Source organism: Aquarana catesbeiana, linkage group LG04, assembly GCF_042186555.1.
Source record: "Aquarana catesbeiana isolate 2022-GZ linkage group LG04, ASM4218655v1, whole genome shotgun sequence".
Taxonomy (NCBI): domain Eukaryota; kingdom Metazoa; phylum Chordata; class Amphibia; order Anura; family Ranidae; genus Aquarana; species Aquarana catesbeiana.
In genome coordinates, this window is record NC_133327.1 from 565,292,091 (window position 1) to 565,364,179 (window position 72,089).

General features: G+C 44.6%; 1 protein-coding gene across 1 annotated transcript; it reads right to left on the reverse strand.

Moving 5' to 3' along the window:
- Positions 1-21,090: 21,090 nt before the first annotated feature.
- On the reverse strand, positions 21,091-58,557 carry TTLL2 (tubulin tyrosine ligase like 2). Its single transcript, XM_073629166.1, has 4 exons — positions 58,432-58,557; positions 42,205-42,304; positions 40,121-40,218; positions 21,091-22,970 (listed from the first exon to the last, which is right to left on the reverse strand). Exon 4 carries the CDS (start codon positions 22,936-22,938, stop codon positions 21,229-21,231), a length of 1,710 nt encoding a protein of 569 aa, XP_073485267.1. The 5' UTR covers positions 22,939-22,970; positions 40,121-40,218; positions 42,205-42,304; positions 58,432-58,557; the 3' UTR covers positions 21,091-21,228.
- Positions 58,558-72,089: the final 13,532 nt, after the last annotated feature.

The window sequence follows — 72,089 nt, forward strand, 5'->3', positions numbered from 1 at the left end:
CATTTATGCTGGCGGGGATGCGGGGAAGTGGGAACGATGGCCCACATATGGTGGAAGTGTCCAAAAATTAAAAACTACTGGAGAGAGGTGTTGCAGGTAATCAAGGAGATCACCAATATAGAGATACCAGAGGAACCGTGGAGGTGTTTGTTTCATAGGGTGAGAATGCCAATTAACCACTTGCCTACCAGGCACTTACACCCCCTTCCCGACCAAGCCATTTTTCAGATTTCAGCGCTGTCGCACTTTGCATGACAATTGCGCGGTTATGTTACACTGTACGCAAACAAATTTGTTATCATTTTCTTCACACAAATAGAGCTCGCTTTTGGTGGTATTTGATTACTGCTGGGTTTTTTATTATTTACAAAAAAAAAGACCAAAAATGTTTTTTACTTTTTTTCTGTCAGTAAATTTTGTAACTAAGTAATTTTTCGCCTTCACTGATGTGCGCTGATGAGGCGGCACTGATGGGCACTGATAGGCTGAACTGGTGGGCATTGATGAGGTGGCACTTATGGGCACTCATGAGGTGGCACTTATGGGCACTGATAAGGTGGCACTGATGAGGAGGCACTAATATGCCGCACTTATGGGCACTGATAGGTGGCACTGATGAGCACTGATAGGTGGTACTGATGGGCACTGTTGGGTGGCACTGATGGGCACTAATAAGTGGTACTGGTGGGCACTGATGGGCGGCACTGGTGGGCACTGATAGGCGACACTGGTGGGCACGGATAGGCGGCACAGATAGGCGGTACAGATGGGCACTGATGGGCATTTATGGGTGCCACTGATGGGCGACACTGATGGGCATGGATCGACAGCAGTGATGGGCATTGATGGGCAGCACTGATAGGCGGCACTGATTGCCAGCACTGACTGGCATCGCTAATGGGCACTGATTGGTGGCATCGATGGGCAATGGTGGGCACTGTTTGTGACAGTGTATTTATTTATTGTAATCAGGGCACTGATGATCAGCGCCCTGATTACATCCCTAGATGTCCCCCTGTGAGGAGATGCCTTTGATCGGCTCTTCTCTCCTCACACTCTGTCAGTGTGAGACGAGGAGATCTGATTACTGGCATCTCCTTGTTTACATGTGACCGGCTGTGATTGGACACAGCCGATTACGGTTAAAGAACCGCGGACGTGGCTCTTTACACAGATCGGGGTCACACCGTGTCCTAGCAACACGGCGCGGTCGCTGCGCACCCCCGCGGGCACGCAAGAGCAGCCATTCTGGGACGCCTTCCCAGAACGAGAGCTGCACCGCCCCAAATCTTCCCCATCTCAGCATAAATCTCCCCTCTCAGCATAAATCCTCCCCTATTTCCCCCTACCAGCATAAATCCCCCCCCTAGAAACCCCCCATTTCACCTACCCAGCATAAATCCTCCCTCTCAGCACATATGCTCTCCCATCTCCCCTCCCAGCATAAAATCCCCCGCTTAGCACAAATCCTCCCAATCTCCCACTCCCAGCATAAATGCCCCCTCTTAGCACAAATCCTCCCCCATCTACCCCCCCCAGCAAAAATTCCCCCTCTTAGCAAAAATCCTCTCCCATCTCCCTCTCCCAGCATAAATTCCCCCTCTTAGCAAAAATCCTCCCCCATCTCCCCCTCCCAGCATAAATTTCCCCTCTTAGCAAAAATCCTCCCCATCTCCCCCTCCCTGCCTAAATCCCCCCTTTAGCAAAATACCTCTCCCATCTCCCCCTCCCAGCATAAATCCCCCCTCTCAGCGCAAATCTTCTCCCATCTCCCCCTTTGAGCAAAAATCCTCCCCATCTCAAACCTGTGCCTCCTTCTCCTGTTCTGTAAGAGCAGCCTGATATGCTGGGACTTGTAGTGCCCTAGACTACAGGGGACTAAAGAATGGCAGCCCACTATGCTGGGACTTGTAGTGCCCTCTGTGGGGGCTGTGGATTCCTCAGTCCCCCCACAGTCTAGGGTACTACAAGTCCCAGCATAGGAGGCTGCCATATCTCAGACCTCCACAAAGGGCACTATAAGTCCCAGCAGAGCGGGCTGCCACCAGTCCCCCAAACACAGCACGAGGAGACCCGCAGCCTTCCACTCCCATACATTCGCTCCCTGGCTGCCATACACCGCGTCGCTCCCCACTCTACCCTTACATTAGTGTCTCGTCGTGGCCTCCCCTCTCCGGAGTCTGCATGGTGGGGCAGTGGGCGGGATTTCCCAATGCCAGAAGACAAGTCCCGGCTCCCAGACCCCAGCGCAGCACACAAGGCTGCAGATCACTCCGCACTGGTCAGGCACCTCAGTGGCTGTGGGCAGCGGCAGTGGCTGAATCTATAGACCAGGCATCGGCAAATGCGGCCGCCAGCGCCGCCTGTGTGTACATTGAAATTGTGTTGCTCCATGTGTGCAGAGTGTGACAGGGCACAGCAGGCCTCCTTGGCTTTGGAGGCCCGTATGCACCGCACACCCTGCACACATGGATGATACACCACTGTGCCTCTGTCATCCAGCAGGGACAGGACAGAGCTGCAAAGAGAAATACAGATGAACTATTATCTGTTACACCAAAACACAAAAACAAGACATATACTTCTAGAGGTATGAGAATAGGTTTACCCGTCACTTTTGTAACAATATATTTAAAAGAATACCACCAAATAATTAAAATAATAGAAAAGAATCTTCCTATTCTTTACACTGATAAAAGTTTATATAACATAATTCAAGCAGATTGCCATTTCTCCAGTAGACGGGCACCAACATTAGGAAATTCTCTGTCACCCAGTCTCTTTTCCTCTACTAACAAATGCCAATCCACCTGGCTGTCATATCCTGGGTATTTTCCTTGCAATGTTAAAACCTGTAGGTACTGCCATTTGAGCATGTTAGGTAAGACTTTTGTCTCCACAGCAACAGGAGAGGAATGTACTATGAAACAATACATTAATTGTGGTACAAGTTTTGCAATCTACCTTATCACTTGCACCTTGTGCAGCCTACAGTATGTGGGTTGTACTACATGCACTCTAAGAACCTGTATACGGGGAACACTATTGTGACACCAATAATCTCAACAAAAAAAAATGCAGTGCTGTGTGATACTGAACCTTACAAATGCATAAATAGTGCCATAAACAATGAAAATCAATATTGCAAAAAAAGTAACTATGAATATAAAAAAATATTTTTTGTGTAACAAGCAAGCTCACAGTGAAAAAAATGTAGTATTATTCCTTAATATCAAGTGTCCAAAAAAAAAAAAAAAAAGATCTGATCCCCCTGAGGAAGACATGTGATTAGCCCTGTGTCGTCACATGTAGGGGAGGGGCCAGGACGGTGGAGGAGCTCGGATACATGCTTGTTTGTACAAGCTGCTGACACATACAAGTTTGGAAGTAGTTTGGAGAGGAATCCTATGCTTAATGCTTTTATAGTTTGGTGCGCTGGAAGCACCTAAAATATGTGAGTACCCTAGCGATAATGCACTATCCAGCCTCTTTCTTGTTTTAAATTGAGGACAACTTCTCTGGATTTTCCTGTGGGTTGTCACACTGTTGGCGGTGAGTGCATTCACACGGGGGGGGGGGGGGGGGGGGCACGTGTGTGCGTGCAGTCACCCTCTTCTGATCAAGATTATCATCACTAGAGTCACCTTTTGGACATTAATATGTATAATACCCCAATTTGCACTTTTGTCTCTGTGGATTGATGGAAATTAGGAGAAAAAAAGCTCTCTTTTTTTTTTTCTTTTGGACACTTGATTTTAAGGAATAAGACTACATTTTTTTCACTGTGAACTTGCTTGTTACACAAAAAATATTTTTTTATATTCATAGTTACTTTTTTTAGCAATATTGATTTTCATTGTTTATGGCACTATTTATGCATTTGTAAGGTTCAGTATCACACAGCGCTGCATTTTTTTTGTTTTTTTGTATATATGTTTTCACAGATTATGGGATTGTGATCAATGCTGAGCAGCTGTGAATTTTCACTTTGTTTCACAGGAATTGTTATACCACACCTGACGCTAGGTTGTAACCTCAGGTTACTTTATACCTGATGCTGATTGCAGTCTCAGGTTGCTCTAGAGTAGCTTGCAAGATTTATATATTTTAATATTGTTTACCAATAATCTCAACGTTAGGCACATTTCTAATGCAACACATAACTTAAAGCGGAGTTCCACCCAAATTTTGAACAATATCTGTATGTATTCTCTTCCTTGCCTAGATGCTGACATGCCGTTTAAAAAAATTTAAATCGCCGTAATTACCTTTTATTTTTCTATTCTTCTTTGCACTTCCTGGTTCTCCTCCCGTGGGAGTAGGCGTGTTTCTAGCCTCTCCCAGACTCCTGGGAGCTAGTCTCAGGCTTCCCAGGATGCCACTGAGCATGTGCGGGAACGAGCAGTGAATGCTGGGAGCACAGCATTCACCACATCCAGGAAATAAATGCTTGTGGGCTTCAAATGCACACAATGAAGATGGAAACCGCCTGCAGTGAATAATATAAGTTATTCTTTCCGACGAAATCTGACACAGGCAGACATATTACACACAATATGTGAGTATGTAATGCTGAGAAGAAAAGTTTGTGAATGAACTCAAAAAAAAAAAAAAAAGATAGCTAGGTGGACCCCCGCTTTAAGAGCAGCACGACTTTCAGCGCAACTGCCTCAGGCGACCTGCACACGACAGCAGCAGTGACTTGCAAAATGACTTCTACATAGAAGTCAATGCAAGTCGCCTCAAGTCACCCCCAAAGTAGTACAGGAACCTTTTTCTAAGTCGGAGCGACTTGAGTCGTTCCTATTAGAACGGTTCCATTGTACAGAACGGAACACGACTTGTCAGGCGGCTAAGTTGCCTGACAAGTCGCCCCAGTGTGAACCGGCTCTTAGAGATTGCCACCAAGGCGATCTTTCCTCATTCAGGTTTGGGGGAATAGAAAGGCTGTCTTGTTCACCCAGGGGAGGGGACAGGGAGAGCAAGCTTTTGGGGAGAGGGGCATGGTGGATTTTTAGATTGAATACAAGATTACCTCATGGGTTAAACCTGAGGTGGAATCTGTATTTACTCTTGCACTAATTGCCCTCTCCCCTTATCTTTCTCTTAGTGGATGTTATGATATTTTTATATACATGTCTGTTTTGCCCTCCTTGGCAGACACTAATTGATTGATTCATTTGTTTCTTTTTTATTGCACATGTTTATATATTATTGTATCAATTTGTCTGCAAAGCTTAGTAACATATACCTGAATCCACCCTGCAGCTGTTAAAGCTGTTTTTTTTTTCTTGTGGGCCATTTGCAATCAATTAAGGCAATTGATGGGTGGAATGTATGGCATTTAGTGATACTACTTATTTTCAAAAGTTCTGTGTTTTAATGTAGTTATGACTAAGGCCTTGTAGGCTTAAATGCGTCAACTGGTTTTATCTGCGTTTGTACACTGTGGTTTTTCAATAAATATGCCGATTTTTAAGAGCAACAACTGGCTGTGCGGGATCATCTTAATGGATTGATAATTGTACATTGGAAGGATTTTAACAAACTTTGTAGCAGGTTCCTACCTGTTTCTATTTTTATGAAATGGCTGTTTTTTTTTTACCATGTCCTTTGGATATAGATTCTGAAAGAGAGGGTTTGGTTCATTAAAATCAGTTTGTGCATACCTCGCAACTTTCTGAGATGGGAGCGAGGGGCACCTATAAGCAAAAGCATGTAAGCATAGGACACACCCCTGCCACGCCCCCCCTTAAAGGAGAATTGTAGAATAATATTATTAATTAAACCCACAAGTGCTTTTTTACCACTACTATTCCTTTACACTGGCTTTTGGACTTTACAAATGCAGCAATTTAGAAATTGGATGAAAGGTTTAGCACTGGGAAACACTTTTTGATAGATAAGTAGTGCATTGTATATGCAACTATATAGATCAGACCAAAATGAGCGACAAATGAGGAAGAAAGAGGGACAGAGGGACTTTTGTCCTAATCAGGGATAGTCCCTCTAAATCAGGGACAGTTGAATCTATGGTTTGTATACTCTCAGTGTTATAATAAGAAAAGCTGCAGGATCTACTTCCCCTTAGATTAGCTAACTCTTGAGGAGTATCTCACCGAAACTGAAATTGCTGGCCCCTTATTTGTCATCTCTTTTTAATACTCTTTCTCCCTGTGGCATACTACATGCTCATACCATAGTCATACCAAAGCCAGGTAAATACACTATGGCCTGTGCAAATTACAGACCTATTTGAACTGGTGTAGCACCCTCTAGTGTGTGCTACTAGAAGTGAGTGTAGGAAAAAGCATTTTCTGGCCCAGGGCTGACCTGAGTCATTGAATCTGGGTCAGGGTTATTAGAAGCCAGGGCTGGATGACTCATCCTGGTAGCTCTCTGGTGCCTCCCCCTGGTATCTGGAAAGTTGGAAAACATTCTAGAACTAGTGGGTGGAGGTGGAGCTGCCTTGAATATTTATGGGATCTCAGCCAATCCCCAGGAGTGGGCCAGGCATGGAACTGGGATAACCCATAAATAGACATGGGCCAGGCCAGCAAGGGAGTCAGGAGGAAGATGGAGAAGCAGTGCTGAGGAGAGGCTGTCGGTGGCCCTTGAGGGACCCCTGCCGGGGAGGGGTTTTACCTTGGGGTGGGAGCTCAGGAAAGCTGGCCTGGAAAGATCCCACCACAGGAGGCAGTTGGAAAGATTCATGCCAGAGAGGCAGCTGGAAGGAGCAAGCAGAGACAGTGAGTAGATCAGCACGGTGCAGGGACATGACAAGGGGAGAGACTGTCAGCTGTAACAGTGCTCACTTGAAGACTACAGTGTGGGAAATCTCTATGTGTGTGTGTCAGTCAGGCAAGACTGGTGCAGAGTGTCAGTCAGGAGGACTGGGAGGAAGTGGGACAGGCGCAGCTGGTGGCAACCAGGTGGGCTAGCATTCTGAAGGCAAGTGGAACTGGGATCAGTGGCCACAGGGAGGCAGAAGGAGAGACGTTATGTTATTCACTCTATGTGTGCTACTCAGGGGCATACCAAGGGGTTGGCGAGACTGATGCAGGCCGAGGGGGTGCGCCAATTGGCAGTGTTCTTCACTTCAGGCACAGCAGCGGTGGGCTGGCGGCGCCAAGCACCGCTGCTTGCTGCTGGGCTAGTGGGCTGGCCCAGTGGCATGCTAAGTTGGGGGTGGGCCACCCTGGGTGCCACACACTAGGGGGGTGTGAGGCCGCCCCCTCCGCGACTGAAGCGGAGACAGCAGGTGGGTTTGAGCAGCGGGCGTGGTGACCGGCAGCGGCAGCTAACACACACACGGAGAGCCTGGGTTTGCAGGGGGGGGGTTGCGAACCGCACCTGAGTGACACCCGTCGGCACACCTGGGACCCGGCCGCAACAATCCCCTGCTCTCGTGGCTGTGCCGCAGCTCTGATAAGTCTCAGCTGTTTCACACACATGAGTCTCGCCTCCCCCTCCTCCGTTATGTCTACACGTGCTGACTGTGCATGTCCCACACTGATCATCTGAGCCGAGGTACATTATAGGTCTGAAGGGGGGGTCTGCACTGTAGGGGGGTCTGTATTGTAGGGGGGTCTGCACTGTAGGGGGGGTCTGTATTGTAGGAGGGGGGTCTGTACTGTAGGGGGGTCTGCGCTGTAGGGGGGTCTGCGCTGTAGGGGGGTCTGCACTGTAGGGGGGGTCTGCACTGTAGGGGGGTCTGTACTGTAGGGGGGTCTGTACTGTAGGGGGGTCTGCGCTGTAGGGGGGTCTGCACTGTAGGGGGTCTGTACTGTAGGGGGGTCTGTATTGTAGGGGTGGGTTGAACTGTAGGGGGGTCTGTATTGTAGAGGGGTCTGCACTGTAGGGAAGTCTGTACTGTAGGGAGTCTGTACTGTAGGGGGGGTCTGAACTGTAGGGGGAGTCTGAACTGTAGGGGGGTCCGAACTGTAGGGAGTTCTGTATTGTAGGGGGGGTCTGTATTGTAAGGGGGGTCTGTATTGTAGGGGGGGTCTGTATTGTAGGGGGGAGTCTGAACTGTAGGAGGGTCTGTATTGTAGTGGGGGTCTGCACTGTTGGGGGGTCTGTACTGTATGGGGGTCTGTACTGTAGGGGGGTGTGTACTGAATGAGGGGGGTGCTGGGGGGTTGCCGATACAGATTCTTGCCAAGGGCGCTGGAGACCCTAGGTACGCCTCTGGTGCTACTTTTGTCAAGGGACTGTGAGTTCCTGCCTGTAATGGGCCTTTGCTGAACTACTGATATACTGCTAGTTCCACCAGGAGTAAGCAGCAGGTGCTGCATGAAGAAACCAAGTTTGTGCACTGGGAAGGAAGAAGAAGATCTGTGTAAATAGGGAGGAAGTTGTCCCTGTTCTGTGTTTGAACATTTTCAAGTTGGGCATCCCATAATTCCCCTATCCCATTCAAGTTATCATCCCCTAAAAAAACATCAAAACAAGCCAAGGACTGATTTTCTGTGTTGGAGTGAATGAAGGAAATGCTAAGTGACTGGCTGTACAGCAGTGGGGGCCTGGATATCATTGGGTATATGGGGGTAGTGCTACACTTATTTGTCTCGAGACACTCCTGCCTTGTATCATCCATCTAAATCAAATTGGATTTACACCATCACGTGAGGCTAGAGATAATACGAATAAAACCCTGAATCTGATTGTCCATGCAAAATTGAAGACCATTTCTTTGCTTCTACTTTCCATAAATGCAGAAAAGGCCTTTGACCCGGTGGATTGGCAGTTTCTCAATTTGACTTATAGGCCACATAAGCCTTCAACACCACATGCTAATGAATCTTAGCTCTTTACTCCTTACCCACAAAAGCCATTAGGTTCCTTCTGCCACACTCTCCATTGCCAATGGCATCCAGCAAGGCTGTTCTTTCTCCCCGATTATTTTTTATCTTAGCCCTAAAGCCATTCCTCAAACACATCGGATCACACCTAGACATGCAGGGATAGAAGACTGGAAACAACACCCATAAAACGGCAGCCTGCGCTGATGACCTATTGTTCTATATCACAAATCCCCTTATCTCACTCACTTGGAAACCTTCAACTCACTTTTCCATTACAAAATCAACTTGCAGAAGTCAGAGGCCCTAAGGCCCTTTTCACACGGAAGGACCGTCTATCCGTTTTTCTTCCATCTGTCAATGGACGACAATGCATTCCTATGGGCAAATGGATAACCATCCGTTAACCTCCGCTTCCGATTTTACAAGGCTACGTCCAGGTCCGTGAAAACGGATATTAACTGACGTTAACGGACAATGTCCGTCAACGTCCAATCAGTTAAGATCCGTTTTGAAGAAATTTTTTTTTTTATTTGTTTATCTGTGAACTCAACCTATGACCCAGGCAGTAGTTGGACAATAGGAAGTACAACCCCAGTACATCCCCAGTACATGCCCAAGGAGAAACATGGCAAGAGATGTACCCCATGAGGGGCTTATAAACCTGGTGCACGAAAGGCCAGGCTTGTGGGACTCAACCTGTCAGGACCACAGTGACAGGGTAAGCACACAGCAACTATGGGATGAAATCTCTAAACTTGTGACACCAAATTGGTCCACCATGACTCCCAAACAGCGTGATCAACCTGGTAAGTGTTGCCCAACTGCAGCTTGCTCTCTTGTCAGTGTTTTTATGTAATCATTCGATTATGGGTTGGTTGTAAATTTTTGAATGGCGTCAGGGTTATTTTTAGCATTTTAGCAAACTTTATTTCAGTATTCTATGCCTCTATTATAAAAATGTTGCAAACACTCCAACAAACATTTTTTTTAATGAAATGTTCAGCAGAGAGGGCATGGTTGATGCAAAGATTCACATATATTACTACAAACCTTAAATAACAATACATACAAAGCAGGGTGCCACATGGTTTGGCTCTGCTGCAGCGAGAGACTGAACAGTACATTACTCACATGTTTCCATAATCTAAAGTCAGGTCCATAAATATTGGACATCGACACAATTGTAATATTTTTGGCTCTATACACCACCACAATGGATTTGAAATTAAATGAACAAGATGTGCTTTAACTGCAGACTTTCAGCTTTAATTTGAGGGTATTTATATCCAAATCAGGTGAACGGTGTAGGAATTACAATAGTTTGTATATGTGCCTCCCACTTTTTAAGGGACCAAAAGTAATGGGACAATTGGCTGCTCAGCTGTTCCATGGCCAGGTGTGTGTTATCCCCTCATTATCCCATTTACAAGGAGCAGATAAAAGGTCCAGAGTTCATTTCAAGTGTGCTATTTGCATTTGGAATCTGTTGCTGTCAACTCTCAATATGAGATCCAAAGAGCTGTCACTATCAGTGAAGCAAGCCATCATTAGGCTGAAAAAACAAAACCAACCCATCAGAGAGATAGCAAAAACATTAGGTGTGGCCAAATCAACTGTTTGGAACATCCTTAAAAAGAAAGAACGCACCGGTGAGCTCAGCAACACCAAAAGACCCGGAAGACCACGGAAAACAACTGTGGTGTATGACCGAAGAATTCTTTCCCTGGTAACGAAAACACCCTTCACAACAGTTGGCCATATCAAGAACACTCTCCAGGAGGTAGGTGTATGTGTGTCAAAGTCAACAATCAAGAGAAGACTTCACCATAGTGAATACAGAGGGTTCACCACAAGATGTAAACCATTGGTGAGCCTCAAAAACAGGAAGGCCAGATTACCAGTTTGCCAAACAACATCTAAAAAAGCCTTCACAGTTCTGGAACAACATCCTATGGACAGATGAGACCAAGATCAACTTGTACCAGAGTGATGGGAAGAGAAGAGTATGGAGAAGGAAAGGAACTGCTCATGATTCAAAGCATACCACCTCATCAGTGAAGCATGGTGGTGGTAGTGTCATGGCGTGGGCATGTATGGCTGCCAATGGAACTGGTTCTCTTGTATTTATTGATGATGTGACTGCTGACAAAAGCAGCAGGATGAATTCTGAAGTGTTTCGGGCAATATTATCTGCTCATATTCAGCAAAATGCTTCAGAACTCATTGGACGGCGCTTCACAGTGCAGATGGACAATGACCTGAAGCATACTGCGAAAGCAACCAAAGAGTTTTTTAAGGGAAAGAAGTGGAATGTTATGCAATGACCAAGTCAGTCACCTGACCTAAATCCGATTGAGCATGCATTTAATTTGCATGAAGACAAAACTGAAGGAAAAATGCCCCAAGAACAAGGAGGAACTGAAGACAGTTGCAGTAGAGGCCTGGCAGAGCATCACCAGGGATGAAACCCAGCGTCTGGTGATGTCTATGCATTCCAGACTTCAGGCTGTAATTGACTGCAAAGGATTTGCAACCAAGTATTAAAAAGTGAAAGTTTGATGGATGATTGTTGATCTGTCCCATTACTTTTGGTCCCTTAAAAAGTGGGAGGCACATATACAAACTGTTGTAATTCCTACACCGTTCACCTGATTTGGATGTAAATACCCTCAAATTAAAGCTGAAAGTCTGCAGTTAAAGGAAGTGTCAATGTCCCAATATTTATGGACCTGACTGTAATTGTCAAAATCTTTACTCAGATTCTTTCTCAATGTGTGTTTACAGGATTCAAAATTAACAGAAGGTGGCGTTCTCTGAGAGACCGTTTTCGCAGAGATTTGCATGATGAGGCAGAGTGTGCAAGTGGTTCCGGAGCTACCACAAAGAAAAAATCTGTCTACTTTGAAATGTTGTCCTTCCTAAGGAAAGTCATGGATGTTAGACCATAAGTGAGGTTTGTATGTTCCATCTAGAAAGTGAAAAAAGTAGGTCTCCATATAGTAAGGTTTTGTGACCAAATGTTCCTCATTTTTATTGTAGTACATCATCAAATGTCTCAGAGTGTAAGGAGAACACTGACAATAATGAGACAGAAACAGTGCAGGAAGGTGAGCAAGCCACACAAGAGGGAGAAGGCCAGTCTCAGTCTGTGGATCAGACAGCACGTCCAAGCTCTTTGCAAAGATCCATACATGTAAGCATACTATTGATTGCTATACTTTATCTGATGTGCACCAAGGCATCATTGCATTTCTCAATCGGCATATTATTCTCTACAGGTTAGTCATGACAGGCCAACAAAATCCAGAGATGGACGAAGCCATGAAGTCCTTAATGGACGAGATGACCTCCTTTAAAAGACAGGAGACTAAAGATCCATTCTGTGATCCAAATAACTCAAATGCATCCTTCCTGAGGACAATTTGTCATACACCTCAAAAAGCACCAGCAGCGAGGCAGATGGAGATACATATGGGTATATTTAATTATGTGGGGGGATGTATTAGAGCTGCTGAGTCAGGAATGCCATTGCCCACTATTAGCCAGTATGAAGCCCCTCAGAGGTCATACTGTCAATATTCCTATGAGTCCCCATGTCTTCCTGCCCAGCCATATCTACTGCCCTATCCACAGACCCCTGTGCGTGCATACAGCTCAATGCACAATACCCAGAGGCCTTCTTATGCTTCCTCTCCTGCTCATTCCTCACAGGGAACATATCCTCAGAGTGTATACACTAGCTCAAATTCTGCTGATGCTTCTGAAGCTAATAAACAAACCAGCTCTGGTTCTTCTTCCCAAAATTCCACTTCCTATTCCCTACCCCCCACCTCTTTTTATCAGGATTTGTAACCTGGTTTTTTTGTTAAACTACGAATTTTGTAGAATTTTGCATATTTTATGCTTTGTTCATACTTACCCTAAATGGGTTATGCAGAATAAAACTAAAACCGTTTTGAACATATCATGTGCTTTTGTGTCTTTTTATGCTATCAAAATACAATGAAATAACCAAATTAATTAATTAATACATTTAAATTTGCACTGCATTATTTATATATATTGGTACTGCCATGGAACTTCTTCCGATGGAAATAGAAAGTAGTCAGCAAATTGTTCACGCATGGCAATGTAGGATCTCCCTGCATGTACTCTGCTGTACTGTACGGAGGGCAGGTGGAACTCTTCCTCTTCCTCAACATGGATGCCCTCCTTCTCCTGGACAATATTATGCAGAATGCAGCAGGCCTGAATTACTAACTCAGCATTCTCAAGACTGAGCTGCAAGGGTGTTAAGAAAACACGCCATTTACTGGACAATATGCCAAATGTACATTCAATGAGGCGTCTTGCGCGGCTCAACCGATAATTAAAGATCATCTTCTTGACATCCAGATTACTTCTGGCATATGACCTAAGAAGATATTGCAAAAGTGCAAAGGCATCATCTGCAACAAGCACGAAAGGCAGGTCTGGTCCTCACGGAACACTCTGGAATCAGAACTGCTGCCATATGCCCCAATGTCCACAGTGATAAATTTATAATTACTATCACAGATAGCCATGAGGACCACTGAAAAATATTTCTTGTAGTTATGAAATCTAGACCCAGAACGTGGAGGCTTTTGGATATGGATATGCTTTCCATCAAGAGCTCCGATACAATTTGGAAAGTTTGCTCGATTCCAAAATCCTTCTGCTATTCTTCGCCACGTTTCCATCTGGTAATGGCATCACTGCTGGACACAGCTCTTCCCATGTGGCTAAGCAAGTATCATGCACTATCTCTGAAATATTTGAAATGCCCAGTAAAAAATAATGGTTTAAAGAGGTACAGGACTGGCCAGTTGCAAGAAACCTAGAAAAAATGAAACATCTTTTTAGCTTTTTAAGTAAAACAACATTCTACTGGCACATAAATGGATAGGATATTTATTATCTATACATACTGTATATACACACACACAGTAGACCAGGGGTAGGCAACCTGACACTTGATAAATGAATGACTTCTTACCTCAAGGTCACTAGGTGACATTCATCTGCGGTTACACATCTTCTCATGTTGGTATGTCTCCACTGCAGCCGTGGGTGCAGCTGGTCCAGTAAGTAGTCGAATGTGGTTACGGTCATCCTGGTGAAGTTGAAAAACTTAGTGGGATACTGTTGGAGATGAGCGTAGTGCAAAGCCACAAAACCGTCAGAAGGCCGCTTTATTAGCATGGGGTGGGTCCAAAATCGACGTCTCCTAGCCACAATCTACTTTTTCTTGCTCTCCATTCTCCTCATATAGGCAAATATGACAAACAATGTCACGCTGTCCAAAAAAATTGTCGGAATCCATTGCACAATGCAGATAGCACACACAAGGACAAGGACAAAGGAAGGACACAGCAAGGACAAGTCACTCACTGAAAACTGCAGTGCAGCATGGGAGGAGCAATGCTTTCTGGGTAATTACCTTAAAGGCACAGAAACTGCTGTAAACGGATCAAAACGGATACAAAAACTGATGAAAAAAGGGATGTAAAAGTGTACATTAACGGATGAAAACAGAGATTAGCGGAACAGAAGACGGATGAATATGGATGAAGCAACGGATAAGAACTGATACGTTTTTAACAAGGCTAAACTGGTGGTGCACTTGTGAAAGGGGCCTAAATGTAGGACTAGTGGAACGCTTGAAACCTCATTTCCCATTTCAGTGGGCACAGTCTGTTATTACCTAACTAGGTATGCAAATCCTCCCTTTCCTCTGCACCCTTTGGAAAGACTTTAGTATCTGGGATAACATCAGCATTACCTGGTTCAGCAGCTGCACTGTGCTAAAGATGAATACCTTACCCAGACCACTTTAACTACTACAAACCTTACCAGTCCATACTCTCCAACACTTACTGATGACTATTCAGTCAGAATTTATTACATTTATATGGACAGGGGACTCAATCTCAATCAAATCTCAAAGGACATTTTGTTAGTACCCAAACTTAAAGGAGGGATAAGGTTTCCAGACCCGGTTCTCTACCATACCGTCACCCATCTAACACATATAATCAGTTGGTGTTGCCATAGAGAAACAAAGCTATGGGTCTCCTTAGAACACATATGTCAAACACAAGGCCAGCGGGCCTAATGCCGCCCTCCAGGCCTTGCCATTTGGCCCTCACACCAGGTTTGGAGCCGCATTGTGCTGGAACTCTATTCAGCCACCTCTGGCACTCACCCTCTGCTCCAGCTCTCCACTGTCAATTGTAAACACAGAAGCCTTCTGTGTTTACAAGGGACCTCTTTGCTCTCAGGAACTAACAGATCCCTGCAAGCACTCATGGCAGGGCATGGTAGGGACAAGGCTCCAGAATCTGAGAAAGAGAAGGATCTCCCTACAAGGCGAGGCAGAGTGGCCTACATAAGGAGGTACTACAGCCAGGTCAGGTAAGAGAGGAAGATTTGAGGAGGCACAGTGCACCCCCAAACCCTTCACTCTGTACACAGAACACCCCTGAACTCTGCACTCTGTATCTAATGCACTCCTGAACCCTGCACTCTGTACATAGCACACCCCTGAACCCTGCACCCTGAGCATAACGCATGCCTGAACTCTGCACTCTGTATGTAGAGCACCTCAGATACAACTGGCCCTTTGAGGGAAACCATACTGCTGATGCAGCTCGTAATAAAATTCAGTTTGACACCCGTGACTTAGAACATAGCTGCTCACCCCTCCTTGCAGGTGAACCCTGGATGGGAGACAACGTTCATCCACCACTCAGAAACCATCCCTTTAATTGGACCAACCCTGAGAACATTTGCTAGCATTTCACTAAAATAGAAGACCATGGTGTACCCTTCCCCCCCATGTTCTCTATAGCTGACCACCCTAAATTCACACCAAGTCAGAACAACAAAAGTTTTCAAATCCTGAATACAACAAGGTAAGTTCTAAACAACTAACGTTTTTTCTGGAACAGGCTGGACAATCACCGATACATCCATCTTAGACCCAGAGATTCTTGATCTTGGCTTCTGGATGCATATGTAACTCTCACATTTCATAAGCTCCCTGCTGAATCCTAAGGCCTTCGGCAGACCTTTGTCCAGCTTAAAGAAAATGTGCACCCAACAAAAGGGTGCATTATCAGATGGACTATCAGAGAACAGATGGAATAATGGTTCACCTCCTTAATGCGGCAAAAACTTGAATCCCCTGTAACTCAAAGCAACCTAGACCCACGTCTTTAGCTCAATGGTTTTCTGTGGTTAACATTATGTTAATAACTTGACTGCAACCCCCAAAGACAAGACAAAAACCTTTACCAAAACTTGTTTTTTTTTAGATACAATACAATTTCTCTGCAGATTACACAAATGCCATACATAATGTCAACTGAACTCTCCAAACACAGAATCGACACGATATCCCCTTCCCCCTGCCCCTAAACCTAACTTCCTTTGTTATCTGTCCACTAACCCACTCCACTTTTGTTCCCTATCTTCTTCTTTAAATAAAAAATTTGCTTAACCACTTCAATACAGGGCATTTATACACCCTTCCTGCCCAGACCAATTTTTAGCTTTCAGCGCTCTCATACTTTGAATGCTAATTACTCAGTCATGCCACACTGTACCCAAACAAAATTTTTATCATTTTTTTCATACAAATAGAGCTTTCTTTTGGTGGTATTTAATCACCACTGGGTTTTTTATTTTTTGCGGCATAAGTGAAAAAAAGTGAAAATTAAAAAAAAAAAAAACACTTTTTTTTTAGTTTCTATGATAACATTTTGCAATTAAGTCATTTTTGTTCATAAATGTGGGCCAAAATGTATACTGCTACATCTCTTTGGTAAACATAACCCAAATTAGTGGATATTATTTAGTCTATGTGAAAGTTATAGAGTCTACAAGCTATGGTGCAAATCATTGAAAATTGATCACACCTGATCACACCTGATGCACTGACTGCCTGTCTCATTTCTTGAGGCCCTGAAATGTCAGGAAAGTGCAAATACCCCCAAAAGACCCCTTTTTGAAAAGTAGACAGTCAAAGGTATTTAGTAAGAGGCATGGTGAGTTTTTTGAAGTTGTAATTTTTTCCCACAATTCTTGGGAAAATGAAGATTTTTTTTTTTTAAATTTCACAAAAAAACAAAAGATATTTCTCACACACAGCATATGCATGCTTCCAATTACACCCCAAAATACATTCTGCTACTCCTCCCGAGTATGGTGATACCACATGTGTGAGACTTTTACACAGCCTGGCCACACAGAGCGGTCCAACATGCAGGGAGCACCATCAGGGGTTCTAGGAGCATAAATTACACCTCTAATTTCCTAACGACCTATTACATTTGTGAAGGCCCTGGAGCACCAGGACAGTGGAATTACCTACAAAATGACCCCAGTTTGGAAAGTAAACACCCCAACGTCTATTCTATGAGGCATAAAGAGTCTTTTGAAAGGTTCATTTTTTTCCACAAGTCTTCGGAAAACGTGGAAAGAAAATTAAAACGTATTAAAACAAAGTGGTCAGTTTATAAGATATTTTTAACTCAAAGCATGTATATAGCAAAAATGACACCCCAAAACACATTCTGCTATTCCTCCTGAGTATGGCGATACCACATGTGTGAGACTTTTACACAGCCTGGGCATTTACAGAGGCCCAACATTGAAGTAGTAAATTCAGGAATTCTAGGAGCATAAATTACACATCTCATTTCATTCCTACCTATCACACTTTTGAAGGTCCTTCAGCACCAGGACAGCGGCATTACCCACAAAAAGACCCCATTTTGGAAAGCAAACACTCCAACGTATATTCTATGAGGCATGGGCTGCAGATAGGTACTCGGGTAGTCTGAAGGGATGGTGACAGGTACTTGGGTACTCTGATGAGCTTTAGATAGTTACTCGGGTACTCTGATGGCCTGGTGACACGTACTCGGGTACTCTGATTGCCTGGTGACAGGTACTCGGGTACTCTGATGAGCTACAGATAGGTACTCGGGTACTCTGATGGGCTTGTGACTGGTACTCGGGTACTCTGATGGGTGGTGACAGGTACTTAGATGGGCAGTGACAGGTACTCAGATGGGCTGTGACAGGTACTCAGGTAGGCTGTGAGAGGTACTCAGGTACTCGGTGGGCTGTGACAGGTACTCAGATGGACTGTGACAGGTACTCAGGTACTCAGATAAACTGTAACAGATACTCAGATGGGCTGTGACAGGTGCTCAGGTACTCCTGTACTCAGATGAACCGTGACAGGTACTCAGGTACTCAGATGGACTGTGACAGGTTCTCAGGTACTCAGATAGACTGTGACAGGTACTCGGGTACTCAGATGGACTGTGACAGGTACTCAGGTACTCAGATGGACTGTGACAGGTACTCGGGTACTCAGATGGACTGTGACAGGTACTCGGGTACTCAGATGGGCTGTGATAGGTACTCAGATGGACTGTGACAGGTACTCAGGTGCTCGGGTACTCAGATGAACTGTGACAGGTACTCAGGTACTCGGTACTCAGATGAACTGTGACAGGTACTCAGGTACTCAGATATACTGTGACAGGTACTCAGGTACTCGGGTACTCAGATGAAATGTGACAGGTACTTGGGTACTCAGATGAACTGTGACAGGTACTCAGGTACTCGGGTACTCAGATGAACTGTGTAGGTACTCAGGTACTCAGATGGGCTGTGACAGGTACTCGGGTACTCAGATGGACTGTGACAGGTACTCAGGTACTCGGGTACTCAGATGAACTGTGACAGGTACTCAGGTACTCAGATGGGCTGTGACAGGTACTCAGGTACTCAGATGGGCTGTGACAGGTACTCAGGTACTTGGGTACTCTTTATTGGGGGGGCAATTAGTGTGGTTGGTGTACACTGTAAGCGATAACCAGCTGTTACTGCAATCCCCTTCTCACACACGATCGGTGTGTGAGGAGGAGAACCCGGTAACATCTCATTACCGCGGTTTGTTGACATTCTGTGACCGGCTGTGATTGGACACAGCCGGTCACGTGGTAAAGAGCCAATTTCATTGGCTCTTTACTGCGATCGGGGTTGGGCTGTGTCAGGGTGATAAGCCTTGTCCCCTATCGCCGCTCTGCACCGTGAGAGCGCCGTGCACGTGGGCAGTACATGTGACCGGCTGTGATTTGACACAGTCGGTCACGTGGTAAAGAGCCATTTTTTATTGTATCTTTACATGGATCTGAGATGGGCTGTGTCCGAGGGACACACCTCATCCCCGATCGCTGCGCTGTGGGCTCCCGGGTGCCCGCAAGAGCGGCGAGAAGCCGAGGACGTCATATGATGCACGCCCAGGATGGGAGATCCCATCTGCGGACGTCATATGACTATAGCTCGGTATTGAAGTGGTTAAACACCAGGTTGAGAAGGGAATTAACTTGTAGCTACAGTAAAATGTATCACTGCATAACAAATCTGGGCTGTATAAAGCAGGCCATACATTTTACAATTTTCTTTCCTTCAACCACAGGTTGAAGGAAAGAAAATTACTTGATTCCCCCATCAACACAGTCAGTGCAAATGGGGGAATCCCTCCTGCTGCGCTATTATATTCTGACATCGGGAGGTTTCTCACCCATCAGAATACAGTGATAACTGCTGGCAGCTATAGTGATTGGTGGGCAGCACAGTGGTGTAGTGTGTAGCAATCTCACCTAGCAGTAAAAAGGGTCACTGGTTCAAATCCCAACCACTGACACCACCTGCCTGGAGTTTGCATGTTCTCCCTGTGCCTGCGTGGGTTTCCTCCGGGTACTCCGGTTTCCTCCCACACTCCAAAGACATGCTGTTAGGTTCATTGGCTTCTGTCTAAATTGGTCCTAGTATACGAATGTGAGTTAGGGACCTTAGATTGTAAGCTCCTTGAGGGTAGGGACCGACGTGAATGTATAATGTATATGTAAAGCGCTGCGTAAATTGACGGCGCTATTTAAGTACCTTAATAATAATAATAATTGGTGATTGAGGTGACATGTATTTGCAGGGGGTACTCTCCAGTCATTCTTTCACTAAGGGATTGATCTCAGCAACATTCCTGAAGTCAATGAGGCTAGCAATTTAACTGAGTGTGGCATTGATTAAATAAAAAAGGTTTTATTTTTTTACAGTTACTGAACCCAATAAAGAAAGCTTGTGGAAAAATCTAAATGATTTCAAAGCTGAAGATTAGTATTTTTTTGATGGGATGCAGCAGAGCACACAATACACATTAGTTATGTGTAATGGTGTGTATCTCATTACCCGTAGATGGCTGCTTCTGCTTCAGGTCATCCTTGAAGTTTCTCCCTTACGTCAGATTATATATAGGTAGTGCAGCTGCAGCGTTAAGTGAGTTCTCCCACAAAGCCACAGTGTGGGGGGGGGGGGGAATTCTTCTTTGGAATAGTATAGTAAATAAGATATTGATAACGTAGTATAGCGAGGCCTTTGTGCATCTTCCTGAATGCCTAATAACGCTTACTACGGCAAGAGAGGGAGAGACAGCTGTATTCAAATGTTGATGAGGTCAAAAACATCTGTCCAGAACTGTGCCACCCCAGGGCCACTCCAGAACATGTGAAAGTATGTGCCAATATTTATCTGACATTGTGAACAATTAGGGGACCTCTGCGGGTAGATTCTGTGCATTCTCTAGGGAGTATAGTACACCCTATGTAGAAACTTAGTTTGAATTAGCTTATCCCTGGAGAAAATAACCAATGTGGAGCTTTCCTCAAAACAGCCCTCCCAGTCCTCTTTCTCTAATGCCGGAATGCCAGTCCTCCCATAGTTTCATTGTTACACTGAGCAGTGTCACATAGAGGGAAGAGAGGGGCTTGATCAGTGATTCCTGAGGGAGGAGGCATTCCATGGGATCCATCCCAAGGCTGGGAGGGCACGGAAATTGGGACCAAGTGGCAGTTGGAGGTTGCAGAACTACATCTATCCAGGCAAACCAAATTTAGAGGAGAGATCCCAAAAGGATAACAAGGCACCAGCAGACATAATGTCCCGGAGAGCCTTTATCCTGAACTGAGCCCAGACCTTTGGAGTGGCCCAGGAGGAGCAATTATCTCTTAGCTGTAACAACAGGGGTTATAGATTCAAATTATAAAAAACTTGCTGGATCCCATTTAATCTGGATACCCAAATATTTAACTCATTGACCCACTTCAAGGAAGTAGGGACCGCCGCTTCCCACGTCCGTGGATCAAGAGGGAAAAGAACAGAATTTGACCAGTTGATTTGGATGCCGAAAACCAATTGTTTTTAATGACACAAAACATGAGTAAATGTGCATGTATTACAGAAATGTACTAAATATGTATTTTTTGTTTTATTTCGCTTGGGCATTCACTTTAATTTTTCAGGGTGTAAAACAAAGTTAGGCCACTTATATCTCTGTTAAATTTCTCTGTGTCAGTTTGCTTATTTCCTGAATTATACTCTTGACATTGGTTCCAGTTTTTGAAGCAAGAAAAGAAGTTTTGTTAAAGGGAAAAATAAGAAGGAAACCACCAACATGGGAAGGAGGCATTTCATCTATTTCTGATATGTAGTATGAAGGAAATAGAGGATATTTCATAGATTTCCATTGTGCAGTCCTTGGTGTATGATTTGTTTCAGAGTTTGTTCTTAAAGCGATGAGCGCTGATGGGACTTTTGATGCTGCTTGTCTTGGAGAGATATTCATTCTTTCTCGTAACCTTGAGGTCAAGGTCTTTCGAGGACATATGATTGCTTTTCCACTTGTTACCATTTCCTTGTTTGGATCATCCTTAGGCTCTGTAGAAGACTTTTCCTCCGAGTTACAGTTGCAGCAATCCCCAAAGTTGTCCCTAGTTAGTGATTTTGTTTTTTCATTATTGTCTAATACAGATTTACAAGATGAAGAGCTGTTGGGCTGATCACAGTTTACTTTAAAGTGACTATTTCTCACTGGGTTGTACTTTTTACACTCTTTAGAACTGTGTAAGCTTGTATTACTTTTATGCAATGTTTGTAGTCTAGGAGAATGTAAAACTGGAGATGATATTTTGACCCTTTTGCTGTCGTATCTTTGTATGTCAGATGACTTGTAGTTGAGAAGATCAATAATGTCATTAATTAGTGTTTTCTTTACTTTTATATCATTAGGGCAATCTAAAGACAGTGCGGGACTGTAGTTTACTTCTAAAAGCCATGGCTTTAGAGTATCATCTATAAGGATATCAAATCCAAAAAGTTCAAAGCAGTTAGGGTATTGTGGCACAGATGGAGCAAACGCTAGAAGGGTCATTGTCACAATATTATGTATTCTTTGCCAAAGTAATACATCATCCACTTCAACACTATGAAGATATGACTTAAACTGACCAAGTGTCCATTTACAACCACTCCCTACCCTTTCCTTATCTGACAAGTATGAGGTGCTGTACTTATTAATGCTGGTGTTTGTTAGGTGGGCAAATATGTTATCAAGTGAACTGAGACTGAACTTTTCTGTTGCAAATCTGACCAAACCTTCCTGGTATACATATATGGTCAATGGAGAGAAACAGGTCACACAAACATAAATCCTTAGGTCAAATTTGTAGCCAGAGATTAGCAGGGGATTTGTGATATATTTCTGTACAATTACAGTACAGTCATATGTTAAGTCCTTGATGTCTTGAAAAACAAATATCCCTCTACCCCTAGACATATCAGTAGGTTTGCAGATCCAATAGCTTGCCTTTTTAGTATGCCTTTCTTTTGAATATTCAGCTAAGAACTTTGTGTAGTCATTGGGTAAAATAAAGACAATAGGGCTGAACTCATAATAGGAAGACCCATAGATTCCTTTCATGCGTTTTAAATGTCTTGCCAGACAATCTTTCTTTATCATTTGTGCTGTCCCTGGATGATGGTTAAGCCGTTGCCATGGTTTTATGTTATTATGATCAGAAGTACGGAATGCTGAAGTTCTCCAGTGTAAGTTCCACTCTGCTTCACCTTGGTGCTCTTCATCAAATTCATCCCAGCCACGTTCTAGCAACACTTCACGCACAACTTTGGGAGCACTCTCATGGAGACGAAATATCAGAGTTTCCGATATGTTGTTATCTTCATCTTCACTTGCCATAGTACAAAAGAAGCATACATAACCTTTGTTAACTGCAAAAGAACACAGATGTATTTTTAAATGATGTCATGTACTAAGTTAAAAAAAATTATCAACAATAAATAATAGGTATAAAAAATTGTCTTTGTGATGCTGTGAACAGTGAAATTGTAAGAATAATGAATAGTCATATCTGCTTTCCCTACCACTAAGCATCCTGGCAAAGTAAGAACACTGTATATATACAAGGTCTGTCTATTAAGGGTGTCTATTAAATAACCAGACCGTGATCCCACCTAGTAAACAAAGCAGTCAGAACCGGTTAAAACTGCATGCGTGGTGACCTTGAACATGTTTGAACCTGCATGACAAGCAGCAACACTCTATGAAGTTCAGTTGATTGTGAGTCGCCATTTAGTTTGTTTGTATTTTCTGTAGTGTGCCGAAAAAATACAAAGTTTAAAAGTTGAACAACTATTCAATTTGAAATTTTTAGTAAAATTGTACAAAACACCAACAGAATTTTTGTTTTCAAATGCTTACTACAGCTTATGGGAATGACGGCCTGTCTCATGCGTGCGTGTTTAAGTGGCACAAAAGATTCAGCGAGGGACATTAGAATGAATTCCCAAAAGTTAAATCAGTGCTTAAAGGGACATGTTTTGAGTCAGTTGATGCTGTAATTAAGAAAATGGCGGATGTGTTGAAACAGCTGACAGAAATTTATTTTCTCCAAGCCTTCAACTAGTGGAAAACAAGACTGCAGCAATGTATTAGTGCAAATGGGGACTATGTTAAAGGGGACAAGCATTAACTGCTTAAGGACCGCCCGCCGCAGTTGTACTGCGGCAGGTTGGCTCCCCTGCGGGAAACGCCATCATTGTACGTCGGCTCGTGCAGGCGCATGCTGCCCGTGGGTTGGACGGGTTCGATGTCTGCCGGTGACCTGCGATCGCCATTCTGCCTAGTGACATGACAGAGATCTACTGTTCCCAGTGATCAGGAACAGTGATCTCTGTCATGTCCCTGGCAGCCCATCCCCCCTACAGTTAGAACAAGCTGAGGGAACACACTTAACCCCTTGATCGCCCCCTAGTGGTAACCCCTTCCCTGCCATTGTCATTTTTACATTGATCAGTGCATTTTTATAGCACTGATCAATGTAATAATGTCATTGGTGCCCAAAAAGTGTCATTTGGGGGCAGATTTGTCCGCCGCAATGTTGCAGTCCCTCTAAAATTCACAGATCACCGCCATAACCAGTAGAAACAATAAAAGAAAAGTCCCTAAATCTATCCCGTAGTTTGTAGACATGATAACTTTTCCACAAACCAATCAATATACGCCTATTGCGATTTTTTTTACCAAAAATATGTAGAAGAATATATATTGGCCTAAACTGATGAATAAATTTGTTTCCTGATAGGCTCCATGGCAGCATACGTGTGGGTAGGCCCCGCCTCCATAACTACCCAATAGGACCCCTCTCCCATAAATCTTTGCTCTAGGCTGCTATCCATGTTCCTTTTTTGTCCTCCTCCGTAGGACCAGGTGTTGGTTCTCCTACCTGAAGATAATCCTCCCTACGATCGAATCAGCCGAGTGCCAATTTTATTTCTCCGATAGGCCCTGACTGTTAAGCAGGGTATGGAGTGTATAGTAGAGTAGCGCTGAAGATTGGATCGGTTCATCTATGTGCGCACGGTCTGTTTGCCTATTGTTTCAGGCAACCATTATCTGCTGCCAAGTCTGGTGTGTGTGTGTGTGTGTGGGCGGTTCCTCGACCCAGGTGATCGTAGGTGGAGGGGTACGTTTTCAGATTTATATACATACATGGCAGCAGTGTTTATGTGTTGTTTGTACCTTTCCTGTATGTTTCTCCCTCATCACTGGTGTCCTAGCTGGCGCAGACGCTTCCTGCGTTCCAGCAGCCGCTCTCTCGTTCATTTCCAGGTACCGGCATGCGCTCTGCGCATGCGCGGACCCGATATGAAGTCGAGGCTTGGTCTCGCGTCTAACGTCGTTGATGACATCACGGGCGCCACTTGTAAAAGCTGTGGTAAGCTTACAGAGCCCCAGGAATGATCGTGGGGGATACAGCGACTTCCCAGGGCAACTATCTTGACGATTCAAGTTAAGACAAGCTCTATTGTCTGGGTATGAGGTCTTTGTCAAGCCAGCTGATGTGTGAATCTGTCTCTGCAGTTTCCTATTGTGTTGACACTATGGACTCCTCACTGCCCCCTAGTGGCCAGCCCGCTTGTAGCAGGTATGTTTGCATTTATGCTTTTTTACCTGTGCAAGGATTGAGAGTAGGATTTTAGGACACTAGCTGATTTCTGTCTCTATCTTTTTTTTTTTCTGTGCTTTTTCCCTTTCAGTCCTTCTAGGTCTGATCCACACCGTAGTTCCCATAAAGGAAGTGGATCATCAAAATCACACCACCGGCAATCTTCCTCCAAGTCTAGTCATCATAGATCTCCTTCCAGATCTGAACAGCGCAGTAAAAATCCTTCTCACCCCCCTTCATCTCACTCTAGCAAGAGATCAAAAAAATCATGCTGGGGGTGCAGGATGCCTGTTCCAGTAGACAAATCTCCCTGTGATCACTGCTTCTCTAAAGCTGCAGATGAGGGGGATGGTGTAGACCAGCGTTTAGAATCTATGGTGAGACGGATTGTGAAGGAATCTCTACAGAAAAGAGAGGCTCAACAACCCCGTGATTCCCCATCAGACCCATTATGCCCTCCAGTGGGAGAAGGTTCAGTACATGAGACATGGGAGTCTTCCCAGCCAAGTCGCCATTCTGCTCCTGTTTCAGACAGCGAATCAGATCTGGAAGATCCTGGCGTGGGGTTTGAATATGCTTTAGTCCCTTCTTTGGTGAAAGCAGTGAGAGAGGCCCTGAAGTGGGAAGATCCGGTTACTTCCCCCCCAAAACAGAGGAAATTTTTCAAGCAGCTCAACAAGGAGCGACAATATTTTCCTTTTCTCTCTGAGCTGGGCGATATCATATCTGAGGAATGGAGCAAGATGGACAAAAAGAGTTCCATGTAATCAAAAGTCTTGAAACTATATCCTTTTAAGGAAGAGGAAGTAAAACACCTTGAGTCAGCTCTTTTAGTGGATGCAGCACTGATGAGACTAGCAAGATATGTAACTCTTCCCTTAGAGGATACTGTATCTTTTAAAGATCCTCCGGAAAGACGAATCGATTCAGATCTAAAAAGGATCTATCTGACATCAGGAATGGCATGTAAGCCAGTACTTGCAATAGCTGCAGTTTCCAAAGCTTTGGAATCTTGGTCTAATAATGCGGATGAGTTCTTAAGAGGTATCTCTATTGAAACAGCTAAAGATTCTCCTATCCAGGAGATCAGGCTGGCAACAGCCTTTCTTGGGGAGGCCTCTATTGATGTCATCCGCCTGATGTGCCGGGTTATGTTGGCGGCTGTTTCAGCACGTCGTGCTTTATGGCTCCGTCCGTGGTTGATGGATCCGGCTTCCAAGCAAGCTTGGTGCCGAATTCCTTTTGAAGGAACTTCATTGTTCGGCAACAAGCCCGACGTCTACAAAATCAGAAACGCAATTTTCCCAGAAGACAAAATTCTGATCGCGCTAGGGAAGCACGCAGCTATAGGCCTGGTCGGGAGTTTATAAGGTCCTGGAAATTCTGGCAGTCCCCTTTTAAGAAACCCACAAAAGGTGGTTCCTCTGGCAACCAGGACTCCACTAAGTCCTTTTGAGATTGGGCCCACTCAGGCATTCCAGGTGGGGGCCCGTCTTCGCCACTTCGGGCATGTCTGGGCGGCCTCAATCCGGGATTACTGGACCATCAAAACGGTCTCCTCCGGTCACAAGTGGGTCTTCAACAACACCCCAAGACTCAGATTTGTCCCTACAACTCTTCCAGGTTCAGAAAAAAAAAAAGCAGGTTCTGTTAACCTACGTGAACTGTTTATTGGTTCAAGGCGCAGCCATCTCTGTTCCAGAAGACGAAAGAGGCAAAGGCATGTATTCGCCTCTGTTCACGATACAGAAGAAAAACGGTACATGGAGGCCAGTAATAAACTTAACCCATCTCAATTCCTTTATTCTGAAGGAAAAGTTCAAAATGGAATCTTTACTTACGATTCAACAGTCAGTACATCTGGGAGATTGGATGATTTCAATCGATTTAAAAGATGCTTACTTTCACGTGCCAGTGGCAATGGATTTCCAACAATTCCTCCGCCTTGCGGTAGGCAATCAGCATCTGCAGTTCACATGTCTACCTTTCGGCCTAACAACGTCACTTCGGGTCTTCTCCAAGGTCCTATTATCTGTTGTAGCTCTACTTCGCATCAAGGGGGTTCGTCTCCACCACTATCTAGACGACCTACTTCTCCTAGCTCAAAACAAAGATCAACTTTTAGAGCACATGAACTTAGTCATTTCCACCCTGCAGGAATTTGGGTGGCTTCTGAATTTAGAGAAGAGCCATCTAGAGCCAACACAATCCCTTGTGTTTCTAGGAGCTCACTTCAACACAATGGAAGGCACCATCTCCCTTCCAGAAGAGAAGATTGGAGTGATTCGAGACAGAATACACGCAGCCCTTGCGTCATCTCATCTCTCCGCTCTCCAATGCCTGAAAGTAATTGGCACAATGACAGCCACCATTCCTATGGTGAAGTGGGCCCAATGGCATACTCGACCCTTCCAAAAAGGGTTCCTTCAGCAATGGGATTCTTCCAGCCAAGTTGAGCGCATATACCTTACTCCAACCATGAGAACGTCTCTCCTTTGGTGGTTTCAAGGGAAAAATCTGCGCAATCACCATTCAATCATTCCCATCTCATGGGTCACAATAACATCGGATGCCAGCAATCGGGGATGGGGCGCTCCCTGCCTTTCAGAAGTGGCTCAGGGTAGATGGATTTCCCCTGCTCAAGGGATTGTCTCCAACACTCTGGAGCTGAGGGCCGCCTTTCAGGCACTCCTGTCATTTCGCCATCTAATAAAGGATTCATCAGTAATGCTAAGGTGACCCTGGGAGTACTTCCAGAGGTCGATCTGTTTGCTTACCCATGCAATCACAAAATGCCCAGATATTATTCGAGGTTCAGAGACCCTCAGGCATATGGAATAGATGCTCTCTCAGATCAGTGGAGGTTTCAGAAGGCTTATGCCTTCCCTCCGGTACCGGTGATTCTTCAATTTCTCCGGAGGCTCAGAACAGAGAAGGTGGAGATTATTGCAGTGATTCCTTTCTGGCCCAACAGGCCGTGGTTCCCTCTGTTATCACTCCTCAGTTATCAAGACCCAGTTCCCCTACCTCTCAGGCCGGATCTACTGTCTCAAGGCACGACGTTACACCCATGCCCATCCTGCCTAAACCTCAGGCCTCTTTCACACTGGAGCGGTTTTCAGGCGGTATTGCGCTAAAAATACCGCCTGAAAACCGCCCCTAAACAGCCTCCGCTGTTTGTTCAGTGTGAAAGCCCGAGGGCTTTCACACTGAAGCGGTGCGCTCGCAGGACGGTATAAAAAGTCCTGCGAGCCGCTTCTTTGGAGCGGGGAAGGAGCGGTGTATTCACCGCTCCTAAACCGCTCCTGCCCATTGAAATCAACGGGACAGCGCGGCTATACCGCGGTAATACCGCGGCTATAGCCGCGCTGTACGAGTGGATTTAACCCTTTTTCGGCCGCCAGCGGGGGTTAAAACCGAACCGCTAGCGGCCGAATACCGCTACAAGAACGACGGTACAGCAGCGCTAAAAATAGCGCTGTTGTACCGCCGACGCCCCCATCGCCCCAGTGTGAAAGGGGCCTAAGGGTGTGGTTCTTGAGAGGGGAAGGCTTGAATCTCTAGGTTGTCCTGAAGAAGCTATTACAACTCTTCTCAGTGCCAGGAGGGGAAGTACTAATAGGGTATACGAGCGTATATGGTCTAGATTCACTGATCATATGTCTTCCAGGTCGAATCCTTGTAACTCTCCAGCAGGACACAGGACATACTGAGTTTTCTCCAATCAGGACTAGACCTATCCTTAGCAGTCAGCTCACTAAGAGTTCAAGTTTCAGACATCTCGGCCTTCACAGGAGTCTCTTGGGCAAATCATGCATTAGTTCGTCAATTCTTTAAAGGAGCTATCTGTCAGGTCTCCCACTTACCAGACCGGTGAGTCCGCTTGGGCAGAGGGTAGGCTCCCTTACGTATCCGACTCGGGACCCCTGATAGAGTAGACAGGGAGCCCACGAGTGCGGAGTGGTATGAGGGCCTGGTGTAAGGATCCGGATGCCAGAAGAGAGGTGGTCCTCCGAACAGCAGGTAGTATTCAGGAACACTGGAAACAGATGCTGAGCAGGAGCTGTTAGACTGGTCACACACAGGCAGAGGTCGGCAACGGGCTGGCAGAAGTACAAGAGGAGCAAGCAAAAGCGGGGTCAAACAAGCCGGGGTCAGGTTCAGGCAGCAGTCAGGGAGGTCCAATAGGTAAGCCGGGTCGTAACAGGATCAGAACTTCAGGAACACAGGAACACAGAGAGGGTAACGGAACTTGGCACAAGAGCTGTTGATCAGGCAGCACTGAACAGAGATTGCAGCAAACCTAAATAGGCTGATTGGCGCCAAACGCCGCGCACCAATACGCACAGACGCCCGCGCACCCGCACGCGCCGATCGTGCCCCCAGACAGCGGTACGCACACCAGCACCATCAGGCGTACACATCACAATGCCCAAAGGCGGACGCACGTGCGCCCGGGCACCACCGCGCACACCATGGCCAGCTGGATCAGACACACCAGTGCCCCCAGAAGCACGCGCCCCAGCACACACAGGAACGCGCGCACCAACGTGCTCCGGCGTGCACCGACGCCCAACCAGGTAACCTCTCTGACAGTGTCCCCTCCTCAAGGGCAGACTCCGGATGCCCAGTTGGGCCAACTTGGCATGTGAATCTTTGAATGCTTGCAAGAGCTCTCTGGCGTGCAAGTTGCTTTCTGGCTCCCATGAGTTGTCTTAAGGCCCATAACCCTTCCACTTTATGAGGTATTGGGTTTGGTTGCGCCTTCTTCTGCAATCTAAAATTGCTTCCACTTCAAACTCCTCCTCGCTGTTAATTAGGATAGGCTTGGGTGGACCGACACTACGGCCAACAAAAGAATTGGGAGTAACCGGTTTCAAAAGAGACACGTGGAAGACTGGGTGTACTTTCAGAGAGTTAGGCAGGTCAAGTTCGTAGGCCACTTTGTTAATTTTCCTCCTTACCAAGAAAGGACCCAAGACAGACAGGCCAATTTCAGGTTAGCGGTGGATAACCATACTGGGTTGCCAGGTTCCAAAACAAGCTCTCCACGCCTCTTCCTGTCGAACATACTCTTGTAGTATTCCTGAGCCTTGGCCATGGTATCCTGTAGTAGTTTATTGTTTGTTGAAAAGAAATTTAAGGTTTCGGATACTGCAGGAACGGAGCACTCGGGTATTGACCCAGGCAAAAAGGACGGATGGAAGCCATAGTTGGCATAGAATGGTGTCTAATTGGTAGCTGAATGCAAGGAGTTGTTGTATGAAAACTCTGCGATAGGGAGCAGGGAAGCCCAATTGTCCTGGGAGAATGCAGAAAAACAGCGGAGATATTGCTCCAGAGTCTGATTCGTCCTTTCAGTTTGCCCATTTGACTGGGTATGATAGAAAAAAATTTTATTTTTTTTTATTTATTTTTTTTTTATTTTTTTTATTTTTTTCATCCATTCACTTTTTTTATCTTTTCATCCATTCACAATTTTTTTTTTCACCTTTCCATTTATTCACTTTTGCTCCTAGCAACGGTTGGATAAAGGTGTCTTATCTATTCCTTCCTCACATGCTGCTGGTTGGTTGACTCTCCGGGACATTGGGAGGATCTAGCGATTAGGGCTTCCAGGAATTTTGAGAGGATGGGAGCATAGTGATATGTTTAAATATTATACATTATAATGATTTAGTCGCATCATTGTGATACCGAGTGCTCTTCACGTTCATGGATGGGCCTCCATTTATTACGGTGTGACTCTAATACATATATATATTTTTTTCATACATGTGTTTTTTGAATGTGGTTTTATTTACGGAGATGAACGTTGTTTCTTTTCCGTACATTTCCATATATATTTACAATTTTTTTCTACACTTTTATTATTATTAACCACCACATCGTGCCTCTTGGTGAGATTCAGTGATTTTCTCCTTTCTGCTCTGTCAGTTTTACGTTCCAAATTAGCATCTGTAAGACATATTAATTGTCTAGTAATACTGGGCTTCTTCCTCCAGATGGCGCGAGAGATTGGCTCTGCTGGGAGTGGCTGAAGTTTTGTTTAGTTTCAGTCCTATGTGTCACCTTGGCAACATCCATTCACTGAGGAGCACCAGGTAGAGGCTTGGGTTTTCCCTTCCCTGAGAGCGGAGGTGAAAACGAGGCTTGGTGTGCACTGTTATACTATATAGGGGATGGCTTAACACGTAGCCCGTGCCCCTTTGAAGACGTCTACTAATGACGAAACATGTAGGGCGTGGCTACGTTGTAAGCCGTCACGATTGCCCCATGTTATTACGATTCTTATATGCCGGCTTGTTTTTAATTGTATTTTTACCTCACGGAGCGTGCACTCTCCGTTGCGGTCTGTACTTTTATTGAATAAATTCCGAAACTTTTTAAACTATTGGAGCTCCGCTCTTTTGCTTTTTCCTTTGCCACACTGGGAGTAGAGGCTTGGGTTTTCCCTTCCCTGAGAGCGGAGGTGAAAACGAGGCTTGGTGTGCACTGTTATACTATATAGGGGATGGCTTAACACGTAGCCCGTGCCCCTTTGAAGACGTCTACTAATGACGAAACATGTAGGGCGTGGCTACGTTGTAAGCCGTCACGATTGCCCCATGTTATTACGATTCTTATATGCCGGCTTGTTTTTAATTGTATTTTTACCTCACGGAGCGTGCACTCTCCGTTGCGGTCTGTACTTTTATTGAATAAATTCCGAAACTTTTTAAACTATTGGAGCTCCGCTCTTTTGCTTTTTCCTTTGCCACACTGGGAGCAAGAGAGCTTTCCTTCCCCCCTCTCCAGGCGTTTCACTTGGACCAGCCCGGATCGGAGACAACGTTCCTGACAGCTGCTGGGGAGATCTTCTCATTACACGGTCCCTGCAGAGGGCAAAAATCTGCATGCCTGATAGACCCTGCCAAGGAGGGGGTCCAACACGGAGGGTAAGAGTCCACCTTTATCACTTTCTCACTTATTGGAGTCACCGTCAGTGGATTTGCACCATCCTGCACATCTCTCTCCTTTGTCAATCCACTCATAGGGGGATTAGTTGCTGCTGAGCTGTATAGTGGATGGAAGCTTTTTTTCACTGATGAACTTTTTATGTTTGAACCCATGGACTGAGTTTGTTTGATTTTCAGATTTTCGCGTTATTAATATCATTGTACTTCACATGTACACATTTTTTGTTTCTTCTTTTTATTTGAGTTTTTATGTTTTGCACTTATATATTTCTACCACTCATGGAGTCATTTACTTGCTCTCAGTAGATTGTGGTTTTTACTACCACCCACATGTATTCACATCTATGTGTGTATTTTCATATAATTAGCGCACTTTATTTATTTTTTATTTTTCATGGTATACACAGATATTGGTGTATTTTGTGTGCAGCTTTTACCTTTGACCTTTTTTGCTCTGCAGCGCAGTTTTTCTTTTTCTTTTTGACTGGGTATGATAGGCCGAGGAGAATGCTAATTCGATTTCCAAAGAGCCGCAGAGGGCTTTCCAGAATCTGGAGGTGAACTGGACACCTCGGTCAGAAACTATGTTCGTTGGCACTCCGTGTAATCTGATAATTTCTTTGATAAAGATACTAGCTGTTTCCATAGCCGAGGGGGTACCCTTTATGGGAAGGAAATGGGCCATCTTAGACAGCCTATCTACCACAGCAAAGATGGAGGAAAAACCTTCTGATGGGGGGAGTTCAACGATAAAGTCCATTGAAATTTATGCTCCACGGCCTCTCTGGGATCGGTAAAGGTTTTAATAGACCCTACGCCCTCGCCCGGCTGTTCTTGCTTTTGGCACAGGTATTACAAGAATCAACATACTGCTTACAATCCTTAATAAGGTGAGGTCACCAGAAGGTACGTTGTACTAAGTCGATTGTTTTTCGTGCGCCAAAGTGTCCGGCCAACTTATGGTCATGGCAAAGTTCTAACACCTGTATCTTTAGATCCTCAGGGACCACAATTTTGTTTTCGTGCCAAAACAGCCCGTCTTTGGCACAAGCTTCAGCAGGTGGTGTCATCCCCATAGAGGCCTGTCTAATTTGAGAGACAAGATCTTCTTGAAGAAGCAGGAAATTCCCAGAAGGGAGGATGGTGTCTGGAGGTAGGGCTTTTTCTGAGTCGTGGAACATGCGAGAGAGTGCTTCAGACTTGACATTCTTGGATCCGGGTCTGTAGGTGATGTGGAATTGGAATCGGGAAAAAAAAAGTGCCCATCTGGCCTGCCGAGGTTTTAGTCTCTTAGCCGTTCTCGGGTATTCTAAATTTGCTAAATTCTTATGGTCTGTGTAGACCAAAATGGGGTGAGCAGCACCCTCCAGAAGATAACGCCATTCTTCTAAAGCTGCTTTAATGGCCAGAAGTTCCCGATCTCCCACGTCATAATTCCTCTCTGAAGATTAGAGTTTACGTGAGAAAAACCCCACAGGGTACAGGAGGGCTTTGGCGCCATGTCTTTGCGAGAGCACAGCTCCTACCGCAATTTCGGATGCATCAACTTCTAATATGAATGGTAGGGCTGGATTGGGATGCTTAAGAATGGTGGCTGAGGTAAACAGAGCCTTGATTTCTTCGAAGGCCAGCTGCGCCTTAGGAGTCCAGCAAAACCGGGTTCCTTGTCTGATGAGCTCAGTGATGGGGGTAATTATCGAAGAAAATCCTTTGATAAACTTCCTATAGAAATTGGCGAAGCCAATAAAGCGCTGTACTCCTTTCTTATCTGCAGGTGCAGGCCAATCCAGGATAGCGGATACTTTTTGAAGGTCCATCTTGATACCCTCGGGAGAGATGACCAGGCCCAGAAACTGAATAGATTGGAGCTCAAACTCGCATTTTTCGAGTTTGGCATAGAGCCTACGTTGCCTGAGTCGGGTAAGTACATTTCGTACGTGCCTGCGGTGGTCGATCAGGGAAGCGGAGAAAACCAGAATATCGTCCAAATAGACTATGATATACAGGTCCAGAAAGTCATGGAAAACATCATTGATGAAGTGTTGGAAGGTGGCTGGCACGTTACACAGGCCAAAGGGCATGACGAGGTACTCGAAGTGCCCGAATCGAGTACGAAAAGCCGTCTTCCACTCATCCCCCTCTCTAATGCGAATCAAATTGTAAGCTCCGCGGAGATCCAACTTGGTGAAAACTGTAGCGGTCCCTAATCTTTGAAACAGTTCAGGTACCAAGGGTAGCGGATATCTGTTTTTGATGGTAATTTTATTCAACTCCCGGTAGTCGATACAGGGACATAGGGAGTGATCCTTCTTCTCAACAAAGAAGATGCCCGCACCTGCTGGAGATGTGGAGGGGTGAATGAATCCCTTCTTCAGGTTTTCATCAATATAGGCCTTCAAGGTGCCCAGCTCCTGCTCAGTTAATGAAAAATGAAGTTCCGAAGGGAACTTCAGTTCCGGGTAAGAGTTCTATTGGGCAGTCGTAAGGCCTGTGTACTGGGAGAGTCTCTGCCCCTTCTTGCTGAAAACATCCAGGAAGTCCCGGTAGGGCTCGGGAAGGGATTGACAAAGCTTGGTGTCAGAGTCCAAGCAAAAACACTGGGATGATATTATGGGTGTTCCATGTAGACAGTGCTGTTTGCAGTAATTGGAGAGAAATTGAATTTTTCCTGTGGACCAGTCAATGCTGGGATTGTGAGCCTGCAGCCAAGGCATTCCTAGGATGATTGGAAAGAGAGGAGAGGAGATAACATTCAAGCGTAAGAGTTCCTGGTGTTCCGGGCCTATGGTGGCCAGTAAAGGAACGGTCTCCTTGGTAACTGGACCGGAGCTGAGGGTGGAACCGTCTGCTAGGAATACTGCAAGTCCCTGGGCCTTGGGTTGGAGAGGAATACCATGGTTATTAACGAAGGTCCGGTCAATGAAGCCACTGCATGCTCCAGAATCAATAATGACCGGCACCGGGATGTTCCTTCCAGGAAGCTGTAACATAACAGAGAGTGTCAAATGATTACCAGATCTGGGTAAGACAGGTGCACATAAAGAAGAGGACGGCAGGCACTTACATTTCTTGTTGGGGAAAGCCCTCACAAAATGTCTTTGTTCTCCGCAGTACAGACATAAATTGTGGGTACGTCTGCGCGTCTTTTCTTCCGGGGTAAGGGATGGATGGAGCAGACCAAGCTGCATGGGTTCTGGAGCTTCTGTGGCCGAAGCAGAAGAGGCGGGAGGAAATTGATTTGGAGCACTGGGAACCCTGGGCAGCATCCAAGTGGGACGAGGGTGGTCAATGGACCTTTCTGAACGTCTCTCTCTCAGGCGGCAGTCAATCTGGATTGACAAGTTTATGAGCTCATCCAGAGTCTGGGGTATCCCAACACGTGCCAGTTCATCTCTGAGGGGGTCGGATAACCGCATCCGAAATTGGTGACGCAGGGCAGCGTCATTCCACTCTGTATCAGAGCTCCAACGTCTGAACTCTATGGCGTAGTCTTCGGCCGCTCTGAGACCTTGCTGCAGGGAATGCAAGGCGGTCTCAGCAGTGGCCGTTAGTTGGGGGTCCTCATATAGCTGAGACATCGCTAGGAATAAGTCATCCAGGGAATCCAGGGATCTGGATTTTTGCTCCAGTAGACGGTGAGCCCAAGTTTGAGGCTCGCCGGTCAATAGTGATATGACGAAATCCACTTTTGTGGCCTCCAGGGAAAACGTGCGGGGTTGTAAGGCAAAATAGAGCTCACACGCGTTGCGGAATGCCAGGTATTTGCAATGTTCATCAGAGAACTTTTCGGGTGTGGGTACCCTGGGCTCCGGAGGGAGCATTACTACAGAGGGTGCTGAGGAAGGTCCGGCAGACGCTGTTCCCTGAGGAGATGCTGAGAGAGCCTGGACCTGTCCCTCTAATCTGGTATAGCCTTCTTGTAGGCTTTTGACTGCCTGGGTGAGGCCCGCTAGGTGCCTACAGAGTTTATCCATGGGGGAGGCCCCCTGCCCGGACTCGGTCATGGCTGCCTGATACTGTCAGGTCTCCCATTTACCAGACCGGTGAGCCTGCTTGGGCAGAGGGTAGGCTCCCTTACGTATCCGACTCAGGACCCCTGATAGAGTAGACAGGGAGCCCACGAGTGCGGAGTGGTATGAGGGCCTGGTGTAAGGATCCGGATGCCGGAAGAGAGGTGGTCCTCCGAACGGCAGGTAGTATTCAGGAACACTGGAAACAGATGATGAGCAGGAGCTGTTAGACTGGTCACACACAGGCAGAGGTCGGCAACAGGCAGCAGAAGTACAAGAGGAGTAAGCAAAAGCATGGTCAAACAAGCCGGGGTCAGGTTCAGGCAGCAGTCAGGGAGGTCCAATAGGCAAGCCGGGTTGTAACAGGATCAGAACTTCAGGAACACAGGAACACAGTGAGGGTAACGGAACTTGGCACAAGAGCTGTTGATCAGGCAGCACTGAACAGAGATTGCAGCAAACCTAAATAGGCTGATTGGCGCCAAACGCCGCGCACGTGCGCACGCTGATAAGCACAGACGCCCGCGCACCTGCACGCGCCCGAGCGTGCCCCCGGACACCGGCGCGCACACCAGCACCACCAGGCACATGCATCCCAATGCTCATAGGCGGACGCGCGCTAACGCGTACGCGCACGTGCGCCCGGGCACCACCGTGCACACCATGGCCAGCTGGATCAGACACACCAGTGCCCCCAGAAGCACACGCCCCCCCACACACAGAGGAACGCGCGCACCAACGCGCCCCGGCACGCACCGACGCCCAACCAGGTAACCTCTCTGACACTATCAGGCTTAAATCTCAAAGAAGACCTAGGTTTCCCAAATGGGACCTCCCTTTTGTCTTGGATTTTCTCTCCAATCTCGGATCAGATCCTGACAAACCTCTTTCCATGAGAGACCTCACGCTCAAAACCACTTTCTTAGTAGCTGTGACTTCGGCTAAAAGAGTGTCGGAAATTAGAAATCTAGGTTCAGAAGAGTCTTTTCAGACCTTCTTTCCAGATAGGGTAGTGTTGATTCCCATGTTAGGGTCAAACCCTAAAGTGACCTCAGTCTTTCATGAAAACCAAGAGATTGTACTTCCTACTTTCAGAACAATGGATAATCAGGATGTTCATCCACTTGATGTAGGCCACACTCTAAAACAGTACCTGGAGGTCACGGCTCCATTCAGACAAACAGAATTTCTTTTCGTTCTTCTCCATGGTAAAAACAAGGGAATGCGAGCTTCGGTCAGATCAATTTCTTCTTGGATTGTGCAGACCATTCAGAGGGCATACAAGGCAAAGGGCTTGGCTCCTCCAGAGGCAGTGACGGCTCATTCGACCCGGAGTATCTTGACTTCTTGGGCAGCTTCTCTGCATGTCGCGCCTGAAATCATTTGTAGAGCGGCTTCTTGGTCTTCTATTAACACATTTGTCTCTCACTTCACTACTGTGTTGAGCCTGCTGCTTTGTCATCCATTAATTTTGGTTTACAAGTATTGTCGGTTGACAATGTTAAATAAAATTTGGTTTCTTTGCTCAAACATTTTTGCCCACCTGGGTGTGTTTGACGAGTTATTTCCCACACGTATGCTGCCATGGAGCCTGTCAGGAAAACGGAAAATTTATATCAAATACTTACCGTAATTTTCCTTTCCTGATAGGCTCCATGGCAGCAGGAGTCCCTCCCAAATGTCTGGAGTAAGCTAGTTACGGAACATGGATAGCAGCCTAGAGCAAAGATTTATGGGAGAGGGGTCCTATTGGGTAGTTATGGAGGTGGGGCCTACCCACACGTATGCTGCCATGGAGCCTATCAGGAAAGGAAAATTACGGTAAGTACTTGATATAAATTTTCCGTTTTTTTATCATTTTTTTTGTATATGTAGTATAGCAAAAAAAAAAAAACAGCGCTTTGCCGGCGGTATAGCCGTGCTGACCATTGATTTTCAGTACACACACCGCTCCTTCACCGCTCCAAAGATGCTGCTAGCCCGTCCCTCTGGCTTTCACACTGAAGAGACAGGAGTGGCTCTTTCAGGGCCCTTTGCAGGAGCTATTTTTAGCGCTTTAGCGCCTGCAAAGCACCCCAGGGTGAAAGGGATCTTACTCTTTTTCACGCCTTTCTTCATCTCCTCCTTTATTCTCTAGCGCTTACTCTTTTTGCCTTTTTGGTTTTTATTATACGTTCATGTTTTCCTATGTCTGATTTATCTGCCCTTAAAGAAGAACTATAGGCAAAACTTTTTTTTTTCACTTGGATAGAGTAAGGCAAGTTTATAACCCCTGTCAGATTTTTTTTCACCATTTGTGCCCCATTGGGGAGATTTCCATTCACTTCCTGTCTCATAGCCAAACAGAAACTGCAAGGAAACCCCTGTAAATCAAGGGAATTCCTTGGGGACCCCAGGCCACCAGAACTAAGTACCCATTGGAAGATTTCCCCTCTATGACTTTTCTGGGAACAACCCAAAATTTGGGTAATTTCTTTTACTTTCACTTTCAATGATAATGGTAAACAGGACAAATAGAGAGGATGAATCTCCTTAACGGGGGCACAAACAGCAATAAAATCTGACAGGGGTTCTAATCCCTCTACAAAAAAAAAAACAAGTTTTGCCTTTGGTTATGCTTTAAGGATATGGTACAAACTATGCTGTTACATTTGTCATCAATATTCAGCTTGTATTGTTGGCTAAGAGGGTATCCCTCTGCTGTTATTTCATTGACATGTACAATAAAAATATATTTGTCTCCAAAAGGTTTTCGTTTTTTTTTTCTTTTTTGCTGTAATGCATTCCGGTGCTTTTTGATGTTTTTAGATGTGTTCCAGTGCGTTTTTGATGCACTTTGCTGCATTCCAGTATAGTTCAGTGCAGAAAAATGCAGCAAGTTTAAATTTTTTTGACTGCACTGGAACACACTGCACTAGTGTGAACTATGCCATTGTACCCCAGATAACCTCTTGTCCATGCATTTTTGATGCAGAAAAAAAGCACTGGACTGTATATGGTGTGAACCCGCCCTTAGCCCTGGTTCTCACCAGTGTGGCTTTGAAATTGCGCTTTTTCAGGGCAATTTCAAAGCCGCAGATCAGTTCAATTTGCACCTCAGATTTCATTTTGGCAAGTCTATGCAAGTCGCAATGAAATCGAAAAAAAGTAGTGCAGGAACCTTTTTCAAAGTCGCTGCGACACGAGTCACGTTGATCTAAATCGTTCCATTGCCGGCAATGGGGTGCGACTTGTCATGCAATTTGGATCTGTCAAAACGCATGACAAATCGCACCGGTGTGAACGAGGGCTTACTGTGTCTGAAGATCATAGACTTAGCAGGCTGCCAGCCCTCTAATGTTAAAAAAAAATACCAGCTGCTTCTAAACAGTTAACTGATTGAGACCCAAAGTCACCCTCTTTTGTGATGTTTGATGATGAATTACTCCACAGTACATCCAGCTAAATAGATCAGTGATGGCTTCCTTTGTATTTTTGTATTTTGTTAAAAATATGTAAAATATTTAAAGTCCATAGGCTGGGCACAAGTGCACTTTACTAATATGTAGACGTGTCCATAAAGATATCCAGAGAGAGTCAGATTGTGAGGGCATAAACTAATTTAATATTGGATGTCTAGATCTAGAAAACAAATACGGTAATTACACAGATTTATTTAGTAAATAGGTTACATGCTTACACCAAGTTCTGTCCTTTGTTCCATTTAACTTTGTGCTTTCTATTGTTGTTGCGCTTCCATAAGCAAATAATATACTCCTAGCGATGAATAAGTGCTGTATGTTTACATTCCAGTATTAATTATGCTGTGTAAATACTGGTAGTTAGCGCAAATAGTAAGAATAATTATAAATGTTGGTAAGAAACTTCCTTTGCTACATACTAGTACCATGACAGCTGCTTTAGAAAATAAACATATCACTGTAATTTAAAAAGCAGCATCTTACCTAGTCATGGTAAACTACGTCAGAGTACAGTGATCTTCATTGTTTCCTAAACAGGAAAGTTGAGTGCATTCCTGAAAACCCAGGTTATCAAGGTGAAGCTGCAAACAGAGAAAGCAAACAGCATCAGACAATCAGACATAATGACTCAACGAAATAAAATTAAAGTAGATAGCTTTTTTACCTACTTGACCTCCTGAAGATTTACCCCTTCGTCATGACCAGGCCATTCTTTGAGATACGGCACTACGTTAGTTTAACTGACAATTGCGTGGTCATGCAACTTGGTACCCAAAAAATTATATATATATCTATATATATATAAAATTTTGTTTTCCCACAAACTGAGCTTTCTTTTGGTGGTATTTGATCTCCTCTGTTTTTTATTTTTTGCAATATAAAAAACAAAAACCTGACAACTTTCTGCTATAAAACATATCCAATAAAAAAATTGTGAAAAAATCGAAATTTCCTAATAAATTTAGGTCAATATGTATTCTGCTACATATAGGACATTTTTATTAATTTTATTTTTATATTTTTTTACTAGTAATGGCAGGAATCAGCGACTTACAGCTGGATTCCGATATTTCAGCAGACATTCTGACACTGACACCTTTGATACTTTTTGGGAATCAGTTACACTAATACCGTGATCAGTGCTAAAAATATGCACTGTCACTGTACTAATGACACTGGCTGGGAAGGGGTTAACATGAGGGGCGATCAAAGGGATAACTGTGTGCCTAACCAGTGTTTATGTGAACTGTGGGAGGTGCTTTTACTAGGGGAATAGATGGAATTTAGACCCCTTTCACGTTGAAGGCAGTTTTCTGTATACAGCGCTCCTAAACCACCCCTGCACGTTGGAATGCATGGAAAGCGCTTCAGAAGTGCCGCAACATGGGTGCTTTCAACCCTTTCCTCCGCCGCTAGCGGAGGGTTAAAAGCGTCCTGCTAGCGGCCGAAAAGCACCGCTAAAACAACGGTAAAGTGCCGCAGAAGCGGTGTGAAAGTAGCCTTATTCCCTACTTTGCAGGGACACAATCTCCATCCTTTCCCTCCCGTCAGAACTGAGATCTGCCTTGTTTACATAGGCAGATCTCAGTTGTGTATCTCTGCCGGACGATCGGCAGTGCACCCTACCTGAAAGTGCCGGATCACGTGTATATACATGATCAGGCACGCAATTGCCGCACTGTAGCAGTAAAACTGCTGTAGGGCGGACGGCAAATGGTTAAAGAAAATATACATCATAATACAAAGTTATATCAAGTTTTAGAAACGCAGTTTGGATGCGTTCCAGATGCTTTTCTACATGCACGTGTTTGATGCGTTTTTGATGTAGTCCAGTGCATTTCCCCCCTCTTCTTTCTTAAACTTAAATAAGGACATGTGTGTTTCAGTGCGTTTAAGTGCATTCCAGCGCATTCCATTGTGTTTTTGATGCGTTTTACAGCGTTCCAGTGCAGGAAAAATGTTCTACTTTTTTTAATGGAACTAAAACGCAATAGAACTGCAAGCACAGGTGTGAACTATGCCATTGAAAACCATATAACCTACTTCCATGCATTTTTGATGCAGAAAAAAAACGCACTGGACTGCATGTGGTGTGAGCTGGCCCTTATTTTTATTAAGAATTCTTAAAAGAAGGGTACAACATACAATAACATAGAGAGTTTAATCGTGTACATAGTGAAGGTATGTACGGATACCAACCTTCCCGCAGGAGGCATAAACATGCTAAGAAAAGTAAAACAAATCTGAGCAATTTCTAAATAGGGAGGTAATAACATGGAAGAATCAACAAAGACCTAAAAGGTAAATTGTGCTCACCTATCTACAGAGAGGAAAAGGAGGGGATAAGAGAAAAGGATGATGGATACATCAAGTTTTAAAAGGGAAGTGTTGTGTATTTTAACTGAGCATATATCTTTAGTTAAAATTGCAGGTAAAATCACAGTGTTTACCTTACAGCGGAACACTGGGTAGTGCTGAAATTTTTTTTTATTTGCCCCCAACCCAGCTAATTAATAATTTAATACCAGTTTTTTCTAGGGGATGAGACATGGCAAAGTATTACTTACCTAATTACATGGAGTCACGCAGCAGCCAACCATTTTCTGTCCAGCGCACTAATGTGGGAGGGCACTCCTACATCATCACGTACATCGTAGCATGCTGGTCCTGCATTTGTAAATGGAAATGTCAGCAAGAGGAGTGGTCCAAGAAATTAGCAAGAAGAGTGACTTCAAAGAACCAGTCATCATATGGAGGAAGCCTGTGGCACACTGAATTAAAGGGTAACTCCACTTTTGTGAAAAAAAAATAATAAATTATAGCAAATAAAAAAAATATATAGCATATACAATTGCGTCACAAGTTATATAGTTATTGAACGTTATTAAAAAATTCCTTTCCTTTTAAATCTGCAGCTCTGTAATTTTCTGTAAAATGCAATACAATATGGCAACCTGGAGGTGTTCTGTACACAGAATGTGTACAGAATGCCACCCAGATATGTAATGTCCTGCTTGTGTGATTGGCTCACCAATTTTCCCAGAAGTCTGCACTAAGATACAAGTCAGATTTCAGGTATCCCCTGCAACAAAAGTGTAATTTTTGGTGAGATACTACCAATAGGAAATCACATCTAAGGCCCCTTTCACACTTGTACAACTTGTCCTACTACAAGGGACTGCAAAGTCGCATGACAAGTTGTTTCCCGTGATTTCCAATACCAAGCATTCATATTAGTACAACTTCAAGTTGTGCCGACTTCAAAGTAGCCCCTACACTACTTTGGTCCGACTTTGATCCGACTTTGATCCTACTTCAGCCCATTAAATATCACGGAAGTCGGATCAAAGTCGGATCGCAGTCTTAACTAATACGACTTTGGCATGCTCTGATGATCTTGTAGGGGAACTCCACACCAAATAAAAAAAAAAAGGGGTCATGGGTTCCCCCTCCATGAGCATACCAAGCCCTTCGGTCTGGTATGGATTTTAGGGGGAACCCCCGCGCCGAAAAAACTGCGTGGGGGTCCCCCCAAAATCCATACCAGACCCTTATCCGAGCACACAGCCCGGCAGCTCAGGAAAGGGGTTGGGGACGAGCGAGCAGGGCATGATGGGCGGTGATGTCATAAGGGGCGGGGCCTCCATATGATGTCACCCGGTGACCCCGCCCCATGCCAATATAAGTAGTGGCACCTGCAACAAAGTTTGTCAAAATCCTTGTAATGTACATAGTTACTCTTTAAGGTCAGTAATGTTCCAAATAAATAAAAAGTGGAAGCTTCGAAATAGCCTAATTTATTTCCACAGGTACCATCCATTTAATATATCATATATAATACCTACCACAAAAAAAGTGTTAAATGTCCTGGGGGACACACAGGTCCCAGAAGACAGCGGGACCATTCAGAAAGCGCAGCGCGACTCGTGCATGTGCAGTGGGAAACAGGCTTCACTTCCTGTTATCCTTAGTAAGGATGCACCGATGGACAAAGCCGGTGGATGAATCGGCTAGGGGTGCCGACATTGCGCGATACCTGGACAGGTAAGTGTCCTTATATTAAAAGTCAGCAGCTACAGTATTTAATTTTTTTTTTAAATACAGGCTGGAACTCCTCTTTTAGCCTGGGTTCACACATGTGCGGTGCAAATTGAAGCTCTGGTTTCGATGGGAAGATAAAAATCTGCTGTTCAAAGGTTCATCTGCGTTTTAGCTGCGGATCAGTGAGCAGGGAGAGGGGGGAGAGGGGGAGGTGTAGTGAGGAGAAGGAGAAAATCCATGTTCAGAACGCAATGCATCTGCGAAGCAGATGCGTTCCCATAGAAGATAAGGGGCTCGTAATTCGCACCGCTATGCCCAGAAAATGCACACTTTTTTGTGCAATGCACAGTGCGAATGCAACGCACATATGTGAACCAGATGCATTCATATGAATGTATTTTAAAATGTCCTGCAAATTAGATGCAGTGTAAGCCGCATCTAATTCGCATAGGTGTGAACGGGGGCTAATAGTTTATTTTTATCAAATAAAAAGAATGGAAAGTAAATGAACAGAAGAGAAATCCAAATCAAATCAATTTTTGATGTGACCACCATTTGCCTTCAAAACAGCATCAATTCTTCTAGATACACTTGCACACAGTTTTTGAAGGAACTGCGCAGGTAGGTTGTTCCAAACATCTCGGAGAAGTAACCACAGGTCTTCTGTGGATGTGGGCTGCCTCAGATCCTTCTGTCTCTTCATGTAGTCCCAGACAGATTCAATGATGTTGAGATCAGGGCTCTGTACAAAGTGTGCAAGGATAAAAGTTGATCCTGGTTGAAAGCTAAAAAGTAGTCACGTCAAATATTGATTCGATTTAGATTCTGTTCACTCACTTTGCATTTTGTACATTTACAAAAATAAACAATTATATTATATTTTTGAAAGCATTTTTACTTTACAGCATTTCATCATACCTGCCTACAATTTTTTACACAGTACTGTATTTCATCTGTGTATAAGATTTTTACTTTGCTTTTAATGTTAAATTGTCTGGAGTGTGCTCTAGAGCGCAGGCATTCAAATCTGTAAATTCAACTGCACGGCACTGTGTCACTAACAGCTCAGTACAGTCAAAGAGAAAGCGATCTAATATGTTAACAGCTTGCAAGTATGTGTTATTTAAAAGTGATCGCTTGAAGAGCAGTATTGTAGTAAAATAGTGCCCAAACACTTTTCATTTAACTTTTACCTGGTATGGAAGGTGTTAAGCTAGAATGGATAATTTAAGCTGTCTGCTTGTCAAGAACCTTTGCCAAGACTGTGAGAAATGCTGAAAGTGTTCTTCCAGGGCCATTTAGGATAAAGATTTGCAAACGATGAATTAAAGGATCAGTCTACTCAAAAGTAATATCATAGCTACAAGTATAGCCTGGTGGGCTGTGCCAAACTTTGGGTTCTTATATGTCCAGTATACTCTAACAGTAAACTACTGTACACTATTATTGATGAAATACCAGGAAGAAAGGAAACTCCTCGTAATGACCACCGACCCAGGAATACAATCAGATACAGTATCTCACAAAAGTGAGTACACCTCCTTACATTTTTGTAAATACTTTATTATATCTTTTAATGCAGTGGTTCTCAACTCCTGTCCTCAGGACCCACTAACAGGCCAGGTTTGCAAGACAACTGAAATACATCACAGGTGATATCATTTGCTGCTCAGTGATTGCAGTATTCTAGTCTGCATCTCCCCAAGGTAATACTTAAATTCTGGCCTGTTAGTGGGTCCTGAAGACTGGAGTTGAGAACCACTGTTTTAATGTGACAACACTGAAGAAATTACACTTTGCTACAATGTAAAGTAGTGAGTGTACAGCTTGTATAACAGTGTAAATTATCTGTCCTCTCAAAATAACTCAGCCATTAATGTCTAAACCGCTCGCAACAAAAATGAGTACACCCCTAAGTGAAAATGTCCAAATTGGGGCCAAAGTGTCAATATTTTGTGTGGCCACGATTATTTTCCAGCACTGCCTTAACCCTCTTGGGCATGGAGTTCACCAGAGCTTCACAGGTTGCAACTGGAGTCCTCTTCCACTCCTCCATGACGACATCACAGAGCTGATGGATATTAGAGACCTTGCGTTCATCCACCTTCCGTTTGAGGATGCCCCACAGATGCTCAATAGGGTTTAGGTCTGGAGACATGCTTGGCCTGTTCATCACCTTTACCCTCAGCTTCTTTAGTAAGGCAGTGGTTTCTTGGAGGTGTGTTTGAGGTCATTATCATGTTGGAATACTGCCCTGCGGCCCAGTCTCCAAAGGGAGGGGATCGTGCTCTGCTTCAGTATGTCACAGTACACGTTGGCATTCATGGTTCCTTCAATTAACTGTAGCTCCTTAGTGTTGGCAGCACCCATGCAGCCCCAGGCCATGACACTCCCACCACCATGCTTGACTGTAGGCAAGACACACTTGTCTTTGTACTCCTCACCTGGTTGCCGCCATACACGCTTGACAATATCTGAACCAAATAAGTTTATCTTGGTCTCAGCAGACCACAGGACATTGTTCCAGTAATCCATGTCCTTAGTCTGCTTGTCTTCAGAAAACAGTTTGCGGGCTTTCTTGTGCATTGTCCTTATAAGAGGCTTTCTTCTGGGACGACAGCCATGCAGACCAATTTGATACAGTGTGCTGCGTATGGTTTAAACACTGACAGGCTGACCCCCCACCCCTTCAACCTCCACAGCAATGCTGGCAGCACTCATACATCTATTTCCCAAAGACAACCTCTGGATATAACACTGAGCACGCACACTCAGCTTCTTTGGTTGACTATGGCAAGGCCTGTTCTGAGTGGAACCTGTCCTTTTAAACCACTGTATGGACTTGGCCACCATGCTTCAGCTCAGTTTCAGGGTCTTGGCAATCTTCTTATAGCCTAGGCCATCTTTATGTAGAGCAACAATTCTTTTTTTCAGATCCTCAGAGAGTTCTTTGCCATGAGGTGCCAGGTTGAACTACCAGTATGAGAGAGTAAGAGATAAAACACCAAATGTAACACACCTGCTCCCCATTCACACCTGAGACCTTGTAACACTATCGAGTTTTTACACCCGGGTAGGCAACCCCTGGGACTGGTGCTGCAAGCGGCACACAAAGCCTCTTTAGCCGGCACTCGGCTCCCTCCCCATCAGTAGAGCAGTGCAGGGAAGTGTCAATGAGACAATAATGCATTCCAATTTCTGAATTCCCCACGCCGCACCTGCACTGAGGGGGAGGCACTGTGCCCCCACACATTATAAAAGATGGGAAACATTGTTTGGTTCTTTAACTTTGCTATAGCTGCGATCGTCAGCTTTTGTGATGGGGAAGAGATTGGCTGCAGTTCTGCTAGGGGGGGCGGTCCCTGTTTCCAGGAGGAGGAGGACTGTCATTGGCCACTGCTAAAGTCAATCACAGTTCTGCTATCCCCGCCCACCAGCTTGAGGAAGATGACTCGCTTGGTTGCCACTATCAGAAAGAAGGAATTTCAATGTGATTGAGAAAACCACAATCAGGTGACAGTTTGTGGAATTACTGTTGAGCTTCTGGGAACTTTGTTGAAATTATTCCTGAACTTTTGCATCACTCTGTGTCCCTTTAAGACACAGCCAGTATTCAGCACAATGAAAATCACACCAAACTTTTGCTGTGATGCAGAGAGCTGCTGTCATGGTTATGCAATAGAGTTTTGTCTGTCAGCTTACCTGTCTCCATGTGTTCATCTCTAGAGACCAGCTCACTCTCACTTGACTGCCTTTATAATCTCTCCTCTAGCATGGCTCCACCCCAGCTCCTATCAGAGAACTCTATATTAACCTCTGCACTGCAGGCCAGCCCTGCTGATCAACCTTTGTGTGTTTGGCTTTCTGTTTCCTGCCTGCCGTGTGCTCTACGTTTGTTTCTGTTACCGACCTTGGCATGTTCTCAACTATTCCTGTCTGCTCGTGACCCTGACCTTTGGCGTGTCCCCGACTATCCCAGTTTGCCTGTGACCCTGAACCCTTGGCGTGAACTCTGTTGTTCTTGTCTGCTTGTGGCCCTGACCTTAGCTTATTCCCTTACTATCCCTATCCTTCTGTTGCCTACTGTGGGTGTGAGCTGGGGGACCCTGGGGGTCGCGACCTGGAGCCAGTTGCAGCCCAGCCCATCCTCACCACTAGAGGCTCTGATGAACACCTGCTGGTTCTTAGACTCCGCGCCCTAGGGAATCTTACGCTCTAACCCCGGGGGGATCCGTGTTGGTGTGCACTGCAATATATTGAAGTGTGTTAGTGGACTTTTACTGCAGTATATTGAAGTGCGTTGGTGCACTTTTACTGCAGTATATTGAAGTGCGTTGGTGCACTTTTACTGCAGTATATTGAAGTGCGTTAGTGCACTTTTACTGCAGTATATTGAAGTGTGTCAGTGCAGTTTTACTGCAGTATATTGTAGTGTGCTAGTGGAGTGTGTCTGTGTAGTGAGTCCTCAAAGTTAAAGTACACCAAACACCACTTTCCATTGATTAAAGTACACATTTCCCCTTCTCTATTACATTTCGGTAAAAAGCCCCCCTGCCCCATCATGTCTAGGAGACCAACGAAGAGAGGCAGACATTTCCATGGCACTGTGAGGGGGCCGGCAATGTCTGTGTCCACAGGCAAAGGTGGACGTGGTCATTCCTCAGGCAGGGCACCATTTCCTCTGTTTAGTGATGTTGCCTGTGCTATCCAGCCACAGCATGCAGAGGAGGTGGTGGATTGGCTTACTAAACCATCCTCATCCTCCTCATCCTCCGTCACCCAAGCAGAGACTAGTGCGCAGACCACCACAGCAGCCAGAGTGGCTTATTCTGCCTCCTTGTTCACAGCTACTCCTGCCATAGCCCCAGAATCATGCATGGAGCAGTCCGCTGAGTTATTTGAACACAGCGTTAGCCACTTGCTCCTTGACGATGCACAAGCATTACTTGATTCTGATGTTGGTTCTGAGGTTGAGGAAGATAAAAACTGGAGCCTACAGAGAGGGGAGAACACTGGTAAACAAATTGGCAGTCATGTTCCCCCAGCCGCAGCGTATTGCCAAGTTGGCTCCAGTGATGATGAGGATGGAGGGGATGAAGATGATGATAAATCACATGACACGACTTGGGTGCCGGATAGAGCATAGGAGCAAAGTGGGGGTGAGGCACAACCCCAACGAGGCAGCCATCATGAAAGAGTGGAGAGCAGCCACCTTATTCCATCACATTGTGGAGCTGTCATCTCCTGGCCCACATTCCACAGCTCAGCTGTCTGGGCCCTTTTTAGCACATGTGCAGCCGATCACACTGTTGCAATTTGCAAACTTTGCCTCAAGCAGATCAAGCGTGGCAAAAACACCAGCCATTTGGGTATCACATGCTTGACAAGGCATTTAACCTCCCAAAACTCAGCCTGTTGGCAAGAGCACCTGAAAGCCACACAAAAGGGACGCAATTCTACTCCTCCTCACCTTTCAGGTCTACCCCTCACCCCTATATCTCATGACCTCTCAGCAGCCTCCACTGACAGGGATGATAGTATAGCGAAGGGTGTCACAGGTCCTTGCAGCATGTCTGCCAGCAGCACACCACCAGCTGTAGAGAATAGCAGGCAAATTTCTCTGCCCCAGCTGCTGCAGCAAAAAAAAAAAATACAGTTACTGCCACCTACACGCCCAGAGTCAAAATTCCAGCCTGTCAAAGCTGCTGGCTTTACAACTTTCTGTCTGGTGGATTCTGCCCCCTTACGTGAATTTGCAGAATGTGCTATACCACAATGGCAGGTTCTCAGTCACTATTTTTTTGCACATAAGGCCATTCCAGCTCTGTACCATTACGTGGAAGGCAATGTTGTGGCACTGTTGGGCAAGGCAGTCAGCCACAAGGTCCATGTTACTGCTGACAACTGGTCCAGCAAGCATGGTCAGGAACGATATATTTCATTTACATCACACTGGGTAACTTTGCTTGCAACTTGGAAGGATGCAAGACAGGGCTCAGTGCTGCAGCTTGTTTTACTGCCATGTCTCCATACAGCTGGTGGTGATGATGCAAGATTTGTCAGCTCCATCCCCTCCTCCTCCCCCATGCCCTCCTCTGCTGAATTTTCCTATGAACCACCAGTAAACCCTAATCGTTCAAGGGGCTATTCAATGAGTCAGGCTAAAAGATGCCATGCAGTGCTTAAGCTGGTCTGTCTAGAGGACAGGAGCCACAACGGAGCAGAGATTGTTTCAGCCCTGCAGGGGCAGGTCCAGAGGTGGCTCATGCCACGCCAGCTTGAGCCAGGAGTGGTGGTGTGCTATAATGGCACTAACCTCCTGTCCGCCCTTCGACAGGGAAGGTTGACACATGTGCCATGCCTGGCACATGCCATACACAGCCATTGCTCAGTTGGCTGGAATTCAGTGGGAATTCCACCTGCCCATAAGCTGCCTGATTTGTGACATGCCTACCAGGTGGAACTCAACTTTGGCAATGCTGCACAAGCAACAGAGGGCCGTCAACGAGTACCTGTGTAAGTATGGCACAACGACAGGCTCAGGGCGGCTCGGCTTTTTTCCCTATACCAACGGCTGCGGATAAAGGATGCATGCACTGTACTGTCAGCATTTGAGGAGGCAACAAAGATGGTGAGCAGTGACACTGCATGCATCAGTGACACAATCCCTGTTGTGTTCCTGCTGGAGCAGACTATGCGAGGCATTATGGACAGGGCACTCGAGGCACAGCAGTGGGAGGAAGAGGAGGACTTTCCTCTCAAGTTCTGCTTTATGCAGACACCATTCTTGCGATGCCACAGAACACACAACAGGAGAGGGAGGAGGAGGATTCTTGCAGTTTCGGATGCACTGAAGCAGAGGAAGACATACGTCAAACCTTAAGAGATGGTTTTCTGTCCCCAGAAGGCTTGGGAGTAGAATGTGGCTGAATGGGGGCAGTTCCAGATACTGTAATTCTCAGTGACCACAGGGACTTTGCCTCTCATGCCTCCACAAACATTCTCATGCTTCAAAGCCTGCAAAAGGACCCAAGAATTTGTGTTATCAAGGCGAAAAATTACTATTGGTTGGCAACCCTCCTTGACCACCGCTACAAAGGGAAAGTCACGGAACTCATCCCGTCTCCACAGAGGGAGCAGAGGATGAAATATCTTAAGGACACCTTAAAGTGGAGTTTATGTAACACGTTTCCAGACTCTGGTAGATTACAGTCATGGAAAAGCTAGTTTGAGGCTTCTGTTGGTCAAGAGAGGAGCGGTGGAGAAGGGGGCCGCCTCAGTGATGGCTTTCAACATTTTTTTAGTCCCCGACACCCAGGGCTGTCAGCTTCCACATCCCATCGGCAGCGACTGCATCATATCATGGGAGATTATCTAGGGGCAAAAACAGACATGGAGAGCTTTCCAGTTGACAATCCACTGGGTTACTGGGTCATGAGAATAGACTACTCTCCAGAAGTTGCCCAGTATGCAATTGAGCTGCTGGGCTGCCCTGCTTCCAGGGTGTTTTTCAAACGGGCATTCAGTGCTGCCGAAGAACAGATAAAAGAGTGCGTCTGTCCACAGCCTCCATTGTCCTGCTGATATTTATCAAAATTAACCATTCCTGGATTAGTAGCAGCTATCAAGTCCCTGATACCAATGTTGTAGATTAAGTGTGATTAAGTGTTTTTTGGGATGTGGAATGTGTGCAAGGCTTGGAACGCAATCACGTCACTTCCAGTTTTTGATATCTCGGTCTGTGGAACGCACGCCATCCCAGATCCACGGATATAACATTGTCACTGTCCCTAGCACGATTATAGTGCACGCTTTTTAATAGAAATGGTTTTGATTGATTGAATAAAACTCATTTAATGGATATACGCTATGAGTGTCAATCTTTTCCATCCATCCATATGTGAAACACATCTTACGATCTATGCACAAGTCACTTTGGAAAATCACAATATAAAGACATTATATAAACCGAATTCACCAAAAGAAAATTATGGATGAAATAGTGGCGCTAATCCCCAGGTGGGGAGATGCCAGACACTCTTATCCAGCCAGTGAGCTGAATACAGACGTGACTAAAGAAAAAGTGAAAAGAACATATATTGTTAAATATCCCAAAAAATATTAAATAAAATAAATTATTCAATAAATTCAATATGAACTAGTACAAATAATAACACTCAGTGAAAGTGATATACAAATATATAAGTCCAAGAAAAATTATTATAAAAATTGAACACAGTAAATATCTATAAAGTCCAAAAACCAATCAATCGTGAAAAAAGTTAATCGTGAAGATATTTGAAGAAAGTCCAAAAAAAGGGTGAGGGTGACTCAAAAACTGCTCAGCTGTGTTTTCAAACATCCACCACACCTCTGTGACGTGAATCCACTCCCTGCTGGAATTCAAACTCACCAGCTATTAAGGCCTCTCACTCTCGTGTTTGGCCTGACAGAGCCTCTAACCCACTTACATGGGGGTTAACATGCGAGCATACACCTCCACTGCTCCATAGGAACACCGCTTTTCTCAGGTTGGTTGTATGACATAAAAATAAAAGAAGTTCCAATATTGTAATCTTGTTTAAAAGATTTAATCACATATAAAACAGCTTGTAATGAACTCACATTTAAAATAAAATAACAGGCAAAGTCACTCCACGGCAAATGGAGAAATCCCACAGCACAGCAAGCAATAGCAACTGAAAAAACAACAGGCAGGCCACGGCGGACCCAGGAGGTGTGTGTGCTCACGTTCGTCTCACCTGTCCGTAGCACTCGTCCCTTCACTGGAGCTCCGCTCTGTCCCCCCTTCACGAGTGCTAGAGGAGGGAGTGAAGGGGGACAAGTGACATGTCATATGACCAGAAAAGGGAAGAAGAAGAAGCTGCATTCTCCTGTGGTTACATTGTTATCTGTGAGTACAAGGAGGAAAGAGTGGGGCAACTACGCCTTAAACCTCCCTGTCCTCTTCAGACCCCTTTAGCCTCCCCCTGTCTTAGGCTAGGTTCACATTTGTGCATTGCAGAAATATGAGCAAAATTGCATTGCAAATGGCAAAACTCTGCAATGCACAAAAATGCACAGCCTTTTTGCAGGTGTGCAATGGTGCCATTAATTCTGCGCATGTGTAATCCCCCATACAGCTGCCTTTGCAGGCCCCACTGCAAGTGTAAATAAGAGTTTAGGGTGCGAGGGAGGTCAAAGCCAGCAGCTGAGCAATATTTTTGCTGCCCTCCAACCACTGACCTTAACAAGGAGATGCAGCTGTTCTGTACACATGCCACGGCCACAATGCTCTGCCTTGCAGCCACGGCAAAAATCTGATAGAATGGGGCAACACTGCCACTGCGTGCAATGCACATGGCTGCAATACAGTGGGTCAGTGAGTTAAAACAAACAGCAAGGAGGTATCATTGCCTCCTCACTGCTTGTTCTGAAAAGTGATCTGCCACGTAGTGTTGGGCCGAACACCCCCCAGAGTTCTCGAACATTGCAAAAGTTTGGCCCCAAACCCCATTGAAGTCTATGGGACCCGAATTTGAAAAATCAAAAGTCCCCATTTTGAAGGCTTATACGCACGTTATTGGCCATAAAAGGGGTATGGGACCCAGGTACTGCCCTGGTGGACACGAATCAATGCAAAAAAAAAATTTGTTAAAAAGGATTGTTTTTACAGGAGCAGTGATTTTTAATGATGCTTAAAGTGAAACAATAAAAATTCCTTTAAATATAGTGCCTGGGGGGGTCCCCTTAGTCTGCCTGTTAAGTGGTACATCTGTACCATGTATAGAACCTCCTACAGCAAAACTGACATTTATAAAGAAAAAAAATGACATTTAAATTGTCAGGAATACAAAAATGTTTTAAAAATGGCGTGGGGGACCCCCACAATCCATACCAGGCCCTTCAGGTCTGTTATGGATTTTAAGGGCAACTCCACGCCAACATTTAAAAAATGGCATGGGGTCCGTTATGGGGGTCTGCAGGCAGGGGGCTTATTGGAATCTGGGAGCCCCCAGATCCCAGCCCCCTCCCTATGTGAATGAGTATGGGATACATTGTACCCCCACCCATTCACCAAAAAAAGTGTAAAAAAAAAAGACATGAGGACGTTTTTGATAATTCCTTTATTAAAAAAATAAAAAAACAATGTCCCCCAATGTATATCTATCATCAATCACGATGTCCGCTGCACTGCCGGACTCGGGAAAAGAAACGCTCCACCTGCAAGGAAGGCTACCAAATGCCGAATGCCTGCTCTGCTGTTTGACAGTTCTTAAATGTCTAAGGGGCAGGGCCACCTGGTGACATCACCTGGTGGGACCGCCCCCTTATGACGTCACTGACTAGTGCATGCTGGGTCGTGCCATTTGCATGTTTGCGTGGGGAAACAGGGATGCTTTTAAAGTTTTTATTATTTCTTTTTATTTTGTTACTTTGACTTTTTTTTATTTATCTTTATTGCTATCACAGGGGCTAACTAGCATGGGCAGATTGCAGGTCCTCTTTGTGGACACATCAGGGATCTATTATACCCCTAATGTCTCCCCTGCAGCTAACCAAACACAGATTGTGCTTGATTAGCTGCTTACCCAGTTACAGTAGCCAGGGAATGACAGTTCTGATCCTGGAAGTGATGTAATGCTTCTCAATTACAGGTTTCTTTATTGTAGAAGACATTAGGGTATGTATGTTCCTTGATTGCCCCCTGCTTGGTATCTTGAGGTAGTTTACTGTGGAGGTATGGGAGAGCCCAGGAACCATGGTGGTGGGTGGAGGTGGGCAGCACCAGCCAGGAGGGTGCCTGCTCAGTATTGTAAAAGTGATTGGGTGGCTCTACAGCTGCCCAGATCATTTTTACAGAACAAAGGATCACTGGTTGAAAAAAAAACAATACCGAGCTCATGGCTGCAGTAGCAGCCATGAGCTTATTTATTATTCCAGGACATTTAGAAACATACCTTGGTAGGCAGCTGCTGGGCTGAACAAGTGAAATCTTTTATTCAAGTAGTTTTCTATTTATTTTTATAACATATAAAAAAACACAGAAAACTAAAACAGTCAATCGAGATCATACATATCCTTTTACATATACTCAAATATACTAAAACAGATCGTTAGACCAACAGTTAAAGGTGAAATGTCCTGCATGTTAACACAAATCACTATAAAAAAAAACAATTAGAGGAGAAGTGGAAAAGGAAGTAGAAAACATAGATCTCCAAGCCTGAAAACTAGGGGTGAGCTTGATGTTCGAGTCGAACATAAGTTTGACCAGAACATCGGGTGTTCGCCTGTTCGGCAAACAGCGAATATTATGGGGCGTTCGCAGCAAAATCAAACGCCGTGGAATGCCCCATAATGCACTGTAAGATCGCAGTTTATTGATGTCTGATGATTGGCCAAAGCATGTACCTGACCCAGGATCCAGCAATACATTACAGTTGTGAGCAATTTTAATTGACATTTTTTCCTTTGGAAATGTCATTTTGCTGCGGTACAGTAAAACACATGAGAAACATGCACCACTTTACAGGCAGACTAAGGGGATGACCCGTGCACAATATTTAAAGGAATATTTAATTTTTATTGTTTTACTTTAAGCATTATTAAAATCACTAGTCCTGAAAAACGGGCATTTTAAAAACTTTTTTCTTGCATTGATACATGTCCCCTGGGGCAGTAACCGGGTCCCCAAACACTTTTTATGGAATAACTTGCTTATAAGTCTTTAAAATGAACACTTTTGATTTTTCATGTTCCTGTCCCATAGACTTTAATGGTGTTCGTACAAATTTTTTGTCTGTTCGCATGTTCTAGTGTGAACCGAACCGGGGGGTGTTCGGCTCATCTCTACTGTATTTCCTCACTTACATGAAATACCTTTACTTTTTTTCTTGTGTGTGTAGATTTCAACCTGATACTAAGCACTTTAACCAAAGCTCATGGGGACAGACAGCTAAACATGGGTAATTGATACTAAAACTATACCTTCTGGTGGGATATAATAATACAAAATATAAATATTTCATATTTTATACTTAACTGGCTAAAGACGAAATATACTGTATATAAATTGTGTTTTTTTTAATCCTTAAAGTGGAGTTTCACCCACTTTTACAACTCTTCAGCATCCCTCACTAAACTGTGCACTGTAAACGAATTGGATATTTAAAAAAAAAAACATTTTCAGCACCTACTGTATATCTGCTGTATTCATTTTTCACTTCCTCCTCCCTGGCCCTGGCCCATCGCATCATTTCCTGTTTGCAATGCCTTCTGGGAAGGGGCAGCAACTTCCTCTGACACTGCCGTTGCTATGGAAACCTGGCCTGAAACCTATTACACTGCTTGTGCTGCACTGAGCATGTGCGAGATCTGCAAGGATGTCATCCAGGAAGAAATACAGTCTGGCTTCAGATGCCCACACTTAAAATGGCCACGGCCTGCTGGAAGTTTATAAAATAACAAACTACTGCTATAAACCAACAAAACAGACTTTAGTTTACAGACTAACTTTACTATAATACATTAAGCTTGTGTATTATAGGGGTATTTTTATTTAAAAAGTATCATTTCGGCCGGAACACCACTTTAACCATAATAAAGGAAACAGCAAGCACATACCTTTCCTTTAACATGAACAGCAATGGACAGCAAAGCAACATGTTTGTTTTAATGCATCCCTCCTAAGTAGTGCATATCTTTCCTTTACTCCCAGCTCTGTTCAGCTGGGTGTAAGTCTTGGCTCACACTGGTGCGATGCAGGAACCACAGCGATTCCTGTGCGGGTTTCCGTATCGTATCTGAATCACAGGCAGTTCACACCGCGCGCTGCGAACCGCTGTGGGTATCAATATAAAGTTAATGACACCCCCAAATCGCTTCGCAGAACACAGTGCCAAATGTGGAATCAGATGAAATGGGTCTGAACAACCATGCGATCTGATTCCAGTGGGGACCAAAAAAAAAGGGACCTGCACCATTTTAGTACAAATGTAATGCGATTTCAGCCATACAAACAGTATGGCTGAATTCACATCGCACAGACATCGCATGTGATGTTCACAGGAATGCGGTGCAAATCATATTTGATGTCTGCAATCGCATTAGTGGGAACCCAGCCTAAGGCTTTATGCACACTGGACCTTTATACAGCTACTGTTTTTGGCTTTGTTTTTTTCTGCAGCCTGTAAACTCCCCAGAATGTTATCCTATGTGTCCATGCAAACATAGGCTGTTATCAGCGTTTTTTGGCAGGGGTGTTTTCTGGCTGGAAATACCCCCAGAGCTAGTGGGTTTTGAGAGGAGTTTTCCAGCTGTAAAAACGCTCTAACTCTGATAAAAGCTTAAAAACACAGAAAAACGTGTCTATTAAAGGGTTACTAAACCCAGGATCCTGCATTCGCTATTTCTGGTCTCCACAGTACACAGAACATGGAAATGCAATAGTTTTAGTAAATATAAACTGCTAAATACCTTTTCTCATTAGCAGTTAGAACAGTCTTGTGACTTCTATCAATGTCCAGCCAAGTTTTCTGACTGTACTATGAGACTGCAGGACCCCTGACCCTCTGTCTGGACAGTGCTGATTGGCCCTGTGCTGATCACATGCACCCTCCCAAGAAAAAAAAAATCTCTCTAGCAATACACAACAAACTGAGCATGTGCAGCCTGACTCCATAGAATCTGTGTTATCAGGAAATTAATAGAGGATAGTGGAAAAAGGGAAGAATCAGTGAAGCTAGGCTCAAACAGCCTTTTTACACAATGCAGAGGATTAACCCCTTAGGTTCCACAGTGAGTATAACAAGCATGTTTTACTGCATATACAGACTGATTTTACTGTAGTGGGTTTAGTGACACTTTAATGCTGCGTACACATGGCCAGAATTTCCAACAACAAATGTTCGATGTGAGCTAGTTGTCGGAAATTCCGACCGTGTGTGGGCTCCATCGGACATTTGTTGTCGGAATTTCCGACAACAAATATTTGAGAGCTGGTTCTCCAATTTTTCGACAACAAAATCCGTTGTCGGAAATTCCGATTGTGTGTACACAATTCCAACGCACAAAATTCCACGCATGCTCGGAATCAAGCAGAAGAGCCGCACTGGCTATTGAACTTCATTTTTCTCGGCTCGTCGTAGGTGTTATACATTCGGAATTTCCGACAACATTTGTGCGACCGTGTGTATGCAAGACAAGTTTGAGACAACATCCATCAGAGAAAAATTCAGGATTTTGTTGTCGGAATGTCCAATCATCTGTACGCGGCATAAGTGTTTAACAGCGTTTTGGGGCCATAAGCTTTTGAGGTAGTATAGTTTTGAGAGACTGTAGAATCATAGAGAGTTATAGAGATTGTACGGTCAAACTGTAATGTCTATGGTGAGCCTAAAGCTGACCATACATGGTTAGTTTTTTTCATTTGGCCAGGGGGCTGAATGATTAAAAAAAAAAAACAGATTCCTCCATTCGCACAAACAGGGAGGATAGGAGAATCCCCCTCCATCTGGACATTGTATATTGACAATACAATGTTCGGTGGCTGCAGCAATAGAAAAAAGCGTGGGGGGGCCCACACAATGGATGAAATTCTGCTGGTCCCTATGTTGCTGATGAAATATTAAAACTCAGAAACAAATATATTTTACAAAAGCAATATTAAAAGTTTGTAATCAACTACAGCATAAACATTATACACCAAGAATACATTTTTAAGAATAAAAAAAAAATGATTGGAGAATCACCTTGATAATACTGCTTCAAGTGGCTCTTGTCCCTTGTCACAACACCGGTGGATCAGCTGTGTGTGAGCAACAATTCTTTAAATTCTCCCTGACACCCTGTGCAGTACCGCCCTCCTGCAAAACTTCAGAAAGGTTGCTATGAGACAGTGTCACAGACACCGCAAATGACAAAGGGCTTTTCAAGTGAAAGAAACTGTTCAAGAGGAAAGGGATTAGGAGTGCGACAAATGATTGGATTGGGACTAGTTAATGGGCTTTTATTGCCTTTGAGGCTTACCATGCATGATTCATTTTTTTTTTGTTCAACCAGCGGGTTGAACAAAAAATAAATGAGCTGATTCTCCCATCCACACATTCGAGGTGGATGAGGGAATCCCTCCCGCTGTGCTATTGTATTTTGCCAGCGGGGAGCCTTTCCCGTCCGCAAAATACAATGATCAGTGCTGTCAACTATAGACTGGAAAAAGACAGCTGCTGTGACCTCCAAACATTAACTACTTTCTGCCCACCCACAGTAGTTGTACTATGGGTGGCAGCTGCAGGCCGGGCGGTGTACCTTTCTTCCGGTGTTCTGCCGAAAACTCAGAATCGCCAAGATCTCCAATCACGTCACTTCCGGTGACTATCCAGCAGCAATAATTGGCGATTTCGACTAGTTGGCAGTTTTCATAGAACACCGGCAGCGTATACACCACATAATGGTACACGATATAATGAGTGGACATTGTTAGTCAGCCCACTAGTAACCAACAACATGGCCGCCACCAAGGCGGCGACAACCTTTTTCCTCCTTACCTGGTGTTCTGCCCAAACAGCCAAGTACCCCCAACAGGCCATGTTTATGGAATAGCTGTCCAAAATAAAATAGCTGTCCAAAATGCTGCCGGTACCAGGGGGTGTGTGTGAGCAATCGGGGGTCTGCCTGTCAGTTTCACACACAAACCATGGATTGTGTGTGATACACCCCCGCTGTCAGGTGCGTACGACGTATATCTATGTTCATGATATAAAATCATACATTCATTTCCACATTGTATTTCAATTATTTTACATTTAGAGCCCTTTCACACCGAGCCACCCATAGCGTTGGCAGTAAAACGCCGCTATTTTTAGCGGCGTTTTACCGTCGGATTAGCGGTGCATTTCAGCCACTAGCTGGGGGCTTTTAGCAAGGACTCCGTTGCTTAGCAGGGATCGCTCCGTTGGTCCCCGCTGAGCCCTTGGATGACAGGTCCGTCCCCGCTCACTGTGCAGGGACGGACCTGTCAGAACTCCGCTCTCCTCTATGGGGGATTGGATGAAAATGGACCGCCTGTCCGTTTTCATCCGATCCGCCAGACGGATGGAAAATAGGGTTTCCATTAGCCTGGATTCAGTGGATCGGTTGTCAGCGGACTTGTCACCGATGACATCTGTTGCTCCATAGACCTGCATGAAGCGTCCGTTCAGGTCCGCCTAAAAAACTATAAGGCGGACCTAAATGGTCCGCCCGTGTGAAAGGAGCCTTACAATCAGAGGAGAAACTGCAAAGCATGCAGAATATCCAGGAAGGTATGGAAAGAAATTGCCAGCAGACAGGCAGCACTCACAATTCTTATTGAATGTTTCAATATAGAATAAGATGAAGGGGTACAAGACAATTGTACATTGTTCCTGGCTTTTTATTAAGTGAAAATTCAATGTTGTTAAAGGATCCTCCTTAACAGAAAGTACTACCGTTATGGAGGATCCTTGACCATGTATGGATCTGTCTCCCTGGTTCGCTTAGCAGTAAGAAGGGTCGCTGGTTCAAATCCCAACCACGACGCTACCTGCCTGGAGTTTGCATGTTCTCCCTGTGCCTGCGTGGGTTTCCTCCGGGTACTCCGGTTTCCTCCCACTCTCCAAAGTCATGCTGGTAGGTTAATTGGATCCTGTCTAAATTGTCCCTAGTATGTATGAATGTGAGTTAGGGACCTTAGATTGTAAGCTCCTTGAGGGTAGGGACTGATGTGAATGTACAATGTATATGTAAAGCACTGCGTAAATTGACGGCGCTATATAAGTACCTTAAATAATAATAATAATAATAATAATAATAGATTAGGGCATGGATAGGGGGGTTGGTGCCCGTGCACCCTGCAGTATGGGCTGCCACTGGACCCAGCAGGTCCTTCCAATACTGGCTGCCTGCAGAAAACAATTAGGGGCCGATATATGGCCGGTCACTGTGCACAAGTGAAGCAGTGACTGGTCTTCCATCTGATTTTGATTTGACGCTGTTGGCACTTTGACTAAGTAGTTGTTAACCCCAAAAATAAGGCATTGAAGACCCAACCTACCCTTTTTTTGCCTCTAACTTTCAACCTTGAGCCCCCCCTTGATTGCTACTTTAAAATCGTGCTGACATCGGTGCCACTTCATGCACAGATGTCTATGCAAGTCGCACCTGAAATTGCAAAAAAATAATGCAGGAACCATAGTCACAGCACTTTAAAAAATGCACAGAGGATAATGTCAGGTTGTTCTTCTTCATGATGCCTTATGGTACGTTCTTATGGAAACAACTACAGACCTATATGTACAAGCATCTTTATTCAGCAAAAGAAGCTTTGATTAAACAACAACATCCAGTCTGATATTTTGTGAAGAGAGTGTATTCCTTCAGTGAATGTGAACTGGAGAAAAATGTCTAAACTTTCAAGTCAACCCTCTGGGTGGTAAAGAGTGTAAAATAACGAGAAGGGGGAGCAGCCAGTTCGGGAGAGGGAGCGGTGGTGGCTGGTGATAGAGTTTCTATAGGTAGGTTGGTCGGACACATGGGGCACCACGCCAAGCATTTGGGTCCCTATTTTAGGGCCCGCTGTGGAATGGAACCAGTCCTAGGGACCTGGTCTGGAACCATGTTGCATGAGGCCTTGTGGAGTATGTGTGGTGGCTTCCCTTCTAGCCTTAAGGTTGAAGTTAGAAAAATGTAAATTGTGCAATGAGCTGTTGGAGGGAATCAGCACTGAACTCTGTTTCCCTCAAAATGACTCTGTAGTCAGGGCAGGACAGGTGTGACTAGCAGTGAAAAGACATTCTCCTTGTGATGTGGGGCCTGGTGAAGCAATATGTCCTCCATGATGGGGTGCTAAACCCACATGAGAGTCTGTAACCTTTAGAATGCAGTTCCCATATACTTACACTTTCATCATCTATTTTTTTTGGCTCATTATTTTATTATTGTTTGTTTTATAGATACTGCATTTCTCTTGAATGGCAACCAGAAAAAATATGCTACTAAGCACCTTGGTTAGACAGATGTGCAGAGTATTACAGCAGCCAAGGTCACTACTGACTCACAATACATCCAAAGAAAACACTGAAAACACTGATGCATAAGATAATAGTATTTTTTAAGTTGAGTTTCATCAGTCAGGCTTTATCGGATTAGAAAAAGCAGAAGGTCATTCTGTGTATATCATTTTGTTGCCTGTTTTTCCTTTGAACTTCTTTTGATTACAGGGCAGAGAGTCGACCACTTTGAATGATTGGAACAGGTAATTTTAAAATAAGGATTGTCTAAGGATAGTCTTTGTTGCCATCTAGTGGAAGTTTATGAACAGAGTTAGATATACTGAATACCCACGTGAACCTATTCATTTTTTAACACCTTTTATTTCAAATAACATTACCTATTCTCCAAAGACATATTCATGAAATGGACCCATTAAAGGTATTTTAAAATCTTGGCTACACTGAGCAACAACAGATGTCAGTGTTTTTATTCCTCTGTAAATACCTGTAGAACATGTAGATGCTAGTTATCAATACTAAAGTTAAAGGAGGCTGATGTCACAGAGCCGTTCCAGGCTAATGTCGGGATCCTCCCACATGCCTGACCAGCACCTGGCTCAGCCTCTCAGTGTGCTGCTGAGAGCCTAAGCCAGCTGTTCCTGCCCCTTTCACAGCCTGGTGCTCCGGCTCTCTGCTCACTGAAGACCAACAACTGAGTGGTCAGCGGTCTTTGATTACTCAGTTCACGGTCTTAGAGGTGGGGGCGGTGATTGCTTGTATGAGTGTTTTTTTGAAAGCCTACACTTCTCTTTTAAACATTTTTACCTTAATGCGTTTTCTGCATTAAGGTAAAAAAACACCCCACTATCTGTTCTTGCTTTGTCCCTAAACATTTACCTGGCTCCATGTCACCTCTCCAGTTCTGTCTCTGGCTCCAGCATCACTTCCCTCACAGGATAAATTGAGGACAGCAGAGCCATAGGCTTCTGCAGCCATCAGTGAAACTCCTGTAAGGCGGGAACGCGGGCATGGCTTACTGGCGCTGTGTGTGTCAAAGGACACACATAGCTCAGCACAGTACCCAGTGGGAGCGCTCATGCATGGTTGTTCCCTTAGCACCTGGCTTGTTGCAGGAGGCACCTGAAGGAAAGAAGGAGCCAATAGTGTCAGAGGGCACTGTGAGAAGAGGAGGAAAACAATGTTTCTGTGCAATATCATTGCACAGAAAAGGTAAGTGAATTTAAGGTAAGCAGCTAAATATACAGTTTAAATCCATGTAGTGTAAATACTGCACACCCAATGGCCAAATGTTTGTGGATGACTGACCATTACACACCCCTCCAAATTACTGAGTTTAGGTGTTTCAAATGAAAACTTCTGTTAATGCTATAGCATGCAAGGACAAAAAAGGGTCCATTCAGTCCTTGATGTCCTGGTACAATGCATTAACGCATATGAATTGATCTGTATTTTGCATTAAGGTAACCAAGTCAAATGACATGCACCATTTCTGGCAACACAGAGCACCACAACACACACTAGTGCATTATCAGGACTTCTGGTGCACAGCAGTACATGTGCACTGGAGCTGCATTTGTCTTAATGCAATGGGATACTATACAAAATGAATAGCACCACAATGCTCTAACACATATGTGTCAAACACAAGGCCCGGGGGCCAAATCCGGCCCGCCAGGCCATTTCATGTGGCCCTTGCACCTCCTCTGCAACTATGGCACCCCCCTCATCTCCGCCTCCACCTTGTCTCGGCAGTTGGCAAAAGCATAGCTCCCAAATGTCCCTGATTTCGAGGGACTGTCCCTGATTTGGTGCAATGTCCCTCTGTCTCTCTTTCTTTCCCCCTCATTTGTCCCTCATTTTGGTGAGATCTATTTAGTTGTATATAAAATGCATATATAAAATTATCTTTCAAAAAAGTGTTTCCCAGTGCTAAACCTTTCATCCAAATTATAAATTGCTGCATTTGTAAATTTTAAAAGCCAATATAAAGGAATAGTAGTAGTAAAAAATGTCATATGCCTACATACATTTGCTAGTAAGTGTCCCTCATTCCCGTCTCAAAATGTTGGGAGGTATGCAAAAGAGAGAAGGACAGAACTCCTCCTACAGATCCTGCACCTCTCTGTGCCTCCCTTGGCCTAAACATTCAGCAGACTTTGACAGACTCCAGTGCTCCTTTGGTCCCTTTCCAGACCCTGCACTTTCTGCTTCCCGGCTCCACCCACAGCTTCTTTCTGGAACAAGGGGGGGTGCACTGTGATAAAAAGGGGAGTGACTCTTGACTTCTGATGGTAGGGTGCTCTGTACATCTAGTCATACAGATACAACTGGCCCTTTGAGGGCAACCAAAATGCTGATGCAGCTCATGATCAAATCGAGTTTGACATCCCTGCTCTAACACATATAACCTGTTTTAATGTGTTTTGGTGTGAATGGGCCTCTAGGCAATTGTGGACTTCAAACTTTGTGGCAACAGTTTGGTGAGGACCCTTTTCTGTTCCAGCATAGTTATGCCCCTGTGTACAAAACCAGGGACATAAAAACGTTTTTTTATGTTTAGTGCAGATAAACTCAAGTGGCTTGTACAGAGCCCTTTCATCAACTCTATTGAATTGAGATAAATTGTAACACAAATTGAGAGCTAGGTCTTCTTGCCCAACATCAACACCTGACCTCACAAATGCTGTTATGGCTGTATGGGCACAGATTTTCACAAACACACTCCAAAATCTTGTACTAAGCCTTCCCAGAAGAGTGGTGTTATTAGTCACTATAAACCTCACATTAATGCATATTTAGGGTTAAAAAAATTTTTATTGAGATAACAGTCAAAATATATAAACAAGTCATCAGAATAATGGTAAGTCAGCTCAATGGCTATCGCCCACAGCATGACTCATACATATTACAAAACCGTAAATGAACTATGATGAGTGTCCCTATAGGACACTAAAAATATTTTGGAACTGTTGTAAAGGGTATATCCGCGCTAGGAACTAAAGTTAATAAGCAGCCGTGCACTATAACCCAGACACCAGGCACAGATAACATATGTAAAAAGTATATAAACAATAATAACTGTGAATAAGGTTTGAAGACACATATTCTAAATTACATCACATGTGAATAAAGTGCAATTGTGCAAACAAAAAGTTCGTATGAAGCTTGATTCCATCAAAGTCTCATGGAGGAAGAAGAGAGTGTTTGAAAATGACGATCATACACCTGACGGCGTGACACCATCACCATAACAAAAATGAAGGCTTACCGGAAAGCCAGCGACCCCTCTTACTCAGAGAGGTCACACAGTGCTTGGTTGGATCTCTGATCCACTGAGAAAGAAAGGGTACCTCTGATGATGTCATTTATGATGAAACGATCGTCGGGATAGCTGCGCACACATGCTGCTGCACTTGCGCGATCGCTGCTTGAAACTCACAAGGATTTTATCTGTTTGATCTGTTGATTGTCACATGATCATAGCTTGGACCTTTATGTAAGTGTACTGCTTATTAAACCGGATGTTGAGACAGTATCACACTATGTGGAGTCCTTTTGTTTCCTAAACGTTCTGATATCGAGGCTTCCTACACTGCATCTTACATCCTGAGTTCCTGTGAACCTCCTGGTGTATACCATCCACGGCCATAGGCGAGGAACGTCCGGATTTCTTTCTCAGTGGATCAGAGATCCAACCAAGCACTGTGTGACCTCTCTGAGTAAGAGGGGTCACTGGCTTTCCGGTAAGCCTTCATTTTTGTTATGATGATGGTTGTCACGCCGTCAGGTGTATGATCGTCATTTCCAAACACACTCTTCTTCCATGAGACTTTCTTTGATGGAATCCAGCTTTATATGAACTTTTTGTTTGCACAATTGCACTTTATTCACATGTGATGTAATTTAGCATATGTGTCTTCAAACTTTATTCATAGTTATTATTGTTTATATACTGTTGCTTATCTGCACATTAGTATATTTTTATATTTGTCTCTATTCGCACGAATGCACTTTATTGTTTAGCGCTGCACTCTTTTTACATATATTTTGGAACGGTTGTTCATATGAAAAACCGAACAAAAGAAGAAGGATGAGAAAAAAGGAAAAGAAAAAACAGACAGGGCCAACCAGAGAAAATGGTGCAGGGTAAGGAGACAGGGGATAGGAGAAGATAAGGAGAAAAGAAAGGGTGGCTGGGAAAACACTCTGAGAACATTGAGCGTTAGTAATCACAGTTCTACCAGGAGAGGTATCACCTGTAGGAGGAGGGGACAGCATGGCTTTATAACGACAACCCCAGAAAACCTAAATCAAGGCAAGGCCAGGGGTAGCCCCGCAGGGGACGAGGGTATCGTAGCAAGGGTATCAGATGAAGAGAAGTGGATCCAAACATACCAAAAAACCTTATATTTGTCAAGGGTGTTATTATCCATTGTCAACAACTCCTCCATTATCATAATGTCGTTCAAAGTGGAGACCCACAGGGACAGTGGGGGTGTATCGGTTGTCTTCCAATATAAGGGGATGAGCTGTCGTGCTGCAGATAAAAAAAAAGCGAAGAAGGCACCTCTTCTGGGATGCCATGGACCCAGGGAGCATAGAAAGAAGGGCAATTGCTGGGGTTGGGGTCAGATGCTCATCATAAATTGTATTATATATCGTAAATACCCGAGTCCAGAAGGGGCGAATCCTCTCACATTCCCACCAGACATGTAAATAAGTTTCAGAGGCGGTTCCACAACGCCAGCAAGAAGCAGGGATGCAAGAGAAAATTCTCTCTGCAGTAAAGCTCGTAATTGGGCAGTCCCATACCCTCTTGGAGTTTTGGAAGAGTAAGCAACTTGTATTTAACTCTAGATAGGTTGTGGTTCGAGATAAAGCGAATGGAAAGGGAGCATAAGGAATTAAAAAAGGATTTAGGGATCAAAATAGGGATAGTTTGAAATAGGTACAACAGTTTGGGAAGGGTATCAATTGTAAGGGTGTTAATCCCACCGAACCAGGGCAGAGAGGAACCCCTCCACGGCTCTAGTTCTTTCCGTATACGTGAGAGAAGAGGAACGTAGTTTAAGGAGTACAGGTCAGATAAATTGGAAGGAATCGAAACCCCCAGGTATGTAATGCTCTTGGTTTGCCATTGAAAGGAGAAATTCGAACGGAGCAAGGACATCATAGCAGCTGGTAAGGATACATTAAGGGCCTCTGTTTTGGATATGTTGAGCTTAAAATTGCTGAATGTGCCAAAACGCTGGAATTCGGACATAAGCATTGGTAGTGAGATATGAGTTTGTTGAACATAGACCAGAAGGTCGTCTGCATAGAGAGACAATGTATGATGAGAGGAGGGTGCTTGAATGCTTTGTATGGAATTATTTTGACGAATGGCACACGCCAGGTGTTCAATAACTATAACAAATAGAAAAGGGGAAAGGGGACAACCCTGGCGCATGCCATATGAGGTATTGAAAGGGTCCGAGGAGGTACCGTTCACCAAAACTGAAGCAGAAGGTCGGGAATACAGGGACATTACCTTAGTGATAAAGGATGAGCCCAAGCCCAATTGTTCCAATGAGAGGTGTAGAAATCTCCGATTGACCCTATCAAATGCCGTTTCTGTGTGAAAGGATAGATGACAAGCTTTCAGTTTATGGCGTTGGATGTAGGATATGAGATGGATCTCTATGAATAACCCCAGGTAAAAGGGGGGACAGGCGGTTGGCAAGCAACCTTTGCAACCTTTGCAAAGAGTTTGAGAACAATATTCACTAGGGAGATTGGGCAGTAACTACTGCATTGTGAAGGATCCTTGCCAGGTTTCAGAAGAATAGATACGTTAGCTAAAAGAAGATCTCTAGAGGGGAGAGTGGAGTCATCGATTGCATTAAATGCCCGTGTAAGGATCGGTGTCAGAAGGGGTGCAAAGTTTTCATAATACCTAGGTGTAAACCCATCAAGGCCAGGATATTTACCTAGTTTCAGATCCTTGATAGCGCCTAAGAACTCGGGTTCAGCCAGGGGCTTGTCCAAGTCTAGGGCGTCCTGGGGGTCAATACTGGGTAGGGCCATTTCATGTATGTAAGCATGCATATCATCCAAAGAGGCTGGGATAGAGGCGCCTGTGTTTTCTGGGGACAAATTATAAAGCTGAGAATAATACTGCATAAAAGAAGAGGAAATGTCTTTTGTGCTAAAAAGTGTCTTGGTTAGGTTAAGTAATAAATGAAATAGGGTGACGAGGAGGTCTGGTGTGTAGAATCCTTGCCAAGTGTTGGCCACATTTGTTGGCTACTGAGTAGTGGTAATTACTGGCCCTATCACAGGCAATCAGGGAGTGTGAATCTAATAACCAGAGTAAATCACGGCGGGCATTGGATAACTTGACAAAGGTGGAGGGTTCCAAGTTCCGTTTGTGAAGTGATTCAAGTTCCGCAATATTGAATAGCAAGCGATGTATTTCATCTGCTCTAATCTTCTTCAAACAGGAACCGTGTTGGATAAGTATGCCCCGAACCACGCATTTTAGAGCTTTCCATTGTAGAAGGGGAGTAGTGGTATCCGAAGAATGGTCGGTCACAAAATTCCAAATGGTTTTGGTGACCTCCGCTACTCATACGGAATCTCGAAGTAAACACGGGCATGATCGGACCAAAGAAGATGGCCTATGGAGGTTTGCAAAGGTCTAGTAAAGACTGGGAGATTAGGAAATAATCCAGTCTGCTATAGGAGTTGTGAGCCACCAAATAATAGCTGTAATCTCTCTCCATGGGATGTTGTATGCGCCAGACATATACCAAAGATAATGAGTAATGTAATAGTGATGGGATGTGCTGTACTGAGGAGGACGGCAAAGACGACTTACCAGAAGAAGTGTCTGCAGGTGGCAAGAAGGAAACATTGAGATCACCTCCCACGATGATACATGGACCACCAAAGGAGGACAGTCTGGTGAGAATGGAAGAGAAGAGACGCGCATGATCCTGGTTTGGAATTAAATATTTGCCACTGTAAAGAGAAAGTTGTTAAATTTTAGTTTGAGAAATATAAAACGACCAGCATCATCTATAAGGGAATCAAGGAGCTCAGGGTTAAAGGACTTATGAAAAGCGATGGAGACTCCCTTAGATTTGAATAGGGGGTTAGAACTGTGGAACCATATATGATAGTAGCGGTTACGTAGAATTGGTACAGAGCCGTACGGAAATGTGTTTCCTGTAAAAACAATACATTAGAGCGCATCTTATGAAAATGATAGAGAATTTGGCTCCGCTTCTCTGGCGTATTCAACCCCCTAGAATTGAAAGAGGCTAAGTTGACTGGACAATTAATCGCCATACTGTACAATATGTGTCAGGGGAGGGGGTAGGTGGGGGACTGAGGGATGGGAACCCCTCTTAGACCAAAATATCCCAGCAAGAGAGAGGAGACAAGAAAAGGGAGAAAGGAAGCGCAGGAGAAAAAGAAAGCCAAGATTGAAATAGTAAAGAATAGAGAAGGAGATTACGTACATGCCTGTGTCTCTGTCCCCAGGTTCAAAAAGGTGTAAACAGAGGGAGTGAAATAGCAATGAATGAATGGGGGTACAGACAGACAGACAAAATAAAATTATTATTATTATTATTATACAGGATTTATATAGCGCCAATAGTTTACGCAGCGCTTTACAATATAAAAAGGGAGACAATACAGTTATAGAGGGCCCTGCTCAGAAGAGCTTACAATCTAATAGGGTGGGGCAGGTGGTACAAAAGGTTGTAACTGTGGGGAATGAGCTGATGGAAGTGGTAAAAGATTAGTTAGAGATGTTATAGGCTTACCTGAAGAGATACGTTTTCAGGGACCGCCTGAAGGTAGCAAGAGTAGAGGATAGCCGGACAGGTGGAGGTAGCGAGTTCCAGAGGATGGTAGAGGCTCTGGAGAAATCCTGGAGATGAGCATGGGAGGAGGAGACGAGAGAGCTTGAGAGTACGAGGTCTTGAGAAGAACGGAGAGGACGATTTGGGTGATATTTGGAGACAAGAGTGGTGATGTAGCTTGGGGCAGAGTTGTGAATGGCTTTGTATGGTGTGGTTAGTATTTTGAATTTAATTCGCTGGGTGATTGGGAGCCAGTGTAGGGATTAGAGGAGAGGGTTGGCAGACACTGAGCGGTTGGTAAGGTGGATTAGTCTGGCAGCAGCATTCATGATAGACTGAAGAGGGGATAGCCTATGGAGAGGCAGGCCAATGAGAAGGGAGTTGCAATAGTCAAGGCGAGAGATAACAAGGGAGTAAATGAGGAGTTTGGTCGTTTCATTTGTTAAAAAGGGGCGAATTTTAGAGATGTTACGGAGGTGAATTCTACAAACTTTTGAAAACTATTGGATTTGAGGCTGAGATGACAAGTCAGAGTCTAGGATTACACCGAGTACCCTGGCGTGAGGGGAGGGACTGATGGTTGCATTGTTGATTTTGATGGAAAAGTCGTGGAGGGGGGCACGGGCGGGGGGGGAATATTAACAGCTCAGTTTTAAAGAGATTTAGTTTAAGGAAGTGGTGCGACATCCATGCTGAGATCAGTTAGTAAGTTAGTAATGCGAGAGGAGACTGAAGGAGTGAGGTGAGGAGTAGACAGATAGATTTGGGTGTCATCAGCGTATAAGTGGTATTGGAAGCCGTGGGCGGTTATCAAGTGACCAAGGGAGGATGTGTAGCTAGAGAAGAGAAGGGGTCCAAGAACAGAGCCTTGGGGGACCCCCACAGAAAGGGGCAATGGAGAGGAGGAGACAGAGTTGTAGGTGACACTGAAGGAGCGTTGTGATAAATAGGCAGAGAACCAGGATAGAGCAGAATCTCGGAGGCCAAGGGAATGTAATTTATTGAGAAGGAGCGGGTGGTCAACAGTATCAAAGGCTGCAGAGAGGTCAAGTAGTAGGAGTATGGAGTACTGGCTGTTGGTTTTAGCAGTTAGTAAATCGTTAGTGAGCTTTAGTAAGGCAGTTTCTGTGGAGTGCTGTGAGCGAAAGCCAGACTGTAAAGGGTCAAGAAGGTTATTTTCACTGAGGTAGGAGCTAAGATGAATGAAATGAAACAAAGAAAAATTAAATAAAAAGGCCACTAAGTGACTCCACAATACCATAAATAAAAAAATGTAAAACCATACAAAAAGGAACATAGCTAAACAAAACCAGTGCAGACTCTGCCACCAAAAATCCTAATGGGGGAACGAAGAAAACACACGGGGTAGCCCCCAATCCCCCCGTTCCACACGGCATGTAACTTAGAAAAACAAATGTAATTAATGCTAGACCAAGAATACTCTCTAATGGAGTGACTATATGGTAAGTCAAGAATCATGAGGAAATTTAAACAGTAGTGAAAACCTTAATAAAATATGATGCCGAAAAATAATGAAAAATTAAAATATAATATAAAATAAAAGGTAAGGTTGTTCTTTCAAGGGAACACGGACAGGAACCCATCTGAGATAACAAGGAGGACAGTCACTGAGCACGTGTAAATAAGATAAAGGTGAAAAAAATGTATATGGAGGCAACAGAAAGGTTCTTCAACAATCAGAGCAGATAAATGTCAATGTTAGGATAAATAAATTCCTGAGAGTGAGGGAGCATGGCCTGCAACATAGGAAAAAAAACAACTGCAGATCTCACTGTGGACCATTCAGTTGTTCGGGCCTGTGTTGGATGAGGACCTGGACCTTCACTTGCATCCTTGCTTCTGCCACTGTGGGACAAAGGGCAAACCAGGAATAGTTGGGGTAAATGGCCAATCAGGCAAAGAAACTTGAGGGAGCTCCAGGATACTGAGGAAAGTTGGTAAATCACCCAACGTGCAAAAAATTGCAGTTTTGCCATCATGGTGAACCCTAATATGAAAAGGGAAATGCCACTGGTATTTGATCTTGCGGGCCTGTAGAAGCTGCGTGAGTGGTTTCAAGGCTTTCCTCATAGACAGGGTTTGACAAGAGAGATCCGGGAGAAGCATGACAGGGGTTTCATTAAAAAGTATAGTATCCTGGGTACTGGCAGCACGCATAATGGCTTTTTGACCTTGAAGAGGTGAACCCGGCAGAGAGTGTCACGCACAAAGGAAGGATCGGAAAGTCATGGGCCGATGGTCCATTGGACCCGATCCAATTCAATGGGTTCCTCCGCAGGTTTTTGTAGCAATTGGTGGAAGATGGCGGTCACAGCCACATGAATTCCACAGATTCAGGTAAACCATAGATACGTATGTTATTGCGGCGATTTCTATTTTCTATATCATCCTGCTGGTTTGAAAGTTCCTGCAGCATAACAGTATGTGTATTGAGAATTTACTCATGAGAGTGAACAGTGCTGCATATACCATCAGCAGTATGTTCTATATCCTCAATACGGACCT

Coding starts and splice junctions, on each gene's coding strand:
- TTLL2 (XM_073629166.1), bottom strand. CDS start 22,938: ATGGCAAGTGAAGATGAAGATAACAACATATCGGAAACTCTGATATTT.